Below are 72,089 nucleotides of genomic sequence, written 5' to 3'. Positions count from 1 at the left end.
CACAGCGGGTCTGTTTGATAATAGTCTCCACTCTATCATGCGGAAAGGAGGATTAAAGGTTAACTTCCACATTAGGAGGGATTTTGATAGAGGAAATGAGACAAAAATATTTCTGCTGGCAGGAAGGTCACTACAGGGGTTCAAGAAGGCAGCTCACCACCACCTTCTCATGGGCAATTAGGGACGGGCAATAAATGCAGCACACCCACATCCAATGAACTCACCTTTTTTTTTTAAAGTGACACTTCATCATTGCTGGGTCAAAAGCCTGAAACGTCTTTCTTCACTGCACTGTGGGCGTACCTCCACCACATGAGCTGCAACTGTTTAAGGAGGTGGCAGCTCACCACCACCTTCTCACGGGGCAATTAGTGATGGGCAATAAATACTGGCCTAGTCAGCGACGCCCACATCCTGTGAGTGGAAAACCAGAACAGGTTTAAGATGATTGGTAAAGGGATCAGAGGGAGATGAGGTGAACTATTGTTTTGTTCTGTGCAGCAAGCTGTAATGAGCCTGAGTGACAGAAAATTCAATCGGAATTTGCAACGGGAAATTGGACATATTTATACGTGAAAGGCAAAATGATTTCAGGGCTGCGGGGAAAGGGCATGGGGGAAGGGAATATTGGGTATGTCTTTCAAAGAGCCAGTGCACGTATGATGGGTTGAATGGACTCTTTCTATGATGTAGAATTCCACGATTCCCAGCGAAAATATTCACAAGTCCTGAGCAGGGTACCCTTGGAGTGGTCTCATTGAAAGCGATGGCGTCAAAACGCAGGTAAGCTCCGACTGCGCTGTAAGGTGTGACCCGGTTTAATTCATAGAGATCTCTGCTGGCTAGGTGAGCTGGCTGCTCTCACCCGAACACATTTTCAAAAGAGATGAAGATGTTTGAACAAAAGAGAGGAAGAGAGAGACACATTATTCAAACCAATTTGAAAAACAAATGAGCAGCACACAGGAAATGTTAAAGTAGATCATCTCATGAATGATCCATGACTGCAGACAACACTCCACTTGGTGTAATGCTGTTCTGCTCTGTCCCCATCCTGTATCAGGCGACAGCTGGATGCTTACCTCTTCAATAGAGTGTTATATATGTCTCCACCCTCCGACTGCCATAAATCACGTCACTGAATTCATACATTACTCTTGCAATTGAAGTGCAGATTACAAACACTTACAAACTATATCGCCGTGACAGTTCGACGTCATCCAATAAAATATCATAATGAAAGTAATTTGAGTCAATCTGAAGGGCTGTACTTTTACAGAATTATGAAAAGATGATACCTTCAAAGGATTTAGAATATTAACATATTATTTTTGTGCTGTTGAAGTATGAGAATTTAGGGCTGAATTTTCTCTCCTGGAGACAGAGTGAGGTGGTGGGTGATGTGTTAAGTAAGTTGGTTCAACGTTGACTGCAACTGGATGCAGTGAAACTAGAAACAGGCTTCTGACACAGGAGATGGTCCAATACTGTTTTATTGAACTTCCTGATTGCTGTACATAGTCTGCTGTGAGTTGACACTCTCCCGTATCTAACCGGATGGGCACGCAGCTAAACACACTCGCTATGGGACCCTGTTCCCATTTGGTTAGATCGGGCTCTATATCACTCACCCTGCCACACCTCCCCAAAACACATACAATTCAGTTAGAGAGAGTGGTGCACTTGTGCAAGATACAAAGCAAAGTAATAGTAGAAACAGAAGATGCTGGAAAAACTCAGCAAAATAATACTTTGTGTCCATGATTCATCTTGAAAGAAAGCATACACTGCAGGCTTGATGAAGAAGACCTGTTCACTCCTGAAGTGGATTCAATAGCCGTAGTTGTGTATCGGAATTGTTGCAAGATTCCACAAAGATGTGGATTTTCAGTAGGTCAGGAAAATGGTTACTCAGTCTCAAAACCAGGAGGTCGGTTTGCTGTATTAGTGGGCCAGAAAAGAATTGGGTTACAGGGATAGGGTGGAAGTGAGGGCTTAAGTGGGTTGGTGCAGACTCGATGGGCCGAATGGCCTCCTTCTGCACTGGATGTTCTATGTTCTAATCTAACTGATAACCTCCTACTGGCTTGACCAGACTAACTCTCTACCTCATGGTGATAGTGCTCACTGGCTTGTGCACTCTTACTGCCTCAGTAGCTGTGTCCTGTAGAGAGAGCAAGAGTCTTAATGCCCTGTGTGCTTTATAGTGGTGGTGTCCTGCCTGGTGATTGGTTGTTATGTGTCGTGTGTGTTCATTGGATATCCCGTGTGTCAATCACTGCCTGTCTGCATCTCATTATATACATGAGTGGATATTATGACATCTCCCCTTTTTGAAGTAAATTTTGGAACGTGGCGATATATATACATGCATGATTATATACAAGTGGTGAGTGAATGAACATATGTACATGGGAAGGTGTCTATCGTGCAGATACAGAGCAAATTGAACAAAATTTACAAGATTTAAGTTTATAGATTCAGTCTTTGTGGTGGGCGACAAATTCTTGTCGATCGCCTCAGAGGTGGGGGGGGGGGGGGGGGCGCCGGCACTTGGACAGGTGGGATCGCTGCCAAATCGGTGGCCTCGTGGTGCGAGATGTCCGGAGGAGGCATGATGACATGCGGAGAAGTGCAGCCAAGCGGTGGGCAGGGAACTTTTCGTAGCGCCCTCCTGTTGCGCCGTAGAATGGAGCAATCAGCCATTTGGACAACGAAGGACCCGAGGGCAGCCTGCCTGACGACAATAGCTGGGGCTGACCAACCTCCCTCAGGCAACTGGACGCGAACAACATCGTCTGGAGCCAGCGCAGGTAGATCCTTGGCATGAGCATCACGCGTGATCTTCTGCTGGTCCCTGGATCGCTGCACTTTCTGTAGCACCGTGAGGCGGTTATGGTCTGGAACATGGATGGCTGGAACAGTCGTCCTCAGGTTGCGGTTCATGAGCATCTGCGCCAGAGACAAACCAGTCGACAGAGGGGTTGCCCTGTATGCCAACAGCGCCAGGTTGAAGTCCGAGGCTGAGTCTGCAGCCTTGCACAGCAACCGCTTGACAATATGGATCCCTTTTTCGACCTTCCTGTTTGATTGTGGGTAATGGGGACTGGATGTGATGTGACTGAAGTGGTAGGATTGTGCAAAGTCGGACCACTCTTGGCTGTAGAAACATGGGCCGTTGTCACTCATTACGCTGAGTGGTATGCCGTGCCTGGCAAACGTCTCTTTGCAAGCTTTAATCATTGACTTGGACGTGAGGTCCAACTGTTTCACCACTTCCGGGTAGCTGGAGAAGTAGTCGACCAAGAGCACGTAAGCACGCCCATTTGAGTGAAAGAGGTCGATCCCCACCTTGGACCACGGAGAAGTCACAATCTCGTGCTGTTGCAGTGTTTCCTTGGGCTGAGCTGGTTGAAATCCTGGCATGTTGTGCAGTTGAGGACCGTGTTGGCAATGTCCTGGCTGATGCCAGGCCAGTAGACTGCCTGCCGAGCTGTGTTGACATTTTCCGACCCCAAGGTGACCCTCATGGATCTGTCTGAGCACCATGGCTTGCATGCTTTGGAGAATGATGATTCTATCTAGCTTAAGAAGGTCTCCTCGACAATCGTTAACTCGTCCTTAACGTTGAAGAACTGGGGGCACTGTCCCTTTTGCCAGCCATGGGCAAGGTGTTGCATCACGTGCTGCAGTAGAGGATCTTTGGCAGTTTCTTCACGTATCTGGACAACTCGTTCATCAGTGGCTGGGAGGTTGCTGGCACACAACTGCACCTGCGCCTCGATGTGGCGAATGAAGTCGCCCGGTTCACACGGCATGGTGATGGATCGGGATAGGGCATCTGCGATGATCAGCTCCTTGCCCGGTGTATAGACGAGTTCGAAGTCATATCGGCGGAGACGAAGAAGAATTCGCTGCAGCCGAGGTGTCATGTCATTTAAATCCTTCTGGATTATGTGGACTAAAAGCCTGTGGTCGGTTTCCACCGTGAACTTCGGCAGACCGTATACGTAGTCATGAAACTTGACTATTCCTGTCAGGAGATCCAGACACTCCTTTTCGATCTGGGCATACCGTTGTTCGGTCGGAGTCATGGCCCTGGAGGCATATGCCACTGGAGCCCAGGACGAGGAATCGTCTCGCTGGAGGAGCACTGCCCCAATGCCGTCCTGGCTTGCGTCTGTGGATATCTTGATATCCTTGGTTGGGTCAAAGAATGGCAGTACTGGGGCTGTGGTGAGTTTCGCCTTCAGCTCAAGCCACTCTGTTTGATGTGCAGGAAGCCAGTGGAACACTGTCGACTTTTTAACGAGATGCCGGAGGGCCGTGGTGTGGGATGCCATGTTGGGAATGAATTTCCGAGAAAATGTACCATCCCGAGGAAGCGGAGGACCGCCTTTATGTCCTCTGGTGTCTTCATGGCATTGATTGCCAGCACCTTGTCGGCGTCAGGTTGCACACCTTGCTGTGAAATGTGGTCACCTAAAAACCTGATAGCGAACCGCCCAAACGAGCATTTGGCCCTGTTGAGCTGGAGGACATTTTCATGAATCCTCTGGAAAACCTGTTTGAGGCGAGCAATGTGATCCTCGAGCGTCGTGGACCAGATGATCACGTCGTCCACATGGAGGACATCACTCCCTCGATGCCCTCCATCATTTGCTCCATTATGCGATGAAATACTTCGGAAGCTGATATGATACCAAAAGACATGCGGTTGTAGCAATACCTGCCGAACGGGGTGTTAAACGTGCACAGCTTCCGACTGGACTCGTCCAGCTGAATTTGCCAGAAGCCACGGGAGGCGTCCAGCTTGGTAAAGAATTTGGCGTGAGCCATCTCACAGGTCAATTCTTCACGCTTCGGGATCGGGTAATGCTCTCGCAATATGTTGCGATTCAGGTCTTTGGGATCAATGCAAATGCGGAGTTCGCCAGAGGGTTTCTTGACGTAGGCCATGGAGCTGACCAAGTCTGTGGGTTCCGTGACCTTTGAGATGATTCCCTAGTCTTGCAGCTCTCGCAGCTGCGTTTTCAGACGATCCTTGAGAGGAGCCGGCACCCGGCGTGTTGCATGGATGACTGGGGTGTCATTCGGCTTGAGCAATATCTTGTAGCGATACGGGAGTGTGCCCATCCCATCAAACACACTGTGGTATTGTGTGAGAATGTCGTCTATCTCAGCCTGGAGATTCGCATTGGGCGAGGCCATCGCCAGTGTCGAGGACATGGCATGGACTCGCTGTACCAGATTTAGGAGTTTGCATGCACGAGCACCGAGCAGGGATGCCTTGTCAAGCCGGACGATCTTGAATCTCAACGTCGCCTTGATTGCCTTGTGAGAGACACCTAGCTGACACGACGCACTGGCAGCTATGGCATTACCATTGTAGTGAAGGAGCTGGCAGACTGGTGGAAGAATGCGAGGTTGGTGTCGGATGCTGTCGAGGTCCGACTGTGATATATGAGGTTCGCAGACGCGCCAGTGCCAATTTAAATCAGATGCGAGACTGGTTGACCGTGATGACGGCACACCACTCGTTGTCAGGATCCACACTGAGGATCGAAAGGCGGTTGGCAGGCACGGTAGAGACCAACTCGCGTGTGGTGATGATGCCCACCGATATGGAGACTCGAGGCAGTCAGCATCGGGGTCCGTTGGGCTGTCTGGATCAGAATCCTGCATGCCCTGTCGTACGCAGCGGACACGTCTGCGCTGCAGCTGGGATCGCTGGCTGTTGTTCGGTGGAGCGGACCTGCAGAAGGCCGCATAGTGGCCAGGCTTTCCACACTGTAGACATCGCCTGCCTTTGGCTGGACATTGTCGCTTTAAATGGGCGGAGCCACAATTCGGACACGTCATGACGCTGACGTCAGCACATTCTGTGCACCATCGTGCATGCACAGTGCGGTCGGCCGACGTTTGCGCATGCGCCTCAGGGTCTTCAGCCTCATCGTCCACTCGGTCGTGGCGCGCATGCGTGGGGACCCGAGAAAAGCGCGCAAAGCGGCCACTCTCCTCGATGCTCAGGCCTTGCATTTTCACTATGGCCCGCACCCGTTCTGCCTCGTGGGAGGCCAGTTTTGCAGTTCCTGCCACCCTGATGCGGGAGTAGCGATTTCTGGCATGTTCATGGACAACGCACGTTTCGATGGCGACGGAGAGGGTCAACTGTTTGATTTTAAGGAGCTGCTCCCGCAGGGAGGTGGACTGGACCCCGAAAATGATCTGATCCCTGATCATGGAATCAGTCGTCGAGTCATAATTATATGACGGCGCTAGGATGCGGCGATCAGTCAAGAAGGACTGAAAAGGTTCATCCTTACCCTGAAGCCTCTGTTGGAAGATGTACTGCTCAAAGCTCTCATTCACCTCAATGTCGCAGTGGGTGTCGAATTTCAGCAGAGCTTTCTTGAACTTTGTCTTGTCTTCGTCATCGGCAAACGTAAGCGAGTTATAGATGTGGATGGCATGATCCCCGCAGTCGACAGGAACAGCGCGATCTTTCTGGCATCCGATGCTGCCTCGAGGTCGGAGGCCTCGGTGTACAGGAGGAACTTTTATTTGAAGACTTTCCAGTTGGCGCCGAGGTTGCCGGAGATCCGGAGTTGCGAAGGAGTCTGGATCCTTTCCATGCCGCTGGATGGCTGCCTGCTGGTTGTTGCAGATGCATTCGAGGTAGGTTCGTTAGGATTAATAGCTCCCTGGTACCATGATGTGTTAAGTAGATTGATTCAACGTTGACTGCAACTGGATGCAGTGAAACTAGAAACAGGCTTTTGACACAGGAGATGGTCCAACCCTGTTTTATTGAACTTCCTGATTGCTGTACATAGTCTGCTGTGAGTTGACACTCTATCTAACTGATAACCTCCTACTGGCTTGACCAGACTAACTCTCTACCTCATGGTGATAGTGCTCACTGGCTTGTGCACTCTTACTGCCTCAGTAGCTGTGTCCTGTAGAGAGAGCGAGAGTCTTAAATGCCCTGTGTGCTTTATAGTGGTGGTGTCCTGTCTGGTGATTGGTTGTTATGTGTTGTGTGTGTTCATTGGTTATCCTGTGTGTCAATCACTGCCTGTCTGCATCTCATTATATACGAGTAGATATTATGACAGTGGGCAGGGTGTTTGGGGGGGGGGGGGGGTGCAAATCGTACCTCATTACTTATGGATCAACGAGTAGCTCTCCAAGCCACATGGGAGGGCGGGCACTGAATCGTTCATCTTGTTCTTTCCTAATGGGACCGAAGGTCCAGGCTCCATATTTAAATGCCACCCGGACACGCACATTACTCTCAGTCAGTCAGGAAATGTCGTGGTATGGCAATGCCAAGGATAAAGGTTGCTCCAAGATTCAGCAATGACTCCCTTGAGGCCCTCCTCCATGACATCCACTAACACCGTGAATTCTCTACCCAAGGGATGGCTCCAGGAGGCTCAGCAGCTTCATCTTGGCAGACGTCCAGGAACTGACCCACTTTGAGGAGGATGCCGTTGAGATGGTGGCGAGGGCAGAGATCCCTCCTGTGGGGAGGCCAGATCGGCCTCTCCCAGCAAGCCAGTGTGGATGAGCCCTCCATGAATGATCACATTCTGACATTCACATTCTGACATTCACAGTGAGTGACATGTAATATTGTATTCTCTCTCTTAACAGGCATCAGCAGTCCCAGGCAGACCACCAGAGCCCAGTGTCCAGTCCCCCAGCCACCTCAGAGAAGGATACCGAGGATGTATTAGAGGAAGAACCATCACTACATTCACCTGAATCCTCCACCAGCACAGAGACACGCATCACGATGAATCTTAGATCTAGATTAGGGTTTTTCAAAATGCGGGTCGCTACTTGCGGGTGGGTCATGGGCTGGTGTTGGGAGAGTCACAAGCAATCGATTGCGGTGTTCCCATCGTGGCCCCAATCATGGGAGAAGAGCCCAATGGCTGCTATTGACATTTATTCATTTATTTTTATTGTAGATTTAGAGTACCCAATTATATATTTTTTCCCAATTAAGGGGCAATTTAACGAGGCCAATCCACCTAACCTGCACATCTTTGGGTTGTGGGGGTGAAATCCATGCAGACACATAGACAATGTTCAAACTCCCACACGGATAGTGACCAAGGGCCGGGATTCGAACCCAGGTCCTCAGCGCCGTAGTCCCAGTGCTGACCACGCACCATGTGCCGCCCCTCTATCAACATTCATACTGAGAATGGCAGCCACTGTCGCCTTTTAAATGAGAAGGAAATGAGGCTGTGTGCAGTTATCCGGCCAGAAGTGGCAGCACTGAGCAGATCACGTGCTCTTTATGAGCACGTGACATCAAGCACTCTCTATGCACGTGCTTTTGGTGCCAAATCAGGGAGGAGAGCTTCTTTCATTTTCTAGATGCTGGAAAGCAAGCCAGAGACACAAATATGCAGAGTACCTACTGGCCAGGATCTCACATTTGAATCTGCAGGAGAGAGCTGCTGAGGAGAGTCCAGGGCAGGACAAAGCAGTGCTAGTGTTAGCTCTGTACAGAGCTCCTGGATCTCTGGTGAACAGCCTACAAAGAAGAAACTTACTTGGGCACAAAGCATTATAAAGATGTTTTTTTGAGGTATAGTTTTGTCAATTATTCCAATGCAAATAAGGATACACAATGTGTGTTGTATGCAGGTAAGTATTCGCAAATGAGAGACATTTCAGATTTTGAAAGAGAAGTGGTGGGTGAAAGCTTCCTTTTGAGGTTGAGACCCAGGAGTCAGTTATTAACTTACAGCTGACTCCAAATAAAAAGACTAGGGGCGGGATTCTCCAAGCCTCCGTAGCGAAATCGGGATTGGCGCGGGGGCAGAGAATGGGCGCTAAACACAAAATCCGGTCCGACGCCGCTCCCGCGATTCTCCGGTCCCCGGAGAATCGGCGCGAATCGCGCGCGGTCTACGTGGCACGGGTCGGGGGCTATTGAGAGGCCCCCGTGGCGATTCTCCGATGTAAACTTGCCGAGTTCCCAATGCCATGGTTCGAACCACGTTTTGCCTGTCGGGAACGGGCAGTGGTGACTGCGGAGTCAGTCCGCGGCCACCCTGGTGGGAGGCGGGGCGATCTGTCATCGGGGGGGGGGCTCACACCAGTCCGCGTTCTGGGTCCGCCATGTTGCGCGGGGCAGCCGATGCAGGCCGCCGCCGTGCGCATGCGCTGACCCCCGACCGGAAGTGCAGGGCCCCGTATCGGCAGCCAGAGCTGCGAGGACTACTCCGGGGCCCTGTTAACCCCCGTCAGGTAGGAGAATCACTCTGGACTTTCTTCAGTAAAGTCCAGAGTGATTCGCCATGTCAGGAGCCATAGCCCCATAATTGGAGAATCCCGCCCTATATTGCTGCACCCGACCTGTGATCACACATTAAAATTACATCAAAAGTCCATGAGGCTGTCAGCATTCTGGAGTTGCATTTCCCAGGATTACCTAGTGCTGAGTAAAAAAGTATTTTATTGCTATTGCCCTTTACGATGTCCTACCTGTGCAAGGTTGGATTTTCCATTCTCACAAAGATGAAGATGCACAAAGCAACTGGCTGAACTCGGATTTGCGCATTGCACTCTCCTCCTGTGAACCAGATTCGAGTGAGATCGTGAGGACCAATCAGGCTCCCCTTTCGCATTAAAGGGAAGCAAACATAGTGTGGATTGCGAAGGTCGGCCAGCGTGGGTCCTGAAGGTCGGACAGTTGGCAAAAGTGGTCCTGGGGAAAAATGGTTGGAACACAGTGATCTTGATCAAGCTCACTGACACATCTACACAGTAGTTGGAGGCAGTCCAGGAGTCTGGCACTCGAAAGACTACTGGAGATTGGGCACCTGCTACGTCCAAGACAGATGAGCCTCTGGAAGCAGCCATGACTAACATGGTGGGAATGCAAGAACAGGTGGTGAAACATCAGGTAGAACTGTGAGAAGCAATCAACAGAGTAGAGTAAAAGACAGAGGAGTCTGTCCGCATAGTGTCTGGTGCCATGGCTCCGACGTGTGAGCACCTAAAGGTCTCCTTAAGAAGGATAGTGGCCATCTTTGAGATCTTAGTCCCGGAGATCCTGCCATATTTGCCCTCAAACCAGCCCTCCATCACTATAGACATTGGTGAGATCCATCAACAGCTAGGTGAGAGGGGGTGGGGCACCTTGGCCTCACTCAGTAGGCTCTTCTCCTCTGGTAGTCAGGCAAGGGCCCTTGGGCATCCACATGGAGAAGGACCAGCAGCTGGACATCCTGGCACCATCAACCCAGGGGACTCAGCCAGTTCCAATCCCTGCCTGTGACCCCCATCACCTCCAGCTGTACAGGCCGAGGAGAGTGCACCTGCCCCACAGCAGGACACCCAAAGCAGGTCTCAACCCTCTAGAGAATGGCCGCCAAAGTCATCGACGACAACAGTCAGCAGGTTGCTTCCTTCTCTGATGCGAATGTTGGGGGTGCACCAAGACGTGGTGCTAGGGTTAGAAAAATTAAGAAACCTTGACATCATTTCTGGATGACGGGTGTTCATTCACTGCATATACCATGCACCTTCGTAAATATATTTGTTCATGAAAATATCTTGTCATTTGAAAGCATCATGCATATGCCTCTTATTACAAGGATGAGCCATGCTCCCACTTAGTGTTTGTCTCCCTTTGTGAGCCTTACATTCATGTGAGCCTGAGTCATGATAGTTACTCAATCCTTGTATTATGTCAGGGAGTTGCATCAAACTCTTTGTTGAAAGTGAAGGTTTTAGTAACCTCTATTCCTGACATGTCGACATGGAGTTAGGAGTGCTCAATAGCCTTGGAGGGTTCACTGTGAATTGGTTCTCTGTTTTCACTGGTAGTGCCAAAGCACAAGACATGGGTCTGTACCTTTCGCCCGTCAGGCACACAAACCCAGCGGGTCCTGAAGTGGGCGGCAAAACATGTGTCCGGCCATGATCAGCCCTGGAACATGGTTTCATGCTGGCTGGCCAATTCCCAGGCAGCCAGGGTGAAATGCACACTGGGAAAGGCGGAGAGCAACTGGAGAGGGTGGGAAGAGGGCGAGTGCTGGGAAAAGGGAGGGTATGGGCTAACGCTTCTAATGTGTTCCCTCAGGGGAACAGCCGCTGCGTAGCTGTCTCAGGAAGCTCCAGACCTGTGAAAAATAAATAGCAATGGATAAACTATGCAAAGAGTATCTAGGCAACACATTCAATCACTAACAAGATAACGTGTTGAATTTTATTTTAGCCGGGACAGTTCATGCTGCTTTGGATCAAGTTTAAAGCTAAAATGTAAATCCATGTAAACAGACGGACCATGTTCAACTGACCCCTTAATGGGCTAAATGTCCCGCTTGATTGTTGGCAGGCACTCTTCCTATTCTTGGGTGTACCCACTGACCGGAATATTGCTCCAGTGCGCGATGATGTCTTGCACAATTTCAGGTGTTTCCAGGACAGACGCACGCACTAAGTGCCAGAAGGAATATGGCTGTGACCCATTTCCTACACCTTACTCCTCCTGGAATTGTGTGGCTCTCAATGTGGCAAATCATAGAATTTACAATGCAGAAGGGGGCCATTTGGCCCATAGAGTCTGCACCAGCCCTTGCAAAGGGTACATTTTCTACATTGTGCTTCTTCGAAGGAATCCTCGAAGGAATCCTCATGTGGAAGCCAACGCTCACCTCCTTCTTCAGGTTCCTTCCCTTTCTGCTTGTCATCATCTGAGTAGCTCTCAGCCTTCTCATGTCTCCCTCTGGGCAAGGCATTCCCCTCCTTTGAAGCACCAGGTTCTGAGGGACACACCCTCTGAGCAGAGCGACCCCCCCCCCCCCCCCATGAGCGGTCCTAGCATAGGAAGTGCCTCTTCAGGATGCTCAATGATTGATCATGTCGACCGATGCGCTGCATTGTACCTCAACGCACAGGTGTCATGAACCATCGTTTGAGTGTATACCCCTCATCCCCAAGCAGGCGGCCCTGTAAATCGCTGAGACCCTTTGAATATGTGAGGCACCTCAAAGTGATTCCCAGGGTACCTAGCACAAACATGCATGATGATTAGACCCTTACGAGACTCACAGGGCTGGTCAATTGATCTCCTCATGGGGCACATGGAATACAAGCTCCCATGCTAATGGACCTCAAAATTTGGCCTGGATTGGAACCAGCGTGATCAGTAGCCCAGTTGGGGTCTTTGTGCTGTATGCTATGTTGCAACTTTTTGTTTGGCTTAAAATAAATTGCTGTTTGAATTCACCTTCTCCAGCCTCCTGAGCTTTAATAGACCCGTTATATTGTGTTCTATGCCTGTTACTTATCTGCTTTTACCTTTCATCAATAAACCCCTTGTTAACTGCAAGATTCCAGTGTATGACCCGAGCAACCACAATATTCAGGGTGTGGAACCCTTTCCTGTTAATGATCATCAGACCCTGCTGCCATGGAGCTCTCAAAGCTACATCTGTGCAATCAATGGCACCCTGTACTCTAGGGAAGCCTAAGGTAGCTGCAAAACCCCAGGAATCTAGCAGCCTGGCTAACTTCATTTGAGTGTGAACTGCGCATAATGATAAGCTTTGTGGTCGAGGGTCACCTCCTTGTGTTGAGGACTGCGAGATGCCACATAGGCCCCCTGCAGACCGCTGGAAAGATCTGCAGGCAAAAGAAATTGAGCATGAGGGTCCTCCCAGTCCATGGGTTTTAGATCCTCCTGCAGAATGTGGCAGATATAACAAGCACAGATGTGTACGGCATTGTCTGTTGCTCATATTCAGATAGGAAAGTCTTCTTCAATAGACCCTTGATCGTGCAAGTCACCTCCGTGGGATGGGCCTGACCTACTCATTCTCTGGGTCTTGCTGGGACTCCCCTGGACCAAGTACCTCAGGCTGGGCCTCCTCTCAAAGCTGGCGGTGGCATCGGGCCCTTCCCCTCCCGTCCTCAATCGGATTGCTGGAATAAAGAAGGCAGCATAGAGCACAAGTTCCATTATTCAATCTGCCTTCTCCCGGTGGACTGCTTGATACAACAGATTAGTGAATACTAGGCAAATAGACCTCCCATTCACAAACAGAAAGCCACTGTCCCACTGTGGAACTGCGCTACTAGCTTTTCCCTGTTACAGTCTTGCAGCTGAGACATGCATTCATATCTAGGAGACCAAGGTGCACAGAGGTTGGAAGAGGTTTGGAAACATTCATGAAATTTGCCACCTTACAAGATGCACTCTGCAAATTCTGATCTGGTACGCTGGTCAAGCTCAAGTTGCACGTCAACGGTAACTTGATGCCCTTTGACCCGTTATCCATGTCAATTGGCGAAAACACATTAGAAGCGTCCACTGATGATCAGGCAGATATACAGCTGCTGTGCTTCCTTAATGGTTGCCTACATTTTCCATTCTCACATACCTCTTTGTTAATGCTCAAATGGAGCAACTGTATTGTGAAAGCCAATGACTCCTGCAGTCTCTTGTTAAAATGCACCAAAAGGCAATGGCTCCAATTGCACCTTCTCAAGGCAGTCTTCCTCTTTCTCTCAACTCTGACGCTACTTCACTGTTGTGACTCAGCAGTTTGAGGTTGCTGCCTGAAAGGGCCCATTAGTCCAGCCATGGGCTCCTCCCACGTTGCCTCAGACCCTTCCATGCAGATTCATTTCCAGTTTTGATATTAAACTGGGAAACAACTTCAGGTTTTCAAATGGTGGTGCTGTATTTTTATTTTGAGACCGGCTTCGACCCTTCCCCGGAGTGTGCCATGGAGCCTCACAATGTGCAGGGAGAACTCCCTCCAGTGATTCTGCAGCTTTCCCCAGTAACCCTGGATCCCATGGTCATTGAGAAAGACATTCCAGTTCTCCCCCTGAACCCATCACTGCTGATATCCCCAGGCCCCATGTGGACCTCACCCCTTCCCGTCTCGAAGCAGTGTGCACAAACCCCCTGTCCAACAAGGGAGCTTTGTATACCCCCCCCCCCCCCCCCCTTTATTACCTTTTCCCATTTAAAGGTTGCAAATGCCTCCCCTGACCATGACCGTTGAATCAGCAGCTCAGTACAGAGCCAGGCACCTCATCAACACCAGACCACAAGCACATCCTACACACCAAGCTGTGCCTGATCCCAATTGGCCACACAGGCCTTGGCCCTTCCTGGAGCAGGACTAGGATGTGCATGCCATGGCCCACAGAACTCTAGGACTGCCGTTAATCTCCACCCTGATCACTTGGCCCCAGACCAGAGACTGTGATTATGACTGTTTTACAATGAGCTCCCAAGTTCCAATTTTACTGATGACAACACGGTCACCCTCATTCTTCAATTGCCCCTCCCCTCCTCCATGAGTCTTTGTGCAACCCATCCCATCTATGTCACACTAAACCAACCCACTCGTATTCTGGAGTCAGCATGTATTCCCTTCATTCATATAGTTTGATTCCCATCCACCCCTTTCTGCACCTGTGTTCCAGTGTTCCAGGCTCCAGCTTCCCCACCCTCTGTCTCCCCTCTGCCTGATAGCATCCCCTCCTCCTCCAACCCCACCACAGCCCTGTATCCATCATGTCTTCATCTTCCAACCTCGCCCCCTCCTCCCCCCCCCCAGCCCTATATCCGTCATGCCTCAGTCTTCCAACACCCCCCCACCACCCCCCCCCCCCCCCCCAGCCCTATATCCGTCATGCCTCAGTCTTCCAACACCCCCCCACCACCCCACCCCCCCCCCCCCCCCGGTTAAGATCCTGGTCGCAATGCGGGTGTCTCTCTCAGAGTGCAGCACTGCCTGAGGCCCGTAGAACCCACTTTCCCAGAGTACGGATGAAATCAGTGAGCAGACCAGCCCTCCAACCCCACCAGTGCAGCATCTCACTGGCATGGCTGAGGAAGCAGAATAGCAATGGTGCAGGTGAGAAGCCAAGGGCAAAGGAATTTTCGTTCTTTTCACATACCCACAGGGAGTATTCCCCGATTGATTTTTTGTCCTGGACAAGGGAACTGCTGGATGGGGTGGTTGGGACCAAGTATTCAGCAATCATGGTGTCTGACGATACACCACACTGGGTGGATTTGCGTGGTAGAGGGGGGCGAGCTCCCCGAGACCACAGTGGAGGTTGGATGTGGGACGATTGGCCAATAAGGAGGTCTGTGAAAAGATGGGGGTGGCTAACCGGAACTATGTGGCGCATAAGAAGATGGGGGAGGCGTTGAAGGCAGTGGTTAGAGGGGAGTTTATTTTGATTAGGGCGCATAAGGTGAAGGCGGAATGGGCGAAGAGGATGCGCGGGTGAAGGCCATTCTGGCGGTGGACCAAAGGTACCCGGTGGTGCTGCTGAAGATGAGGCAGAAGCTCCAAATGGATTTTAAGCTATTGTCATCGGGGGAGGCGGTGTATCAGCTCCACAGGGCTAGACGGGCAGCGTACGAGTATGGGGAGAAGGCGAGCAGGATGCATGCGCATCAGTTGAGAAGGCTGGCAGCAACAAGGGAGATTTGGCAGACGAGGGATGGCGGGGGCAAGCTGGTAATGGTGCCGGAGGAGGTAAATGGGGCATTTGAGGTATTTTATCTGAAGTTGTACAATTCAGAGCCCCTCCCGGGGGATGAGGGCATGAGGTGGTTTTTGGATGGGCTGGAGTTCCCGAGGGGAGGTGGTTTTTGGATGGGCTGGGGCCCCCGATTGTTCTGGGAGAGGTGATGGAGTGTTGTAGGGGCGATGCAGTCGGGGAAGAACCCAGTCCCAGATAGGTCCCTGCAGAGTTTTAACAACAGTTTTGGGTCAGCGCTCGGGCCCCTGTTTCTGGAGATGTACAAGGAGGTGGTGGAAGGGGTTAGCTTCCAACCACGCTATGTCAGGCGTCCATTTCGCTCATTTTAAAGATCGATAAAGACCCAGAACAGTTTGGTCATGCCATCCGATATTGTTGTTAAATGTGAAAGCGAAGCTACTGGCAAAGGTGCTGGCGGTGCAGATAGAGAATTGTATGCCAGGGATGATGGGGGAGGGCCAGGCGGGGTTCGTGAAGGGGAGGCAGCTATCTGACAATGTTCGGAGGTTACTGGATGCGATAATGATGCCCTCAACGCACCGCGAGGTGGAGGAATGTGCGTCAATGGACGTGGAGAAGGGTTTGACCGTGTGGAGTGGCTGTACTTGTTCAAGGCACTGGAGCGGTTCAGGTTTGGATAGGGGTTTGTCGACTGGGCCAGATTGCTGTATAGGGCTCCAAAGGCGAGTGTGCGGACTAATCGTGTCAATTCGGAGTACTTGGTGTTGCATTGGGGGACGAGGCAGGGGTGTCCGCTTTCCCCTTTGCTCTTAGCCCTAGCGATTGAATCATTGGCAAAGGCATTTAGGGCTTCAAGGGGGTGACGGGATATTGAGAGGGGGGTGGTTGGAGCACAGAGTCTCTTTATACGCTGCTAACCTATTTTTATATGTGGTGAACCCGTTTGAAAGTTTTGACAGGATTATGGGGATCTTGGAGGAGTTGAGTCTTTTTTTGGGGTATAAGCTCAATATGGGGAAAAAGTTAGGTATTCTCAATCAACACCCAGGGACAGGAGGTTTAAGGATGTTGCCATTTTGGTTGATAGGGACAGGCCTTCTGTATCTGGGGATACATGTGACACAGAACTGGGCCCAGCTGCATAAGTCGAATTTGGCAAAACTGGTGGAGGGAATGAAGGAGGACTTTAGGAGGTGGGACGTGTTTGCTATTGGCTGGAAGGATGCAGATAATAAAGATGATGGTGCTCCCAATGTTTTTGTTCATGTTTCAGAATCCCGAATTTTGGTGCGGTGCCCAAGTTTTTTCTTTTAGGCGGGTGAATAAGATGATACTGGGGTTTGTGTGGGCGGGTAGGAAGGTGTTTCTGGAAAGCGATAAACGAGCTAGGGAGGGCTGGCGCTGCCAAATCTGCTGAATTATTATTGGGTAGCGAACATAGCTATAGTACGGAAGAGGGTGGTGGAGGAGTGGTCGGTGTGGGGATGGGTGGAGGAGGCTGTGTGTAAAGGGACCAGTCTGAGGGCACTGTTGTTGGCACCTCTTCCATTCTCGCCAGCCAGGTACTCCACGAGCCCGGTGGTGGTATCAGCATTGAGGGCGTGGAACCAATGTCGGCAGCTCTGTAGGATGGAAGGCATGTCCCTGTGGGCGGCGATTTGTGGTCACCACTGGTATGTTCCGGCGAAGCTGGAGGCAAGGTTTCAGGGGTGGGGGCGGTTGGGGACAGCATGTTTTCAGGACCTGTTTGTGGTGGGGTAGGTTTGCAGAATTGGAGGAGTTCGAGGGAATGTACTTGCTGCCGAAGGGGAATGGGTTCCGGTACCTTCAGGTGAGGAACTTTTTGCGGAAGGAGTTAGGCTTGTTCCCACGGCTGCCGTCTCCAGTGCTACAGGACAAGCTTCTGTCTGACTGAGGATGAGGTAGGTGAGAGCAAGGTGTCAGACATATATGGGGAGCTGATGGGGAGGGAGGGTGCCCCAGTGGAGGAGATCTGGCGCAAGTGAGAGGGGGAGTTGGGAGGGACGATGCAAGCCAGGATGTGGAGTGAGGCGCTGCGGAGGATAAACTCATCTTTGACATGTGCAAGACTGAGCCTCATACAGTTAAGGTGGTGCATCGGGCTCACATGACAGGGTCTAGGATGAGTCATTTGGTTTAGCACAGTGGCTAAATTGCTGGTTTGTAATGCAGAACAAGGCCAGCGGCGCAGGTTCAATTCCCGTACCGGCCTCCCCGATCAGGCGCCGGAATGTGGCGACTAGGTGCGTTTCACAGTAACTTCATTGAAGCCTACCGTGACAATTAGCGATTATTATTATTTTCCAGGGGTGGAAGATAGATGGGCTGTGTACAGGGAGTCTGGCAAACCATGCCCATATGTTCTGAGCATGTCTGAAGTTGGAGGGATTTCGACCGTAATGTCGAAGATCTTGGGAGTGGAGGTGGTGCTTGGCCCGTGGGTCGGAGTGTGTCAGAGGATCTGGGAGTGCAGGTGGGGATTGTTGCTAACTTTTGGTTGGCTCTTAAATGTTGCTAGTTGTGTCTTTACTTAATTTGCTCTGTTTCTATAACCTTTGCTCTAGAGTCGCCAGGTATCTTTATGATACCACCACGAGGTTCAAGTTCAAGTGCTGATCAATAACTCAATACACCAGTTAGCACATTTCAAATCAAAACACATTTATTATACACAGTCAATCACTACTCATGCATAAAACGCTACTTACTAGACTATCTCTAACACTAAGAGGCCTATACTTAGCTTTGGAACTGGCCCAACGGGTCAGGGGAACAAATGGCCTTTCGTTCGATTCTGAGTCTGCAGGATTCAAAGCTGGTATAGACTGGTAGCTAGGAGCGCCTATCTCGTAGCGTGCATTGACTGGAGACTTACTTGGTTGATGCAGCTACTAGGCAGGTCACTGTCAAGGGTTGTTTCGAGCTGCTGAGAGACGCTGCCAAGAAGGACAAATTGAACTTGGGGACTCTACTTTATAGTCCCCAGGGGCTTTGCGCCATTCGAGGCGGACCCCGTACCTGGTTCCAAGTGATTGGACTAAGTTCTGATCACTTGGATCGATTTCTCCAATACTGGAGCTGTTCCCTGATCACTGGACGGTTCCTAAGTGTCCGTTGGCCTTCCTTTGTCTTGGCTCCTGCTGGCGCCGAGGAGTCTGGCTTGGCCTTGTTTACCTTAACTGTTCCCAATTGTTCCCGGGGATCGCTCATTAATATGTAGATGGTTGTTAGTTTCAGTGCTGTCTGGGTTCCTGCAAGTTCTGATACACAGGAAACTTTGCACCTGCTGTTTTTCCAGCGTTTGACTGAATTTCTCTGCATTCTTCGCGGATCTCCATTTTAAAGTCGGGAAGTGGCCAACCCAGGTGGCTACAGGATAGAGGCTGATGTGATCGCCTTTGCCTCCCTGCTGGCCTGGAGGCCCATCTTGTTGTGCTGGAGAGATTCGGAGACACCGAAAGTTGAGCGACTGGGCAGAATTCCTCTACCTAGAAAAAAATCAAGTTCGCCATTGGAGTGGAGGAGGGGGGGTTCTCCACAAGGTGGAGGCTGTTCATTGACTTCTTTAAGGGACATTAACAAGTCAGTGGGGGAGGGGATGTTCTTTGTGTTGTTTGGGTTTGGGGGTGGACTGGGTGCGAAAGGAGGGGTTGGAGGGGGTGGTAAGGGGGAAAAGTGGCAATTGTACATGGTCAACTGTTGCTGTTATTGTTTGCTCGTTTCTGGTCTGTAAATCTTTGAAAATACCTTCAATAATTTTTAAAGTGTGTTGTGAGAATTATAGATGAATCCAAGGGTTAACTGTACCTTTAATAGCCCCCACAGCGGTGGATGGTTCAGTGACACGGATCTGAATCAGACACTTGGTTTTCTTCAGTGTGACATTGTCAGCGATGCCATTTTTCAGATCAGACGCTAAATCAAGTCACTGTCTGTCCTCTCAAGTGGGCATAAAAGATCTCATGGCCTTATTACAAAATACAGCAGGGGAGTTACCCTTGCGCCCTGGTCAATACTTGGCTATAAACATTTTGGGATGTGTGGTAGTCACCACTAGCTGTATTATATGTTAGACTAGAGATACATGGGTAAATCCCTGCCTGCTGGCTCCGCCCAGTATGCGGAGTATAAATGTGTGCGCTCGCCGGTGCTGCAGCCATTCTGGTTCCAGCTACAGGAGGCACAACATCTTTGCTCAATGAAGCCTCGATTATTCCATTACTCTCGTCTTTGTGGTAACTGATAGTGCATTAGGATGTGAAAGGCACAATATAAATGGAATGTTTTCTTTCTTCAGGGCTTTGTACATCTTCTTCATACATCAAGAGTGACCACACAGGTAATGTCATTACAAGTATTTTCCAGTGGAAAGTTTGGTGTATTATTGGTCATTTCCAAACCTTTGAAATAGAAGAGATCTGCATTTATATTGCATCTTCCACAACCTATGCACCCTGCAACCAAATAATGGCCATGTCGTCTTTTAAAATTTTTCCTACTTCAAGACTGTGAAGAAAACGACTTTACAACTCTGTTTCGAAATAAATAACTTTGTCTTTATTGACCAAAGTCTGCATGCAGATGGCTACAGGTTAGAGAGAGAGAGAGAGCTGTTAAGGTAAACCTGCTCATTCTTTCTCAAGCTCGCAAAGACATGGAGAAAACGCTCAATATTTATACAAAAGCTGTATCATTTTACAAAAACAGACCTTGTTCAAAAATGTCAATACAGTCATAACTTCTGATCAAACATGTTGTTATGGAAAGACCCTGACTCGGCTTATTTGCAGTATTTTGTCTTTAGAGGATTTAAGACGTGGTCCTATTTTGTTTTTCACCTCTGCCCTCATGATGCCTTGACGCAGATGGACCTAGGTCATGAGGAGGTTGTGTTACTAGGACATTCCTAGATCGTGGCTTTGTTATCAGGTTTTACTAAGGTCAGGCACTATTTTCCCTCATCTGGCCTTGTATGATACGATTATGTGGATTCTTAGCTTTGTCTAGTTTGTCAGGGTCTGATCTTGGCACTTAGCTGACACAGCTTTCTTACACTTGGTTACATAAGTTGACTATTTTTCCCATCATGCTATTGCTGAGTTTGTACACTTTCACAGCCAGTTATTCTGTTTCAATGTTGATTGAGGAATAAATGCTGATCGAGAAACTGTGAGAACATCCTAACCAGGTTCAAATAGAGCAACGTGAATTATTTCATGTCCGCTTAAACAAGCAAATGAGGCCTTGGTTTAATATTTCATTCAAAGGACAACACCACCAACAAAGTAGCACTCGCTCGGCACTGCACTGAGGTGTCAGCCTATCCAACAGGCTCAAGTATTGGACATCGCAATGCTTTGACTCAGGTGAAACTGACCCATGTTGTCAGTTATGCTTTATATCCATAACATTCATAAATATTTCATATACAGTCAGCACATATCTGGAATAAAAATAATTTGTCATTCACTTCCTGACTAAGTAACTGTACCACCATCTCTTAACTGTTTGCCTCCAAATATGGTCAATATACTTGATTCAATTTAAAAACTCACTGTCAAAATCCAGCACGATCTCAGTGACATTGTGCTCCACCGGGTATTGTAAAGTCAAATGTCGAACTTTCCTGAAAGCTTTTTCCGACAACAATGCTATTGGTGATTCCAATTACATCTAATGCGAGTTGCTGTTGATTGACAACAAAAGTTCCTTTTTACCGTGCAACCCAGTGCTATAAATGTACTTCCCAAATGAAATGACCCTGAAACAAATAATTTGTCAGGTCTTTTTTATTGTCCATCTTAAGAATGGTCAGGAACATAGGAATATACAGTTCGCCTTTGGTACCTAGTGAATGCGACGCAATGCAGACCGGCGGGAGTTATACTGCAGGCTCCACAGTGCTCTCTGGCCCTGAAAGATAACTCGATGCACATGCATTCCACTATCAGCATTCACATTGGCCAGCATCAAAAGGATCCTGAGTGAGGTCTACAAAGATTTAAGGAGGTCCAGTGGAAACCAAAGTCATTGTCAGTATGATGAGCAAGTGGTGCTAACTATATTAAAGACTCTTGTGTCACCTGCATTCAGTTTGGGTGACTTTCAGGCAGAGTGTGCAAGTTGCAACCAGACCTTTCTGGAGCACATCTTCAAAGGGTGGAAGAAATTTATAACTCTCTTCTGCAAACAGCTACTGACGATAAATCAATAGTTACTTTCAGAATTGAGATGGATTTCTGTTAACCAAAGATGATAAGAATTATGGAGTTAGATCACAAATCCCATTGAATGGTGGAACACGCTCAAAAGGCTAAAAGTACAACTCCTGTTCCTACAAATTCCCTGCCTAGTTTGAGTTGGCACAAAGCCAAAATACACATTTTCTCCCCATAAGCCGTGGTGCTCGATTGCCTACATAATACTTGATCCAAAATATTTTAAAGTTTCAATAAAATTCTTTTAAAAGTATCAGTGAGAACCATGGAGTAAGAATGATATGCACTGACACGCAGCATATAGGTTGCCAGGCAACTGCAAATACTCAATCTAGTGCAGTCAATATATAAGCTTAGTCTTCATAAAACCTTGTATGAGGAGGCCACACAGCTGCAAGGTGATCACCACACACCAGTGATTAGGCAGCTACAATGTTATATCATCACTATTGCTGATGTACTCTGGCCGTAAAAGATTTATTGCAGCTAACGTGCCTTTTATAGTAAAACTTTTATGATTAAATCCTGCGCATAGTCACAGACAAGTCTTAATTAGAATTTTTATTAGTTTGGCCTTCTTCTGTGATTGCCACTCTTCTCCTTATTGGATTATATAACCCCTTGATACATGATAAGTCTTACGTGTTGCCGTTTCCACTTTGGCTAGATTTTTCCTTACTTTCATACAATCCCCACAGTGCAGAAGGAGGACATTTCAGCCCATCGAGTCAGTACCGCCCCTCTGAAAGAACATCCTATTAGGCCCACTCCCCCACCCAATCTCCATAACCCCGTAACCGCACCCAATTGGCACATCTTTGGACACTAAGGGACAATTTTCGCATGGTCAATCCACCTAACCTGCACATCTTTGGACTGTGGGAGGAAACCGGAGCACCCGGAGGAAATCCATGCAGACACGAGGAGAAAGTGCAAACTTCGCACAGTCACCCGAGGCGGGAATTGAACCTGGGACGCTGGTGCTGTGAGACAGCAGTGCTAACCACTGTGCCATTATGCCATGCTTTCAGTTTTATTTCTACAGTTGGCTTTCACATGCAAGTTTGGTATATCAAAATACTTACCTGAATGCCCTACATTCTCTCATATAAGGCATTGAAAACATTAGGCAGGATTTTCCACCCTCTCCCCTGTCGTTTGTTTTACGACGACTGAGGCAGCCCGCAATTGGCCGGCGGGTTTTCTCATTGTCCATACTTCTGCTACTGGGGAACGCAGGGCTGGGGGTGGGGGAGAGGTTTGGCCGACATCACCAAGACCAGAAGATCCCACCAATGGGGACGGCCGGAAAATTTCAGCCTCTCTCTACAAGGAGCGGACGGCTTCATTTCAAATCTATCCGCAGTGCTTACACAGGCCAATTTTTGAACCAGTTTAATACAGGGTTTTTCAAAGTGCGTGTCGTGACCTGCAGGTGGGTTGCAGGCAGGTGTTGGGAGGGTCCAGAGCAATCAGTCGCGCCATTCCCACAGTGGTCTTGATTGTGGGAGAAGCACCCAACAGCAGCTACCAGCTTTCAAGTTGAGAATGGCAGCCTCTGCCACCTTTTAAATGAAAAGAAATGAGGCTGTGTGCAGTCTTCTGACCAGAAGCGGCAGCAGTAAGCAGGTCACGTACACTTGATGTCAAGCACCCTCTTATGTACTTTTGCACCAAATAACGGAGGAGAGCTGCTTCCATTGCCGAGCTGCTAGCAAGCAAAGCAAGTGGACTGTGAAGATGAATTACTGTTTTACAAATAAGAGACAGCCAGAGACACAAATAGGCAGTATACCTACTGGACAGGATCTCATAACAGAATCCGCTGTAGAGAGCTGCTGAGGAGAATCCAGGGTAGGACAGAGCAGTGCTAATGTCAACTCTGTACAGAGCTCCAGAGCCTCTGATAAACAGCTTACAAAGAAAAAACTTAACTTGGGAACAAAGGAGTATAAAGATGATTTCTTGAGGAATCGTGTTGTCAATTGTGCCAATGTAAATAAGGATGCAAAACCCATGAGTGTTGTATGCAGGGAAGTACTGGCAAATGAGAGAAGTTTCAGATTTTGAAAAATAAGTGGTGGGTGAAAGATTCCTTTTGAGGTTGAGACCCCAGAGTCAGTTATTACCTTAAAGCTGACCCCAAATTAAAAGACTATGCTGCTGCACCTGAACTGTGATACCACATTGAAAACACGGCCAAAGCCCATGAGGCTGTCTGCATTCTGGAATAGTATGTCCAAGGGAGTAGCCAGTGCTGAATAAACAAGCATTTTGTTGCTATTGCCCTTCACGACGACCTACATGTGCGGGGTTGGCTTTTCTATTCTCACAAAATCAAAGACGACACAAAGAAAATGGCTAAAGTCTGCACCTGATGTTCATTGCCCTCTGCTCCTTTGGACCTGATTCAAGTGAGATCATGAGGACCAAGCAGGTTCCCCTTTCGCATTAAAGGTAAGCAAATGTGGCGTGGGTTGTGAAGGTCGGCTGGTGTGGCTCACGAAGGTCAGCTGGCATGGGTACCGAAGGTTGGCAGGCATGGATCCAGAAGGATGGCTGGTTGGCAAAAAGTGATTCCTTCGAAAAAAAGTTTGAAAAGCATTGATTTAATAGAATAAAACTTTTGAGAATGCCATGTCTTTTTCTGCAAGTGGGTTCAATATTGATTTTTGACATCATTTAAAATAAATAACCTCGTCTTTAAATAAAACCTTTCACAAGAAAGCTATCAAAAAAACTTTGACACCAAGTCATCAAAAGCTTGGTCAAAGGGGACGGTTTTAAGGTGTGTCCAAAAGACGGAAAGCGAGATAGAGAGGCAAAAAGGTTTGGGGAAGCAATTCTTGACCTTAGATTCTTAGTAACTGAGGGCAGAGGTGCTGATACAGATACAAAGTGAATTCAGATAATTTGCTGGGACCCCTATCTTTAGAAGTGCATGCAATACAATAACATGACATTCAGCCTCTTCTGCGTTTTGGGAACTGGTTGTGTTGAGTTTTTCCACCTCTATGTAGCTAAATCATGGGCTGGATTCTTCGTAGCCCGAAGCCGAAATCTCGATTGGCGTTCGGGCGGAGAATGGATTCCGACACCGCAATCGGGGCAAGGCACAGGTTTTACACCGGTCCGCTATGCTCCAAACTGGTGTCATCAGGACGCCAAGATGGGCGGAGTTCCCAACGGCGCGGCCACATGTGGTCCCAGCAATCGCTAACCCGGCGTGCCGGCTGCGGGCACTGTCCAGCTACGCCACACCCGTCCAGAATCAGTGCCGTTGGCCGGGGAGGCTTCAGCTAGGGCTGGGGGGTGTTCAGGAGGTGGGCTGTGGGGTCGCGGTTGGCGGGTTAGGGTTCGAGCGCGGCCGGTGCAGGTAGTCAGTCCTGCGCATGCGCAGCCCTGAACCCAGCCATTCTCCGGCTGTTTCTGGTGTGATCCGCGGGAGTTTCACGCGGGGCCGGTACTAGCCCCTTACCGGTACCGGAATCGGTGAGGGGTTCGCGCCAATTTTCCTGTCGTGCACCTCCAGCAGATTCTCCATTTGCGCTGGTACTTAGCCGCTGAAACGGAGAATCCAGCCCCTTGTGTCTTTAGCAAGTGAACAAATGTGACAGACAAATAATCAGCTCTTTTATTTTGTAATATAAATGTTGTAATATTGTAGACAGGGGTTGCAGTCCTGACCCTGTGTGCTACAGATGAATTCAACATGGGTCAAACTCCTGAAAATTCATTAAATGAACCTGAACATAATTGCGGTCAACGTCGAGGTCACAGGACTTGTACACCTTAAATCCTCCTGATGCATCCCATCAGCATTCCCAACCTATGGCTATTACTTTACTGGTCTTTAACTGATCCGGTTTCTAGAGGTATTACTCCATAGGCGTTTGCAATTTTATAAAGTATTATCCACTTTCAGTACCAGTCCCTATTAAGGTGCTGCCAGGCCTACTAAATATTTGGCACTAAAGTTGCATGCTTGGGTTAGCAAGGCTTAAAAAAAAGAACTGAGTCCAGTTGGAGTAATAATAATAATTATCTGTATTGTCACAAGTAGGCTTACATTGACACTGTAATGAAGTTACTGTGAAAAGCCCCTCGTCACATTCCGGCACCTGTTTGGGTACATGGAGGGAGTTTTCAGAATGTCCAAGTCACCTAACAGCACGTCTTTCAGGACTTGTGGGAGGAAACTGAAGCACCCGGAACAAACCAACGCAGACACGGGGAAAACATTCAGACTCCGCACAGACAGTGACCCAAGCCAAGAATGGAACCTGGGACCCTGGTGCTGTGAAGCCACAGTGCTTACTACTGTGCTACCGTGCTGCCTGCAAATTTAGATATAAATAATATGTGATTGACTCCAGAACCTGACTCCACACAATCTCTGCACAGACACATTTCAACCTCAGTCTTCCAATTTCAAAGTTTTTTTTCACAGAACTGCAGAAATACTCCAAAATTGAATATGGTAGAGAAGATAAGTAATTTTCTTTAATGCAAGTTGGACATCTTAATTATTTCTCAAAATGAATCCCTAATAAGTCCAAATCTTCTATCCAAAGTATCCAATTTCTCTGGATAATAGTCTCAAACATTGATACCTCCCTGCTGGAAATTTTTCTGTATCTACCCACCTGGTCAATGAGAACTTATCCAGCCAAACCTGAACAGCTTCACTGCTTCATCATGCTCGAGTCATCCAGCATCTCCCGTGTTTTGAACTGAAAGTTCAAATTAATCTGAATGCTCATTTCCACTGTGAAATTGCATACTGCAGTTAGAATTAGACACTACTTGGCAACATGCAAAGATTACCTTACTATTTAAAATGATATCAGGTGAAGAGTTGCTAATGGATTTTGGGCAGCAAGACTTCGGCTGATAAATCTTACAGAATGTCACATGGTAATTTTCTGACTTCCCTGACCTATGTATAAAGACATTAAAGTGTGGTAATACTTCCCTGCAAAGTAGTTTTCACTTCTCAGCTATGCAACGTAGAAAAGAGAGAGTTCTGCATTTTTCTAGCATCTTTCACCAGCTCAGGACATCCCAAAGCACTTTACAGCCAATGAGTTATAGTCACTAATGTAGTATAGGGATAGGACAGGCAATTTATCCCAAAAACAAAATGATGATAATAACCACAAACTCCCTCTTTGTAGGGCTGTTGGTTGAGGGATAAATATTGGCTGGAAGAGCTCCCCTGCAATTCTTCAAAAATAGTGACATGGGGTCTGCTATATCCATCCAAGATGACCAGTGGGGCTTTGGTTTAATATTGCGACCGTGGGGTGGGGGGAATTTCCAGCTGTTCTCGCCATGGGATCTGCTAGTCCTGCCGAAGCGGTTTCCCGGTAGTGGGCAGGTGGATTAAATACAAAATCCAATTGATACCACCTCCTGCAGCTGAGTAACACACCACAGGGGGTGTGGAAACAGCACCCCCCACCTCCCTCCCCCCCCCCCCCCCCCCCCCCCCCCCCCCAACCACCACCACCTTCAACAACAGTGTTTAGAATCCTCCACCTTCATGACCAGAGACAAAAGTCCTAACATTGGGCCACAACTGATCTGACGGGCAGAGAGGCTTTGCAAATGTTGGCACTCTCACATATCCTCTTAAACCATTATAATTTCTGCCAGGGATTGGATTCCATGACTGGACGCTGGCACAGAACTCCATCCTGGTCCAAAGAGTTTGAGTAATGCCTCAGAACATAAATCAGATAACGCGAGGTACTTATTCTGTAGTTACCATTCTGAGAATGTCTCAAACCGGTAACTCATCATTAATATATGAGTCACAACAAGGGAATTCTGATTTTTAAAATAATATTATTGGTAGATCATAAAAGTAATTCATTTCTCTCTTTTAAGATTAAAGAAATATTGTTCAATCATGAAAAACACATTTTCGTACACCCACTCAACAATACAGACACAGATAAGAAACAGCTGACTGTGCCAATAAAGCATATCCCTCGATGATGCGAACTCTCTCAGCTTCGCATCCATTTGTACTTTGTTTGGCCCCAATTCATAGAATCTACAGCACAGAGACAAGCCCTTCAGCCCAAATTTGTCCATGCCAACCGAAAAGCCCATCTGAGCTAACCCCTGCATTTGGCCCATATTCCTCTAAATCTTTCCGATCCATGTATCTGTCCAAATGCCTTTTAAATGTTGTCAATGTCCCTCAACCACTTCCTCCGGCAGCTCAATCCACATACGTACCACTCTCTCGTGTAAAAAAAGTTGCTCCTTAGGTTCCCATTAATTCTTTCCCCTCTTAACTTAAACCTATGCCCTCTAGTTCTCGATTCCCCAACCCTGGGAAAAAGACACCTCAGTCTCCTACACTCCAAAGAAAAAGTCCTAGCCTGTCCAGTCTCTCCCTATAACTCAATCCCTTGAGTCCTGGCAACATCCTTGTAAATCTCTTCTGCGCTCTCTCCAGTTTAGTAACATTTTTCCTGTAGCACCCTCTTACTCCAGTGGGTAGATTGCATCCAACATTTTTCATCCTTTTAATGAAGAAGTTCTTCATATATATTTTAAATTAGCTTAACACCTGTACAAATGAATGCCCTCTGCACATAGTAGCCTGACTTAGCTTGAAGTAATATTTTGAAGCGACAACTTATCCATGTAGTCTAATAATTCATATGGCTTAGTGAGGTCCCATAGGAACTTTCTCACATTAGAAACAACAACATTGGCATTCCAACTTGCACTGGATATGTTAATCAAACCTCTGCCAATGGTTTTACTCCACAAATTGTTTGTAATTTCATTCATCCTCATGCTTGTGTTCCAAACCCTTAAACATTTCATGTTTCCCAGGAACTATCCAATTCCCTTTTGAAACTATTCTGCTTCAACTACAGTTTGTGGCACAATGCCATATTATTATTGATGTCTGTGTAAAAGATATTTAGTTCTAACCTATATACTGATCTTTATATAATCTTTAACCCTTATGGAACTAAGCAGCAGGGTAGTGATGTTTTGACAAGGCCTAAAAACAGAGGGTAGGTGGGATAATGATGTGGTCGTGAGACAGGATCATGATTTGAGTTATGACACTTTTGTCAGTCGGAATATTCATTAAAAATCTTATAAAGAGAGAAAACCGCTTTTCATAGCCACCGGAAATTTCAACAGGAACGGTGCAGCCTGCCCTCGTCAGATTGGGAAGTTGTAGTTTGGCGTCAGCTGAGATTCAGTTGGTAGACCTCTTGTCTCTGAATTGCCAGGTTCTGGGTTCATTCCAGTACATGAGCACCAAAATCAAGGCTGGCTCTCCAGTGCAGTACTGACGGAGTGCTGCATTGTCAGGAGGTGCCCTGTCTTTCCAATGAGACATTAAACTGAGGTTCCATTGGCCGCTCTGGTGGATATGAAAGATCCCATGGTACTACACAGAGGAAGAGCAAGGGAGTTATCCCCAGTGTCCTGGCCAATACTTATCCTTCAATCAACATCACAAGAATAGCGTGTGCGAGCTTGCTGTGCTCAAATTGGCCGCTGTCTTTCCTACACTACAGGGGTGACTACACTTCAAAAAATACTTCATTGGCTGTAAAGCAAATAACTCTTCCAGCCACATCTTCTTGTTCCAAAAAACAATTAACATTTGGTCCTCAGATATTAAATAAACTTATGAGAACAGATATTATACTTGATCTTAGTCAAAGGGCCAAGATAGTAATTGGCTATCTCCTGTTTTGAGGCGCATCATCTGTGCACATGCATGATCTGAGGCCCAAAGTTGAGCTTGGAATCTCAGGTCCATCATTCATGTCTGTGAAGGCCTGTTTGGGGTGCTAGTGGTTTGAAAGGTGGCACAACCCATTAATGCATTGGACATCTTTCAGGCGTTCTAGAGGCGCAGGAGGTTGGATCCCAGAATTTTAAAACAGGGGTAACAATGTTCACTTCCTATCCCGATGGCTCTACACTAGAAGAGAAGCTGATTTACATCAGAAGAAAAAGACTTTTGATTTCCATCTTACATTTCAGAAATTTCTGGACTGCCAGGAACCCTGTTAAAGAGATGTTACATCCATAATTTGGAGGTTAAGGAAGTAAAAAGCATAGAGAGCTCTTAATACTTGTATATGAGACAGCTCAGAGACTTTACAGCGGATGTGCTTGCCACTGGTATCAGCTTCGATTTTACTGCAGCAGGGCATCTAACAGCATCTGCCTTTGGTCAGACACATCCTCACCAACGAAGGTTTGAAAATGTTTCACATCACAAGTTGATAAACTGGGCATCTGGGACCTGAGTAAACAAGGCAAACAACAGTATATCTCCTGAACCAAACAGATTGAAGGATTGCGAAATTGACAGCGCAAGGACAGAGAAGATACCACAGTGTATGTTAGAGCAGGTGAACTTAATGTCAAATCAGATGCAGAAAGAGAAATAAAAAGATGAAAATGAAGATTGGATGTGCAAAAGTTTGTATTTAAAATTTTAACATTTTAAAAATCGCTTGGAGCCATTGAAACCTGGAGGAACAGGTCTTCACATGTTTAAGAATTTTCTGTAGCTAAAAGGGTGCTGAAACTGGAAAGGACGAGAATTTGCTTTCTGTGGGGGAGGGGGGGGGTGTTTATAATTGTATTTACTTTACAAATACACCAACTTCACATTATTTAAATGTATGTCAATAATGAGGCAGGCAGAGAGATGCTGTTTTTGTGAAGCTAACAGTGTAACTGCTCGACTTGGACAGTATCGTTTGGATTTTTGCATTTAACTCTGCATCTGTCCCTTGTCTGGTGTTGCTGTTCCACTTGCATATCAATAACTCTGAATACCATTGGCCTCCCCATTATTTTGGCATGAATATCTGGGCCATTCAGTTTCATGCTTCAACGTAAAGGGACTCAGGGCAATAGAATCGTGCAAAAGCAGCAACGCATCATAAAGGGGAATGTCATTCGAAAAAAAATAACCCCAAGATATTAAACAAGCAGAAATTAAATATTGTTCAATGACCTTTACAAAGTAATTTACTTAGCTCAGCATTTACCAATTACTGTATGAGTTTCATGCTGTTTAATTTAATCTTATCTCTGCTTATGGTATTACACAAGCAATATTTAAATACCAATAAACTTCATTTCTGCTAAAATTGTCTCCTCATCATTGAAAATACTTTACTGTTCCCAAGCAATCCATTTGCATGTCCCGCTACCTATCAGTATACTAAAAATAAGCCTGGTGGGTGGTATAATCTCTAAAATTCTAGCTTGCTGTACTCGCACTTAAGAGACAGGAGCTCGAATTTGAGTTTTGATTGACATTTGCACCCACTCTTCTTCCACGGGGGACAACTTCCCAGTTTCAAGGTTCATGATCTGGAGACAGGCAGAGTGGATGCTGGTAAAGGAGTGACCTCGTCTTCTCTTTGTCCTAGAATGACAGCAAGGAGCCTCACATTTGGCTGATTGGGAAGCAGGCACCATCCTTATCAAACACGAGGAACATGGGGAGTCAAAATCTGGGTTAATGACCATTAAATGATCGGACCAATTCATTTTTTTTTTTTTTTTTTTTAAACAGCTTACCAAGTCTTTCTCCATATTTGTCAATATTTATTCATTAAATATTCATCAATATTTATTCCTCAACCAACACGAGCAAATGCTGTCTGCTCCTCGTCACATCATTGTTTGTGAGAATTTGTGTGTAAATTGGCAGCCACATTTCCAACCTTAGAACAGTAAATAGAGTGGACTTGAGTTAAAGTCCGTTAAATAGCATATTTAGTGGAGTGTTTCTCGGTGCTAAAGACCCCGATATTCAACGACACTTTGCTTTATTTGGCCATGGTGAGGAACTCCCCGTCGAGGCCACTCTTCAAGTCATTTATGGATTAGGGCGTCATTTCTAAAGGCAGCGACAATCATTCAACCCCCTTCATCATGACCTCAGTTCGCCCCCGCCCCCACACCACTCACTTCACCCAAAGCATCTCTTCCAGGGTCCTCGAGCCCCCCCCCTCAATCCACTCCTTCTGGGAAAGGACCCTGGACCCGACCCCTGGCACAGGCAACCTGGCACCTGAGCACCCTGGCACTCTGGCAGTGCCACTTGGGCATCCTGGCACTGCCAGGTTGGCACCACTGGGGTGCCAAGGTGGCAGGCTGGTAGTGCCAAGATGCCCAAGTGTCAGGGGAGTTCCTAGGGTACTATCCTGCCCAGTGCCCCTCCAGCTGGGGGCCTCAACTCCCCAGCAAAATCTCCCCCCCCCAAAAGGTGCCATCATGACTGGTTCACAACTTTGTGAACCAATAACAGGCAGTGCCCAGTTCAGGCCTCATTGAGGAGGCTGGTGAATCCCATGCCACGTGTGAATTGGGCGAGCACATATTTAAATGAGCCTGATGGGATTCCCAGCAGAAGCCTCTCAAGATTAAACCGCCTCATCCCAACACCAAGACAGGTGCAATGAGGCTGCTGAATCGCGTCCAACATTTCAAAAGGCACTCCCAGGCTGTAAATTACACTGGGTCATCCTGAGATCATGAAAGGCAGGACGGAAATGTGACATTTTTCCTTTCATATTTGGCAATGAATGCTTTAAAAAAATTGATATACGTTCCCTGCAGCCAAGCAAAGATAAGCATCGACTTGCATCTTTATGTAACCTTAAAGCACTTCTCGAAACAATCCCAAAGTGCTCCATGTAAATTGGGCTATTTTGAAGTGTAGTCCTATGGCTGTGGAGACGGGTGTGACTGCAAAGCAAAGTCCCAACAGTAGAAATGAGGGATACATGAAGTTGTTTTTCAATAGTTTTGGTTCAGTGACACTGAAGAGAAAGATTCTGCTGTAAGAGTAACTCAATGATGAGGGAAATGTCAGCAAGGAAATAAAATACTTTTAAAATAATGGAAAGAACTGATCATGTGAAAACAAAAGTGAATTGCAATTTGAGATACGTAAAGAAATACATGCATTTTGTAGCGCCTTTCACAACCACATCAGAACCCAAACAAGAACAGAGAGTGTTGGAAAAACGTAGCAGGGCTCACAGCATCAGTGGAGAAGGAAACGGAGCAAACTCAAAAGGGCAGACCTTTCCATGTGACCCGCCATGAAAATGGTGGCCCACCATTGGCCGGCGATGGATCTTCCGGTCCCGCCATTGTCAACAGGCTTTTCCGATGAATGCACCCCTCACCACCGGGAAACCCATGGCAGCGGTGCACTATTGGCGGGACCGTAAGATCCCGCCGGTGTGAATGGCCCTGAAATTCTGGCCTTAGTTCCGTTGAAGAGTCATACGGACTCAAAATGTGAACTATTTTTCTCTCCACAGATGCTGCCAGAGCTGCTGAGTTTATCCAGCATTTTGTTAGATTTCCAGTGCCTGCAATATTTTGTTTTTTTCTGATCAGAACTCAAAACACTTGCCTTATCACCAATGAAGAATGTTTGAAGTAAAGTCACTGTTGTAATGTGGGAAACATGGTATAGTGAAGTTTCCTTCTGTAGCTAGTAAGACCACAAGATGTAGGAGCAGAAGTAGAACACTCGGCCCATTGAGTCGGCTTCACCATTCAACAAAATTATGACAGATCAGATGTGATCATCCCCAACTCAATCGCCATAACCCACAATGATTCCCTTACTGATTAAAAATCTGTCTATCTCAGCCTTGAATGTACTTCATGACCAAGCTTCTACAGCCTTCTGCAGTAAGGAATTCCACAGATTCATTACCCCCCGAGAGCAAAATCCTCCCCATCTCCGTCTCTGCGTATTGTATTTGTGATATTGTAGCATGAATTGAGGGGCGAAAAAAATCACAAGCAACTTCTCCCAACAAAATTACACGCAATATGACAAACACCATGTCACTTGGAGGCCATTACAGAGGATGCATCAGATGAGGACAAAGAAGTGGTGATCCACTGAAAAGTGTTACATTATGTGTGAGACATGGGCAACACACATGAGGCACCTTAAATCCCTGGAGAAATATTGCCAGTGATGCCTCTGCGAAACTTGCAAATTTAATGGCAGGACCGGCTCTGCAGTATCAATGTCTTCTCTCAGGCCAACATCCCCAGCATCGAGGCGCTGGTTATGGTTAATCAATTACACTGGGTGGGCCACATCATCTGCATGCCTGACAAAAAGAACTCCTGAAACATGCTCTGTACTCCAAGCTGCGTCAAGCGGTAACCACGAGGGCAGGGGAAATGTTTCAGGGATATCCTCAAAGGCTCGGTGTAAAAATGTAACATCCCCACCGATCTGTGAGAATCTCTTGCTCGAGACGACCCAAATTGGAGAAAAGGCATTTGCAAAGATGCCAAACATTTTGAGCGTCTTCGGGAGACCCAGGTGGAGGCCAAGCACAAACAGCAGAAGAAGCATAGCAAAATCCGAGCACCCCACCTACCTTCCTCGACTAACACTACCTGCCCCAGCATTGAGGATCCAGCATGGGACTTTAGTCATCTCAGGACCTACAACCTCGTGTTTGGAAAAAAGGTATCCTCGGTCCCAAGGGACTGTCTCGGAAGAAGAGACATTTCAATACAACATGACAATGTTTTATTCTGAACACTTGTTAATGGATCAATAAGAAAATAAATTAACAATTACTGCTCTGCAATTTGCTTTTCATTAAGAGAAGAATTGATGATTAGAAATAAAGAACTAGCATTTAAATAGTGTCTTTCATGCCCTTGGTGAGGTGGTGGCAGAGTGGTATTGTCACTGGACTAGTAAACCAGAGACCCAGAGTAATGGTCTAGGGATCCAGGTTCAAATCCCGCAGATGGTGAAATTTGAATTAATTTTTTTATAAATCTGGATATTTAAAAAAGGCTAGTGGTGACCATGAAACCATTGTCGCTTGTCGTCAACACCCAACTGGTTCACTAATGATCTTTAGGGAAGGAAATCTACCATCTTACCTGGTCTGGCCTATGTGACTCCAGACCCACAGCAATAAACTGCCCCCTCAAGGGCAATTAGGGATGGGCAATAAATGCTGGCACAGCCTGCAAAGCTCACGTCCCATGAATAAATTTTAAAAAAAGATCCCAATGCTTCACAGTCGGTGGAGTACTTTTGCACTGTTGTGATGTCAGAAAGGTGGCAGAAAGATCCCACAAGCTCCAATACCCTCATGGACAGATTATTGGATTTATCTTATATTGGAATAAATGTCATAAATCAATCTTTGCAATTCCCTCAATAAGGTAGCCAAAAGGATCTGGACATCTTCACAGAATCACAAGAGGCGGCCATTTGGAGGAAGAGACCATAAAAGCATCCTACCGGGCTGCATCACAGCCTGGTATGGCAACTACTCAGCCCAAGACCGCAAGAAACTTCAGAGAGTCGTGAACACCGCCCAGTCCATCACACAAACCTGCCTCCCATCCATTGACTCTGTCTACACCACCCACTGTCTTGGGAAAGCAGGCAGCATAATCAAAGACCCCTCCCACCCAGTTACTCTCTCTTCCAACCTCTTCCATCGGGCAGGAGATACAAAAGTTTGAGAATGCACACCAACAGATTCAAAAACAGCTTCCTCCCCGCTGTTACCAGACTCCTGAATGACCCTCTTATGGACTGAACTGATCTTATAGACTGAACTTATCTTTCTATGCATCTTCTCTACAGTTGTAGCACTATATACCAGATACTTTAATAATTTTTATTGTCACAAGTAGGCTTACATTAACACTGCAATGAAGTTACTGTGAAAAGCCCCTAGTCGCCACATTCCTGCGCCTGTTCGGGTACACGGAGGGAGAATTCAGAATGTCCAAATTACCTAACAGCACGTCTTTTGGGATTTGTGGAGGAAACTGGAGCATCCAGAGGAAATCCACGTAGGCGAGGGGAGAATGTGCAGACTCCACACAGTGACGCAAGCGGGAATCGAACTTGGGACACTGGCGTTGTGAAGCAACAGTGCTAACCACTGTGCTACCTTGCCACCCATACTTCATCTGCTCTCTATATTTATGAATTTTCATTATGTATCCTCATGTATTTATCTTGTATGCTATGTTTTTGTGTATGGAGCGATCTGTCTGGACTGTACGCAGAATAATATTTTTCACTGTACCTTGGTATATGTGACAATAATTCTAAATCTACATCTTTGGCCCATTGTTTCTGCATCGGCTCTCTGAATGAGCATTTCACTTAGTGCCATCCCCCAGTTTCTGCATCGGCTCGCTGAATGAGCATTTCACTTAGTGCCATCCCCCCCCCCCTTCTCCCTGTAACCCTGCATATTCTTCTTTTTCAGATAACAGTCCCTTTATGAATTCTTCGGCTGATCCAGCCATAGTTAAATTCATCATGCATTTTGGGTTATTTAATTCATGGTTGGCTCAGGGAGGTTGTGTGGAAGCTCAGCTCTCTCGTCTTCCTGGGCGACCTTTGCTTTATAGCATGGGATCACAGAGCGTCTCAACGACACTCTGATTCTGACAATCACTCCTGCAAGCTAACCAGGGTCTGCATCGAATCCCCAGGCACCCCATGTTCAACGTGAAGCCCATTCTGGTTCCTGGCGTTTGGCTGCAGATCATGTTGCTCAAAGCTATCTGTTACGTGTCCCATGCTCTGCAAATCGCCCACTTTGTGCTGTTCAACGCTGGGACCAAATTATAATGTACATACACATAACTGCGCCGCTCCAATAGGACTGCATTTGGTTGGCAATGCTGCTACTCCGAGCTGCTGAATGGGGACAAGGGGTTGAAGTACCTGCCTGCTGATAGTCCCACGTAGCCTGCTGGATGCTACTCCTCTTCTAATGACTTTATTTTGCATTTGGCTTCTCTGTATAATGTTTCAGTCAAAACTGAGAGAATAGCTAATCCTGGCATGTTTTTTTTTTGCCGAGCAAAGTTAAACCACTGAGGAGGGAGGCCTCTTGCCCCTTAATTTTGATTTCGACATGCTATTTAATTTTGCAAAGACGGGTTCACTGGATCAGTGAGGAGTGTGGAGAATGTTAATAGCAAAACGCTCTGTTAACCAACAGCAGCAGCCCAGCCTCCACTCCCTGGTTAGGGAGATGCGAGAGGTTTACACTGTGCATTAGACAAGAAGCGACGCTGGAGGAGCAACGTTTTTTTTCAGGAGGAAAATACACCTTTTACCTGACAGCTAGCAACACGGTAAGCCTTCACATTTAAGAAACCAAACTTCCGTGCTGGAGAAACCCGAGACAAGGTTAAAACAGAAATAGAAGAGGCATGGAAAAGAAAATCAGACTGGCAAGTATATCTTCCACTAGCATCGAGCAATCCTTTCGATATATATTACATATCACTTGCATCCTTTTATTCGCAATATTCATTAACTGTTCCTTTAACGGGTTCGTCTTTAAATATTTACTTGCTGGCTAATAATGAATTGTTTTCATGTTTAATTCCGTTGCCCCCCCCCCCCCCCCAGGTTGTAACTTTAATTCCATGCTGCACCTTGTGGCGCCCCCGTGCATGTTGCGATTTACAGTCTGTCCACTACTTGTTAGTATCAGTTTCTGCCCATTTGAAACAGTTTCAATTTGTGAAGAATGTTTCTTGTTTAAACACCGTTCCGCTGTGTTCCATTCAGAGACTTCCTTTTCTTTTAACTTCGCGCCTGTCAAAAGTCCCCTTTTGGTCGAAACTAGTTCTTTCGTTATTTACAGAGATGGGTACCCTTATTTTCCACGAACTGAGTTTAAAGTTACTGTTGAATGGAATCTGTTAAAAATTGTCCAAAACCGTCACTGCCTTAAAGCCCACATCAGGATATAAGGAAAATCCCAAGAGTTCAATCGTTTTTTCTAATTTCTTTACCAGTTGGGTGTTTCTCCAGCAGTAGGTCCTGTTGTTAGTCCGCCACCTCTCGATCACTTGGCGATTTCCCCCCCTTCCCCCCCCCTCCCCCCCCCTTCCCCCCCCCTCCCCCCCCCCTTCCCCCCCCCTCCCCCCCCCTTCCCCCCCCTCCCCCCCCCTTCCCCCCCCCTCCCCCCCCCTTCCCCCCCCCTCCCCCCCCCCTTCCCCCCCCTCCCCCCCCCCTCCCTTCCCCCCCCCCCCTTCCCCCCCCCTCCCCCTCCCCTCCCCCTCCCCTCCCCCCCCCCCTTTCCCCCCCCTTCCCCCCCCCCTTCTCTCTCCACACCGCCCAGAGGACCCGCGTGATGTGGTCCCCTTGAGATAGTCTCGCCATGAGAATAGTTAATTATTCTAAATTACCTTCTCCCGTTTTTACTGTTACCCCACTTGCTTCACCCCTGCCAGGCGAACAGACTTGATAACTCAGAATTTCAGCTGTAGCGACCCCAGAATTTGTTCCTAATCACTTTGAAACAAGTTTTTTTTTAAACAAAAGAAAGGTATGCTTTTTTAATCAATTCTTGGGGTGTTGAAATCACCCTCAAGAGCAAACATCTACTGGCCACTCCTGGTTTCTCCCGGTCCACAATTTAATGCAACTGATTGGCTTGTTAAGCTGCTTCAGAAGGCAGCTAAGAATTGGATTGAACAGGAGTCGGCCGGAGATAAACCTGACAGGTTATGGCTGGCAGATTTCCTTCCCCAAAGGATATTAGTGAATCACTTGATTTTTATATTAGTTTCCTGGTCACTTTTCCAGAAGCCCTTTATTTCATTTCCAGAGTTTCTTTTCCTCCCAGCCTTATTCAACATTTCAAACTGCCCTGGTGTGATGTTACTGACCTTTTCTGGAGATGCTAACACCAGGGCCTTGGATTTAATTATCCTGTATTGTGGACCTTTTATAGTCTCTGATCCTTGGGTGGCACGGTTGCACAGTGGTTAGCACTGCTGCTTCACAATGTTAGGGACCAGGGTTCAATTACGGCCTTGGGCGACTATCCGTGTGGAGTTTGTACATTCCCCCTGTGCCTGCGTGGGTTTCTTCCGGGTACTCTTGTTTCCTACAGTCCAAAAATGTGCAGGTTAGGGAGCGGTGGGGGGGATGGGTGGAGAACTGGGCCAGTGTGAGGTACTTTTCCGGAGGGTTGGTGCAGACGTGATGGGCTGAATGGCCTCCTGCACTGTACAGATTCTATGATTCTTTAGATGGGTGACCAGGACATTTCTGCTATTGTGTGTTAGTTGTTTCAGTACTTTTCACTGGAGATGCACATACACTATTGGAATGTAAACGATGTCAGTAATAACCGTTATACCAAATCCCCTCCTAATTCCTGATATTTCCATGCTTACATTAACCCATAGAGGGCTATAGTGGGTAATCTGGTTTTACACTTCAGAAGTAATGCAGGATTGGGGATGATTCTTTATTTAAGACAAACGGGCATTATTTTCCACTTCTACTTCCTCGTGTTCTTTGGTATCGTGCATTTTGCTTTTCCTGTGGTAAGGTGCCGTTAAGTGAACACAATTAGATCATTACCATGTTTCCCTTTTTAAAAAAAATACAACCCTGCAATGCTGCTCTGCAGTAAGAAACGCCATGCAATGCTATTTACTTCCAGATGTGCCTTGCCTACTTGGGGGGCGGGGGGGGGGGTATAAGTTGCAGAGCTGGAGGGAAATTAAGCTCTTTCAAATGGGCAGTACAGGCAGCATAGGGCTGAATGGCCTCCACCTGTGCCTTGCGATTCTGCGACACCAATGAGTCGCTGGTGTTTAGAAACAGCTGCCCCTTGTCTCGCATTCCTCATTTTGTGCTTGTTTAAAACAAAAACAAAAAAATCTGCGATCTTGGTGCCAAGAGAGAATACAAATGAACAGCAGAATGCCTACAAAGGGTGAAAAGGAAAATGCAACATGAGAGAGATAACAGGGCACACAGTCAGGAAAATTATACCTCACAGTGAAATTGCAGTACTTTTCCTGCCAGTCATGGCTCAGTTGGTCACACTCTCACCTCTTGGTTATGGATTCAAGTCCGTCTCCAGAGAATTGAGTACAGAATCCAGGATGAACCTTCGGTGCAGGAGTGAGGGACTGTGAGCACTCCTTCAGATTAGGCATTAACTGAGGTCCCAATCCTTTCTGGTATCTCCGGCCAATATTAATCCCTCAAACAACATCACTTAAACAATTTATTTGGTCATTATCTCATTGTTCTTTATGAGAGCTTTCAATGCACAAGTTATCACCGTGTTTCCAAAATTATACCAGTGACTATGCTTTGGGGAAGAAGAGGCTGTAAAGCACTTTGTGACATGCTCCATTTGTGAGAGGCTGCAAATAAATGTAGGTTCCTTCTTTTTGATCAATAGTAATTCTGATGCAATTTCTCTTTGTCAAACATTGTAAATATCCCCAAATCTTTTTGCAACACAGGCCACCCCTTATTATATTTGGTACATTTCAGCCATTCAAACTTTGTTTGACTTCATTACAGATTTTTTAATAATACACTTTGCTAAATTGAATTGTATAACATCCTAAAATACTACTTCTTAGCTCTATCAGGCTTATAATATTATACATTGGATTTCTTCTTTTTATGCTTATAGGTATGAATGTGAAGATGGATCAACAATGGGTCTAAGTAGGAGTAACAACAGTCGTTCTTTAGTTTGACGTCAGAGTGCTGCAGGGATACTGGGCTGGAAACAAACAATGCTCCTCACTTGGATCTGCACAGTAGATCTCATTGACGATGGACCACAATAACTCTTCCACTCTTGTTTCTCTTCAAGGTATGATAACTAACTCCTCTGAAAATTCCACTGCGATGCTCATCACCTGGGATGAAAACAGTCAGTTAGGGCTGAGGATTTCACTGTCTGTTGTTCTGGGCATTATCACCTTGGCGACCATCCTTTCCAATTCATTTGTGTTTGTCACCATTTGCCTCACTAGGAAGCTCCACACACCCGCCAACTATCTCATTGGGTCTCTGGCCGTCACAGACCTCCTAGTAGCTATTCTGGTGATGCCCATCAGCATTGTCTATACTGTCATCAAGACCTGGACTTTGGGGCAGATCATGTGTGACATCTGGTTGTCGTCTGACATTGCATTTTGTACTGCATCCATATTGCACTTGTGCGTAATTGCTCTGGACAGATACTGGGCCATCACAGACGCCTTGGAGTACACTAAACGTCGCACACCTGGTAGAGCAGGCCTGATGATAGCTGTGGTATGGGTCATCTCAATTTGCATCTCTATACCCCCACTATTCTGGAGGCAATCAAAAGCTCTTGATGAACTCCAGGAGTGCGTAGTCAACACTGACCAGATATTCTACACTATCTACTCCACGTTTGGAGCCTTTTACATTCCCAGTGTGCTGCTCATTATACTCTACGGCAGAATTTATGTAGCAGCTAGATCGAGGATACAGAAACCACCTTCAGCTTTTGGCAAGCGCTTTACTACTGTGCAACTAATTAGCGGGTCCACTGGGTCATCTCTGTGTTCTGTCGGCTTTAACAGCCAAGAGACCCTCCCTCATTCTGGTGAATCCCCGGTCTACCTGAACCATATCAAAGTCAAAGTTTCAGACAGCATCCTGGAGAGAAAAAGGATCTGCGCAGCCAGGGAGCGGAAGGCCACCAAAACCTTAGGGATCATCCTTGGTGCTTTCATTTTCTGCTGGCTCCCTTTCTTTGTAGTGGCCTTGGTAATGGGTATCTGCAAAGAGGCTTGTTGGTTTCATCCTGTCCTCTCTGACCTCTTCACATGGCTTGGTTATTTAAATTCACTCATCAATCCTGTTATATATACGGCTTTTAATGAGGACTTCAAACAGGCCTTCCAGAAACTCATGCGTTTCAAACGATGTTGACTGTAAGCCAATTCTATGGTAACTGTGCATTTTTCCTGTAATTATCACATAGGTGTGAGAGAGAGAGGAGAGAGAGAGACCAATCTACTGAATGTTGTTTTTAGGGGCATTACTTTGTGTCTGCATTTATCTTGTACATTGTACGTTTTAGTACTTTGATTTTATTTTTCACACAGTTCTGTATGAGGGGATATTCCACTCAGAAATACTTGATGCATCTGTCAGTTAAACCGAAGGGGCAAGGTTAAGTTAAGCATTTTTGCATAAGTGTGAATAAGGCAACAAGCTAATTAAGAATTGCGAATAAATGCTGACATTCAAAAATTGCACTACAGGAACCTTTAGAATTTTATTATATTTAAATACAAATTTTCATTTTATCACTTGTCACTCAATTCAGATATTAAATTTGCTGTCTGTGGAACAGTGCTTTGCAACTTATTCGGAGTAAAATATCTTCACCAAGCTAAGTTATATAACAACATACCGGCATGTATACTTGCATTGAAAATGTGGAAGTATATGATACTGAAAGATAGAACACAGAACACACTACAAACATATCACCTCCAAAGTTACGACAGGTATAAAATTATTCCGACCTTCACATTGTCTCATGTCCTTGCGATGTTGGATATATTTCTGTAATCATGGATGGCTGGGCAGTTTTCTGATGAGACGGTTAAGCTATGTCTTTTCAGCTTGTAATAAGATATTTTCAGAAACAGAAATTTACTCAATAGGTGGCAGAGATCACCTTCATTATTAATCCCTTGTCTGCTTTCAGGAGTGGTTGTTTATTTATGTTAAATATAATCCACAACTGCGCCAATATCATGAGCTTAATAATAGATTTTTTAAAATAAAGTCTTCTGCAGTTATGTGAAACTGCAGAACTGATGCAGGTCACGATGAAGAGCGAGGTGCAGCCAGCATGACTGTCGTTATACTTTGGGCTACCCTTCATTGCACGTTGTAGTCTAGGAGAAAGCTCAACATACGTGGGAGAGATTTTAACCCAATCCATTCAGGAGAAACTGGAAGGGCTGTTAAAACTGGCTGGGTGACTTGCATACTATGAGAAATGTTAAGGTGTTAAGGGCGTTTCTCTTAACTATGTAGACTGATGACCGATGACACATTTGTAACTGGAGGCCTGAGCAGGGAAGTTGTTTAGGGTTAGCTGAAAGCACTGTGAAGTGGAACTGGAATAGATGAGACCAGGAGCAGCAGGGAAGTTCCTCTTGGCTACAACAGGGAAACTTCAACCTCCCCTTCCAGGGGTTTCCCCTTCCCTCAGGAAGACTCCTGAAAACTGTCCATTACTTAGCTTGTCACCAACTTTTTCTCTTTAGCATCAACGGTGCTGATTGGTGACACCTCCCCTTTGCCTTCCAAAGTTTCACCCCTGTCCATTTACCAGCGGCATGTAGGTGCTGGTCGGGAGCTGAAAATTGCCCAGACCATATTATGTCAAGGTCAGAGGAATCTAGTCCTCACCTCCAATCCTTCCTTGTCTGTCCCATTAACGCTCCTGAAATCAAAGCTTACATGGAAGTTGGCCTGCAGGGATGAGTGAAAGTACTGTAAACCATCAAGAGATTTGGCGACATCTGTGGAGGCAGAAACAAAGTGAATGTTTCTGATTGGCGGCCTTTTTGTTTAACATCAGCAGAGAGTAGCCAAGAGTGTGCACTCTCGATTGACATTAAAAATCCTGAGGGCCACATTTATCAAGCGCCCTGGAGATTCAGCAAACTGCCCGCTCACTGCCCGCTCACTTTCCATAACCAGCTTCACATCAGACTAGAATGGTACTCCATCAAGCAGCAGAGGACCGGGAGCAAGGAAGGTCCCGCATCTCCTGTCTTTAGGTAAGACCTGACTCCAGAATTTAGTTTTTTCAAAAATTAATTGAATAGATGAGATGTATTTACGGGGATAAAAGAGTCTGCGAATGGGATTAGAAGTGGTAGAGTGGAGGAGGTTTTTTGTGGAGCATAAGGAGCCGCATGGAGCAGGAGGGCCAAATGGCCTATCTCCTACTGTAAATTCTATGTATTTATGAGTCCACTTTAATACCGGTTGCACACCTGAAATTGCTTCACATTATCCGGACACAGACAGGAGCACTGAAGCTTTAGGTATGCAAAGAATGTCACGGTTTAATTTGAATCAGTATTTCTGAGAAAGGTTATTGCAAATTATCTGGCATATCATTCCGAATGACATACTCAGTAATTCTAACATTGCTGCCCTGTTTACAAACTCCCCTTCCTATTTTGAGATTAGCATTCCATACCAATTGAGCAGAAGATCCGATAAGTAAAAGGACAGTTCATCGGGTCATAGGGCGGCACGGTGGCACAGTGGTTAGCACTTCTGCCTCACAGCACCAGGGACCTGGGTTCATTTCCAGCCTTGGGTGACTGTCTGTGTGGAGTTTGCATGTTCTCCCCGTGTCTGCATGTGTTTCCTACGGGTGCTCCGGTTCCCTCCAATAGTCCAAAGATGTGCAGGTTAGATGGATTGGCCATGCTAAATTACCCCTTAGTGTCCAAAGATCTGCAGGTTAAATGGGGTTACAGGGCTACAGGGGTACGGCGGGGGGAGTGGGCCTAGGTCAGGTGCTCTCTCAGAGGGTCGATGCAGACTTGATGGGCCGAATGGCCTCCTTCTGCACTGTAGGAATTCCTATCATTCCGCATGCAACTCTTTGAGCATTCGTTTTGCAAAATGCATGCTACATTTTTTCTTATTGTGATCGCCAAAAATGCTGAATTGATTGAGTGCCTGCAGGTGAGGAGTACCAAACAGAACAGAACTGAGAGAGGCAATTTGTAGTTGCATTTAGAATGCGTTACATGTCACAAATCCACTGTAACTAACATGTTTCATGGAAGGAATTACCATCTTATAAAACTGTAGCAATATTCACCTCAGAAAAATATAAAAGCCTATTCGCTTGATAGCCTGTACTGCTTAATCCACAAAATTGGTTGCAGTACGCACACATCTTGCTCAACCAAGTATTTCTTTAACAATTATATATAATAGTTGCATTTTGCCTTGAAGACTATCTTGTAAATAATAATGTCATGGTTATCAAAGATATTTCCTTATATCGCAGAACTGATTTGCCAAAAATCAAAGTTTTATCTATTCAAATTGTGAAGTCAGTGAGTGCCCTTTATGACTTTGGCAACTTTCAAATAGACAGCAACAGTGAATCTTTACAGGATCAGGAAAAGTATACTAATTACACTGGAACTGGACTGTTCTTCAGGAAGCTACTGCTCAAAGAATTTATATTGATCAAAGCCAGGTTAACATCAAAATTCAGAAATGTACATCAAAATGTATTGGCAGAGTTTAGTCAATGATTGCACTCCAAAGGAAGTGGTTTAATTGACACACTTAATTGGACGTTGACCAGGCAGGTTAGGAGTGCGTGGGTACAAATCACTGAATGGCCTTACTTTTGCAGAAATCAGTAGGCATAAGGGAAATTAGCCAGGTTTGCCACTCCAGAAGGTTAACCTGAAACGATGCCTGTGCTGTATGCAGAGTAGCAACCGGATTGGGCTGGCATTTAATTCCTCCCGAACTGCCAGTGACCTTCCTATTCTCAGCTGAGTGACACCTTGGACAAGGCATCAGAGGGTGAATATATCAAGTTGCACAGGGCAGTAGGAGAGAAAAGGTTGACAAAAGTTGCCAAAACAAAGCCTTTTTTCGTTTTTGCTTTTTCCTTTTTATCCTCTTACTATCCTGAAGACTTCGGCTTTAGCTATAGAACAGTGACAGGACCCAGAGAATCGTGGATGCCAATGGATAACAGAATACAAGATCATTTGTACTCGGCAGTCAGACATTTGAGAGTTTGTGTTTATTGTTGAGAAAGGTAATACCTAGAGTTTGTAAAAGCAAAGATTGTAATCCCCATTTTCAAATGATGTGCTATAAAATATGTATCCCGAAGCAGGACAGAACAAATGAAACGACTGTATAAAACATATTGAGTAAGCCTCGATTCTTGTAGTATATTAATTCACTCGCTCATATCCCAGTCTGTATGGAGTTATCTGATCTCGCCAGGGGCAGCGGTTGGGGTTCTACAATTGGCCTCAGTACCCCTGTGCTGTGAGGTGGGAAAATATGAGCTCCTGATCACTACCTGCCAATGCCTTGCTGGAAGCTGCACAAGGCCACTGATGTTCAGGGAGGACAGTATCGGCTTTGACTGAGATTCCCCTCTGCGGTGAAATGATCTGCCCACCCTGTGAGGACTGGGTGGGCATCTACTGCTCCCCATGGAACTGTGTCCCAGAAAGATCCGGGCTTTCAGAAGAGGAAGGCAGCAAATTGAAGAATTAGTCTAAGTTTGCAAGGTATTTCAATCTGACAGCAAGAATGTAATTAAAGTTCACAGAAAGGAAACAGAAGACCCAAAGAAATCAGACTACGAATTGAATCTGCACAGCAGCCAGTATTAGCAACTGCTTGTTTAACAAGTCTGATATAATTCTGTATAGAATATTTTCTCTGTTAATGAAACAAGCATTGACTAAATACAATCATGGCTTTGGACTTAACAGTGTTGTACTCAGAAAGTTTTGCTGCAATGTTAAAGTTGTTCACTTTGGAACTTTCCTCTGTGTGTATGAGTGACAGTCACTGATAAACTGCAGGGAATAAAAACCTGATCATATGAAAATGTCTCTTAATCAATGCCGCCATCTCTTCAGTTAGTAAAGTCCTTCACCTTGCAGACATGCTCAGTGCACTCACTGACTTGGATTTCACCAATCTTCCTGAGGCAGGTTGGGAGTTGCCAGTATAATGATGAGCGAAGGCAGAGGATGAAATTTCTGTCACTTTCTCACCGCTATGTCATGCTCAGAGCAGCGGGCAAGATGAAATAAGGCCCTCCTGCCCAGAGACCAATTGTGCTGCTGATATAGCATGCCAGAGCCTATTCCTTTCGCCACTGGCATTTTACAGGTAACGGGTACTGTGTGGGGGAGGCAGCGTGGTGAAGGCTAGCAACCACCCTGTGGGCTCAGAGACCGATATCACCCATCCTAAATGGGTTGGCAATGGCTGCTTTCAATAACGTCCCCCCCACCCCCACCCTCAGCAACCATCAACCTCCCAACCCCACCCCACACACCCTGCTCACCAAGATGTGCATGACTTGCTCTCATGTATACCAACCCCACTTGGTGTGAGGGCAATGTCCATCGCTGCAATTCACAGCTGGGTGTAATCCCACCCCCACCCCCCTCAGATTGGCTGGCAACTCCTGAAGATGCCTTTCATCCTTTAAAGGGACAGGATCCCAGCTTGTGGTTAATTAGTTGCATGATGAACCTTAAAGACAGATTGCGTGCCCGGACAGCTGAGGCAGAATTGGCCCCAGCGTTCCAGGCCGTCGTCAGGGCCACTACCACTGCTGCAGCTCAGTGTCTAATGGTAAAATAAATCATTTTTTAAATTAAAAAGTGTCAGTATGTACATATATATATATTATAAAATAACTAATCAGAGAAAGATTTTGAAAGCAACAATCTAATTTCAGGGCCAAGTGCAGGAATGTCATTAGAAAAAGCTGTAATGCTCCTAGTAATCTGACAAACACTCTGGGTGGAATCTTACCAAGAAATGGCCAAATGTCAGTCCTGGAGGGCAGCAGGGTGGCGCAGTGGTTAGCACTGCTGCCTAATGGTGCCGAGGTCCCAGGTTCCATCCCGGCTCTGGGTCACTGTCCGTGTGGAGTTTGCACATTCTCCCCGTGTTTGCGTGGGTTTCGCCCCCACAACCCAAAGATGTGCAGGGTAGGTGGATTGGCCACGCTAAATTGCCCCTTGATTGGAAAAAATGAATTGGGTACTCTAAATTTATTTTTTTTAAGTGTTAGTCCTGGCATCAACAGGATTTCTCATGGAATCCTGAGCCTCTTAGAATCCATTCTCGCCAGAGTGACTGTGCTACTCCCAGTCACTTTTTTTCTAAGAGCCGGGAGCTAATTTCAAATAGATCGGGGCATCACCTTTAAAGGGTGCTCTGACCAGCACTGCAGCTTCACGGCACCTCGGTCACATCTCGTAGGTCTAGAGGGTCTCCTCCTAGCAGCCATTGCTGGCAGATTCTCCCCCCCTCCCCTCAATTGCCGTTCTCCACTCCCCCACCACACATATATGCACTGCTCCCCTTTCATGGGGCTCCCACTAGGGTCCTGCCAACCTGGCAGTGCCAGCCTGTGGCAGGGGCATTGCCCAGGCATGTCCTTCTAAACCCCTGGAACGATACGTAACTTTGTGCCCCAGGAGGGATCCTCTCCACTGCCTCAAGCCTGAGTAAATTTGGTGTAAATGATGCCGGTGAGATGTCGCATCAGCATCGGGTCAAGATTCCATTAGGGGTGGGTGAAGCTTAGAGTGAGTGCTCACTAATGACATGGTAACGTATTAAAATGAGATTCCTGGCTCGCGCTGCGTGATTCGCACTACTCCACTTTTCAACACCCAACCACGACTGAGAGAATCATGTTTTCCGCTTCTCTCCGGATTTTGAGCCAACGCCAATTTTCTCACGGACGGAGAGAGAGGGCTCGAAATCGACCTCCCAGACTCTTAAAGAAGTCCATTCAGTCTCCAACGTAAGACTGCTTGTGGCCTGCTGGAACAGGTTAAAGAATCTATGACATGTCATTGATGACAAAGTAGTAACTGCTATTCAGAACTCATTAACTACTGTCTCTTAACCACTTTTAGTTCAAACGAGTTGCTTTTCGAGTGGGCTGCCCGGAAATTGAATTTTATTTCCATTTACTTTAGTGTTTCATCATTGAAATTTGGAAATAAATTTCACAGCAAAGCAAGAACACCTCAGACTCAGAGCCAAGACCCAGTTCATGCTTCTGCTACTTCCTAGTTTTGATATTATCAAAAGGTAGCAACACATGAACGGTGCCCAGTCTGTTAATAATGAATAACACATGGAATGTACAGCAATGGAACGGACCATTGTCAAACCAGTGTTCATGCTCCACATACAAGACCATAAGAATGTACAAATTAAGAGCAGGAGTAAGCCACTTGCCCCTTCGAACCTGCTGCATCGTGCAATCAGGTCATGGCCGGTCTTCTACCTGAAATTCATCTTCCTGAATTATCCTCATATCCCTTGACTCCCTTAGAGATGGATAGATTTTTCGACACTTCCTTGAACATACAGTTCTCAATGACTGGGCATCACAAACCAGCTACCTCCCACTTGACTTCATCCAGGCCTATCAGCATGGCCTTCCAAAGTGAAGTTGAAGCGAGTTTTCACCATTCTCGAAACTCACCTCACTCTCTAGCGAGTGATTTATAATTTATACAAGAATTCCAAAAACTAGACAGCTGACTGCCAATTTCAAGCACCAACCAAATAACCAACAGCGATAGAAAAATCTGGTGCGGCATGGTAGCACTGTTGCTTCACACCGCCAGGGTCCCAGGTTCGATTCCCAGCTTGGGTCACTGTCTGTGCGTTCTCCCCATGTCTGCATGGGTTTCCTCCGGGTGCTCCGGTTTTCTCCCACAAGCCCAGAAAAACGTGCTTGTTAGGTGAATTGGGCATTCTGAATTCTCCCTCCGTGTACCCGAACAGGCGCCGGAGTGTGGCGACTGGGGCCTTTTCACAGTGACTTCATTGCAATGTTAACGTAAGCCTACTTGTGACAATAATAAAGATTATTATTATAGATTATATCCTTATTATCCTAGAAATAACCAACTCGATTGTTATTGTTTTAGTGTGAGACATTATGAAGAAAATCATGCTGAGTTCCAAGATAAACCAAGATAAATTTGACCCTTACTGGAAATCTTAGTAATTTAAATGGACTTGTTCTCGAAAGTGGGCTTGGCTGAAAGGAAAATCTATCATGTTGTATGGAGTAAGTAACATTCTCTTCTGACTTCGCAAACTCAAACACAGGAAATTACTCAGACAAACCATTAATTTTGTATGAATTGATGTCCAGATACTCTGTACAGGCACAGTGAATTATAAGTGAAAATAGCTGATCATAGAATAATACAACACATCAAGCTCCTGACAACTGATTCTTTAGTTGAAAAGATCTCTTACGAGAGTGGAGCACGAGGCTGGGTGTGGAGCAGTTAGGTGGAGAACTGAAGGAAGAGATTGAGAAAGTGTTAAAATTAAAAGCCTATTGGATTTTGTTCAGTGTTAAAGGAACAGATGCCAGGTGGAAGGAAAAGTAATTGGGAAATAATAAATAAAAATCGGATTAAAAACAAAGCTAAGATTCAAAGTATAAAATGAAAGGTTGCTTTAAGAGTTCTTGGGGGTTCTGGTTGTTCCATGGCTAGCATAGACCAGATGATATCCAATTATCCAATTAACCTGGGTTCTAATGAATCCAGTTAAAATGGGATGAGTCTTAAAGACAACGTCATGTGGTAGAGAACCTTTCTCAAGGAGAGTAGTTTCACTGGCAGCTCTAACTCACCCAAGATCTCACTGGCAGCTTGCTTCAGTAAACATTTGAAATCTAGTGAGAGCGGTAAAAGTATAATGGTTAAATGGGAAGGACAGTTCCCCCCAGATCACACGATGACCAGGTAAACAAGGGATGTGCTCAAAATCCAGGGATCAAGCCAGGAGCAAAATGTTTTTAAAATCAGTAGGAGATGCGCAGTATCTATAGGAACATTGAATGTTCAAACTCTCCATCAAACTGGAGCCCTGGTTAATCATGAAATAAAGGGATACCACTGGGTAATAGTAGATTTACATGAGAAAAGCTGAATTGCAAATGGTGTGGCCGGTTTTACGGCTGCGTTGCTCCCGGCAGAAATCCCGCTATGTTTGCAACGTTCCTGGGCCCTCTGTGAATAGCATATTCAAATCTTCACTTAAATATTCAGGGTGCAATCTTCCAGCCTCGTTATGCTCATGCTGAAGCGGAACGAGGCCGGTGAATAGCAGGAGAGGCCAAAAACAAGATCCGCTCCAGGCGCCAAACAGTTTGTGATGTAACCAGTCCACTCCCATAGGCGAAATCAGGATCTCGCCATAGCGTGGTGAGAAACCAATTATCACTTAAGCCCCATTTCTATACAATTAACGAGAGCCACCTGTTATCCAATGGTCTCTCGTCATTCAGCGGCCTCTCCAGCAAGTTCTCACGCTGGCACCGATTAGTACTCCTTTTTAAAACGTGAATGTGGTGGAAGGGATGTGGAGCCGAGGAGGTGAGTAGTCATCCTTGCTCGCAGGCAAAGAGCCCGGAGGCGCTGGGCTTCCTGCCCCTTTGCTCTACAGGGGATGGGGGACCCTCGGCTGGGGGTGGGGGCACCCTCCATAGGACCACCATGGGAGGGTGGGGGGGCACTGGGGGGAAAACGGGGGGGGGGGGGGGCAATCTGTCGCTGCACCGCCATGCCAATCCCTGGATCGTGTGTACCTGTTCTTGGGCAACCATCGTTCCTGCCCATCTGCCCCACCGACCACTCAAAACCTCCACCAACTACCGAGGTCTCCGACTATGCGGCTGAAGGCTATTGCTAATAGGAAATTGGCAATCGTAGTTAAGTGAGCACGTCATACAAACCAGTGAATTCATGTGTGTGAGCGGACAATATAGCATGTGGGAGTCATTGCCTAGCATCCCAATCACCTTGATGCCTAGATAGTGCGCCAGAACACTGCGGGAGGCAACACCACAGACGCAGCAGCCAACATCCAAACACCCAGGGGATGGGACACAGCTCAGGGGACATGTCCACAGCCAGAGGGTGAATGAGTGCCACGGGTAGGGGACCAGCACCTGGTCCAGTTGATGCTGGGAGTGGGTGTCTGGGGTACAGGGTCTGGGGCCTGGTGAGAGTGGCCTGCTGCAGCCTGGTGTGCGTGGGCAGATCATTTCGGTAGGGGCAAGGGGATCAGTGGGGGATTGGAGGATCCCGAGATGGGTGCCACTGCTGTTTGTCAGTCTAACACCCTCTCCAACTTCTTTACAGATATTGAACGCTATGGCAGGCTGTTGGACACAGAGGATGCCCTAGTGGTGCTGGTGCTATGCGATGCGACCAGACGCCGAAGAACATGGGATCAGCAGCATCTGCACATGCTTGAGGCAGCGGACCCTGTGCCGTACCTCGCCTCACACCCTGAGGACCAGGCCGCCATCAGAGGGGGAGTCCCGTGATGGCCCAGGGTGTACAGGTGCCGCTGGACCTTTGAATCAATGACAGACAGCGCGTACCGCAGGAGGCTCCGCCTCAACAAGGAGACCATGCGGGCCCTGTGCCTATCCTCACAGACTTGGCACCACGTGGAGGAGGAGGACACCTCCTGATGGCCATGAAGGTCACTGCAGCACTGACCATTTGCACCTCGGGATTATTCCAGGGCTCGAGCGGGGACCTGAGTGTTATCTTGTAGGCCACAGCCCACAGGTTCATTCAGCAGGTCACGAATGCTCTGTATGCCCGGGTGGAAAACTACATCACGTTTGGCATGGACCAAGCCCAGCAAGAGGCCTGGGTAGTAGGCTTCTCTGCCATCGGCAGGATGCCCCAGGTCCAAGGAGTCATAGATGCCACGCATGTTACCCTGCGCTCACCGGACCATCTGGGGGTGCCCTATATCAGACAAAAGGTGTTCCACTCCCTCAACATTCAACTCGTCTGCGACCACTAGAGGAAGATAATGCTCGTTTGTGCCCGCTTCCCGGGGAGTGTGCACGACAGCTAAATCCTGGGGCAGTCGGTCATCTCTGCCCTCTTCGAGGAGCACCCCAGGATGGGTGGCAGGCTTTTGGGGGAATAAGGAGCATCTGCTGAGGCCCTGGCTAATGATGCCAGTCCAGAGGCCGGAGACCGAAACGGAGACCGGTACAACGAGGGCCATGTGGCCACCCGGGCTGTGATTGAGCGGTGCATCAGACTCCTCAAGGTGCGGTTCCAATGCCTTGATCACTCTGGAGGTGCCCTCCAGTACACTGCCCGGAGGATCGCCCGCTTTATCGTGGTCTGCTGTGCCCTCCAAACCTCGCACAACAGTGGGGCGAGGAGCTGGAGGTTGGTGACTTGGAACATGTAATAATAATCTTTATTGTCACTAGTAGGTTTACATTAACACTGCAATGAAGTTACTGTGAAAAGCCCCTAGTCGCCACATTCCTGCGCCTGTTCGGGTACACAGAGGGAGAATTTAGAATGTCCAATCCACCTAACAGCACATCTTTAGGGACTGGTGGGAGGAAAACGGAGCACCCGGAGGAAACCCACGCAGGCACAGGGCGAACGTGCAGACTCCGCACAGACAGTGACCCAAGCCGAAAATCGAACCTGGGACCCTGGCGCTGTGAAGGAACAGTGCTAACCACTGTGCTACCGTGCCGCCCCAATGTGTCCCCCTCTGAGGAGTTGGATGAGAAAGAGGGTGAGGACGAGGAAAAGGGGGATGGGGAACGAGAATTATGAGGAGGCGCCCGACTAGCAAGGGCTGGAGGATGAGACTGGGGAGGAACATAAGGCCCAGCCAGAGGCTGCAGGACATGCAGCAGAGATGAGGGTCCAGCAAGCCCGAAGGGCCAGGGAGGCCTTCATAATGGCCTGATACCCCCAGGACGTGGCCTGGTCCATCGTCGAATTCTTACCCACCCGCCACCCCCATTTCCCACCCTCCCAGGGTATGTGTCACATACTCCAGGGTGCAGGGACTGTGTCGGCACTTCAGCGGGTCACTGTCGAGGGCAGGGGGGTGATGATAACCCGCAGAGAGCTGGGTGCTGGTGCTCCTCAATCTATATCATAGTCTGACCCCTGCCTTTCTGCTGAGTGCTCGTTCACGCCCATCAGCTGCACGAGGTGATGCATTGCGGAAGAAAGTGACAGAGGCTTCCTGTTGGTTGTGCACATGGATGTCTATTGTTCAATACAGGTCCCTGCTCTCCCGATGGTGCAGTCCACTCCAATCCCCCATACCCGCGCCCACCTCCCCCAACCCCCCTCCCCCCCTCCACATCTATCCTGTCACCTTTTCCCCGGTGCCCTCAGTGATCCTCGATGTGCTTGGCCCTTCTAGCTCTACTGCTACGTCTAGGCGTGTCCCCAGGATGCACATCTGAGGTGGAGGCAGCCAGCTGCTTACCTCTCCCCGTAGCCTTCAATGCCCCCGGCGGCTGTCCTGTGGGGCCGGAGGGCCGTGACGCACTTGTCGACAGCACATGCAAAGCCATGCCGCCCTGTCACATGTGCTGACCCCGAGATGCGGCCATATCAGAGGGATGGAACACGGGAGACCTGGTGACCACCGTCGCCGCCCCATGGGATGGGTCTGGTCCCTCCTCCCGGTCGGTGCCAATAGGGTTCTGGGGGGGTTGCTGGGCGGGGGGGGGGGGGCAGCTGGTTCGAGCCCTGGCTGCCCCTCCATCATGTGGCGGTTCCCAGATGCTTGCACCAGCGTGTCGACACCCTCGGCAACGCTCCTCAGTGACTGGGAGACATGCCCGCCTGCGACTGAGAAACGCTCCGTAGCACATTGGCCATTCCCATCTGAGAGTGGAACATGTCCTGCAGAACCTCATCAAGGTCGGTCTGGTACCCGGTGACATCCCCCAGTGAGGCAGCCACTACTGAGACCCTCGGCCATGACCGTCACCAACTGCGCAACGCCTTAGACACCTTCACTCTTGGTGCCTACGTCATGCACCTGACTCTTCACTGAGGTCGGCACTCATTGCCAGCGCCATCTCCTGCGCCTGTAGCCTCTTTTGGCTGTGGATCTGCTGGTGTGACGCAGACATCTCCGTTTGAACATCCCGGCCGCTCACTATCGTCTCCATCAGTTTCGGGTACCACTTTACCACAGGCTCAGCATCAGGCTGGGACCCAGCTTGGTCCAGGGATCCAGCAGCCCTCCGAATGCTGTCTCGCCTGGGGGTTCCTGCCCCCACCTGATGTGCATCGGCAGTAGTGTGGTGCTCACCAGATTGTGATCTGAAGCCTGTCTACCAACATTTCCCACCGAGGTGTGTGCGCTGGTTGGAGGGTGGGGATGACAGCTGTGCCGTGACTATAATAGTTACATCCTCAGAGCTCTCTCCGAGGTGTTCTCCTCGGAGTCCGGAGGGGGGAATGCCCAGGATGGTCCGGCGCCGTCGGCCACGGGACCTGCGGGAGAATGGACATGTGGTCAGTGAGAGGGATGGGTCGGTCAGTAAGGCAATCACTACTCATGTTTGACAGGTCCTCTGGACACCACTCTGGAACAATTTCTAAGTGTGTTAGTGAGCGGGGAATTGCCGCGTGCTTCCCGGCGCTCGGCCCAGTGAGGCCGGCAATGCTATTGAACGTTAATTGGTCCACGTAACAAGGCCTCACAGGCTTCTCGCCTCAAATAACGGCTCACCAGCTGATTCGCTGGGACCGTGCTCACCAGCCCCCCTGGTAACAATGTCGAGCAGCACTTAAGCTGCACATACTCGACTTCCATTTGCGGCCATGCCTGAATAGGTCGCACGTTCGGCAGCTCCTGCCGGTAACAGACTTTAGGGCCCTCTAGAGGGGCCCCAACGGCACTTGTTCGACGACTTCCAGTGTGGGAAGGTGACAGCTGGATGCGAATAACAGAGGGGTTGCAATATTGTTGGGGAAGCGGGTGTCGTGTGAGGCCAAGAATATTGTAATGGATAATGGAGGTCGATACGTGATGGTGAGCGGTAGGTTGCAGGGGGTGTGGGTGGTACTGGTAAACGTATACGCCCCGAATTGGTATGATGCCGGATTTATGAAGCGCATGCTGGGTCGGATTCCGGACCTGGAGGGGATGGTGGAGGTCATGCTGATCCTAAGGGAATTTGGGGACTTCTCGGGCTATAAACTCAACGTAGGGAAAAGTGAGCTCTTTGTGGTGCATCCAGGGGACCAGGGAAGGGGATAGACGACCTACCATTGAAGAGGGCGGAAAGGAGCTTTTGGTACTTGGGGATCCAGGTGGATGGGAGCTGGGGGGCCCTGCACAAGCTCAATTTTACGCGGTTGGTGGAGCAGATGGAGGAGGATTTCAAAAGATGGGATGTGCTGCCACTCTCGCTAGCGGGCAGGGTACAGTCCGTTAAAATGATGGTCCTCCCGAGGTTTCTCTTTGTGTTCCAGTGCCTTCCCATTATGATTCCCAAGGCCTTTTTCAAACGGGTAGGTAGGAGTATCATGGGTTTCGTGTGGGCAAATAAGACCCCGAGGGTAAAGAGGGTGTTTCTGGAGCGTAGCAGGGACAGGGAGGGCTGGCGCTGCCGAATCTGTGCGGCTACTATTGGGCAGCCAACGTGGCGATGATCCGTAAGTGGGTAATAGAGGGAGAGGGGGTGGCATGGAAGAGGTTGGAGATGGCGTCCTGCAGGGGCACGAGCCTGAGGGCGCTGGTGACGGCACCGCTGCCGCTCTCGCCGACAAGGTACACCACAGGTCCGGTGGTGGCGGCAAAGTTGAAGATCTGGGGGCAGTGGAGACGGCATAGAGGCGAGATGGGATCCTTGGTTTGGTCCCCGATTCGGGAGAACTATCGGTTCGTCCCGGGAGGGATGGATGGGGGGTTTCGGAGCTGGCATCGGGCAGGGATAAGAAGAATGGGGGACCTGTTTGTAGATGGGACGTTTGCGAGCCTAGGGGCGCTGGAGGAGAAGTTTGGGTTACCTCCGGGAAATGCTTTCAGGTATATGCAAGTGAGGGCGTTTGTGAGGCGGCAGGTGAGGGAATTCCCGCTGCTCCCGGCACAGAGGATTCAGGACAGGGTGATTTTGGGTGTATGGGTCGGAGAAGGCAAGGTTTCGGCGATCTATCAAGAGATGAAAGAAGAGGAGGAGGTTTCGGTAGAGGAGCTAAAGGACAAGTGGGAGGAGGAGCTTGGAGAGGAGATTGATGAGGGTCTGTGGGCTGATGCCCTGAGTAGGGTTAACTCCTCTTCCTCTTGCGCCAGGCTCAGCTTAATACAATTTAAGGTTATTCGCAGAGCGCATATGACAGGGGCGAGGTTGAGTAGGTTCTTTGGGATGGAGGACAGGTGTGGGAGGTGCTCGGGAAGCCCGGCGAATCACGTCCACATGTTCTGGTCGTGCCCGGCACTGGATGGGCTCTGGAGGGGTTTCACGAGGACTATGTCCAAGGTGGTGAAAGTCCAGGTCAAGCCGAGTTGGGGGTTGGCACTATTTGGGGTAACGGACGAGCCGGGAGTGCAGGAGGTGAAAGAGGCCGGTATCCTGGCCTTTGCGTCCCTGGTAGCCCGGCGGAGGATCTTGCTATTATGGAAAGACGCAAAGCCCCCCAGTGTGGGAGCCTGGATAAATGTCATGGCAGGGTTCATTAAGCTGCAGAGGATAAAGTTTGCCTTGAGAGGGTCTGTGCAGGGGTTCTTCAGGCGGTGGCAACCGTTCCTAGACTATCTCGCGGAGCGTTAGGAGGAGGTCAGCAGCAGCAGCAACCCGGGGATGGGGGGTTGGGGGGGGGGGGGGGGGGGGGGAGGGTGTCTCTGTCAGGGAGGTATTTGGGCGGGTGGGGCGGGGGTTTCCCCAAAGGTACTTTTGAATGTCATATGGGGGGGTTAATATATGCGGGAGAAACCCAATGTATAATAAGTTTATTATTTTTGATTGTGGTGTTTGTGTTCTTTCTTCTTTTTGTTATGGGGGGGGGGTTTGTTTGTTAAAAATATTTTGTTGGAAAAATTTGAATAAACATATTTTAAAAAGAAAAAAAAAAAGCTGCACTTACTCAGCCAACCCCAGCCAGCTCGCAACAATGGTGCTGAGGAGACCGGCCCCAAGATTCGGGGACGCTGACTTACGGAGGCTCTTGGACGCAGTGGAGGCCAGGAGGGATGTCCTGTTCCCTCGGGGGGTCTAGGAGGGTTAGGAACAAGGCAGGCAGTGCTGCCTGGGACGAGGTGGCTGCAGCTGTCAGCTCGGGCAGGAGGACTGGCCTCTAGTGCCGAAAGAAGGTCAATGACCTACACCGGGCAGCACGAGTGAGTGGACATCAATGTCCCCCCCCCCAGCCCCCAAGGGAGCATCGGGGCGGGGGGTGGAGGCGCCTTCCCTCCACCCCTGCCCCTTTTCAACCCTCCTCCCACTCACCGCTTCAACCCTCCCTCCACCCCAACCCTCCCTTCACAGCGCCCCCCCCCCCCCCCCCCCCCCCCCCCAACTGTGAGCCACGCGTGTGGCTAACGATACCATCTGTGTCTCTCCAGGAAACGCTCTCCCATAATCGTCAGGAGAGGGCCCAAGTTGGCGGTGGGGTGCCGGATTTGAGAATCCTCACCTTCTTCGAGGAACGGGCCCTGAAAGTGACCGGGGTGGCCAAGGACAGGGCGGTCACCATCGCGGAAGCTGGCAGAAGGCGCAGAGGTGAGAGACCAAACCCCACTCGCTACAGCACTTGAAAATGTTTCCGGTGAATCGCGCCCTCAGGATTTGTTTCAAGCTGGTTTCTCCCGGCTCCTGCAATTTGCCCACATACCGGCGCAGCATGAAGCCAAAGCGAATCATTGCTGGTCTCCACAAATGGAGATCAGACGTGATGACCATGCCGGGGTCTCAGAGGCCATTGTAGCCCCTGGGTGGTCGGAGACACGGCATACCAGATTGGCACTGCCAGGCTGGCACTGCCAGGATGCCAGGGGGCAATGTCAAGGGGTGGGGCATGATGGGGGTGGGACCTGATGTGGGCAAAAGCCGGAGGGCTGGAGCTGAGGGGGCGGGACATGGATGGGGATGAGGGCGGAACATGAGGGCAGGGCATATGGCGCGTCCATAGTGGTGTGTCATTCACCTGGTGGGTGGGGGGCTGCTGGTACTGCTGATTGGGAGTTCCTGGTGCCGGCGATTGGAGGGTGGTCTAATTCCGGTAAGAACATGGGGGGCTTGATGCCGGCAAGAAGGGAGGGCCAGATGCTGGCAATGAGGGGGGGCCTATTGCCAACGATCAGGTGGGGGCCTGATGCCGGCAATTGGGAAGGCCTGATGCAAGTGAGATGTAGGGCGGGGGGGGTGGCTTCTGCAGCATTATTCTGTGATCAGGGCGTCCTTTAAAAATGGCACTCCGATCTCTGAGGAATCAGACCTGCCTGCGTGTTTAGGTCCCACCCCCGCTCAATGTTGGTGCAAATTTTGCTGCCCTCTGAAAAAATGACTAAGTGCAGGAAGATCGCAATGGGAATTGCACCAGGCCAGCTGTCGTGATTCGCACTGATCTTTGTGTCTGAAATGACAGTCATTTTTAGGGAAAATTCCACCCGGTGAGTTTCATTATGCATAAGTATTGACAGCAGCTACAAGTCTCGCATTGGTCTCTCAACCCCATATCCATGTGTTTGCTTACTGATAGATTCAGGGCAAAGGTTGTATCAAATACAGTTGTGCATGTACATGTACAGAAAACAGCCCCATCTGATGAAGAGTTAGATAACTTCTATAAAAACCTCCAAACATGAAAGCGCACAGCTCCAAGGCAACAGATGCTCCTGGTAATGGGAAACTGCAATGTGTAAGTGGGAGAAATATACAAACTGTTGTAGGGAGCTGTAGAATAGTGCTCTTCACCAGCTGTGCAGCACTTTAGGACATCTTAAGGGCATGGAAGGCACCAAATAAATACAAGTCTTTCTTCAGTCCCTTTGATATGTGTGCGCTTTTCTGACAAGCATCTCAAAATGAATGGTCAGCTACCTATTGTCAAGCAGCTTGCATTTCAATTACAGTAGAATTCAATAAAATTTGACAGATGGTACAATAAAAACAAAGTGCTTCAACTGTGTTCAGTTATTACTAGAATTTTCCACACACTAGCAGATGTCTACATGTAGTTTTTAAGTCTGTAAAATCTAAATATTTTTCAACTAAGTTAGTGAGGGTTTAGCTTTTAACTATATATGAACCACTAAATCAGTTTTCGTCAATGCATATTTGATTATCTATCACTTTTATTCGTTCATGGGACGTGGGAGTCACAGGCTGTGCCAGTATTTATTGCCCATCCCTAATTGTCCTTGAGGGAACAGTTAAGAGTGTACCACATTGCTCAGGGTCTGAAGTCACATGTAGACCAGACCAGGGCAGGATGACAGATTTCCTTCCTTAAAGGACATTAGTGAACCAGATGGGTTTTTACGATAATGGACAATGGTTTCATGGCCATCATTAGACTTTTAATTCCAGACTTCTATTGAATTCATATTTCACCATCTGCAGTGGCGGGATTTGTACCTGTGTCCCCAGAGCATTACTCTCGGGCTCTGGTTTACTAGTCCAGTGACAATACCATTAGCTCACCACCTCCCTGCTTGCACACCTTAGTGTAAAAGTCATATACATTTGCTGTATAAGATGTATTGAAAAGAGGAATGACACTGAATTACACAGCCCTACAGCACTTCCTGTCCAAACTGATCGCTGACGGCTGTTGCAAAAACAAACACAGTGTAAATACTCGGAATCGGAAACAGAACCTGAAAATACTGGAAAACCTCCTGCAAGTCAAGGGACATCAGGCACCACGCAGGCACCGGACGGATCGCAAGTCAACTGATTCGCTCCATCCGGCGCGATGTGGTTCTTGCCCTCACCAGGCGAGATCCAGATCTGCATATTTAAATGAGCCTTATGGTTTCACCTGGTGCCCAGGACTCAACGGCCATGCTTGCGAGAACTTGCCAGGGCGCCATTTAGTACTGGTCCAAACAAACGTGGACCAGGCATAACGGCACCTCGGAGAGTCTCGCAGGCCATTAGAGACCCCCAGGTGATCGGGGACAGAGCTGTGTGGGACCATGACACACCCCTGGCACGTGGACACTATGGCACCTCCAGCGTGAACCCTGCCAGGTTGTCTGGGAGGCAGCGCCAGGATGCCATAACATTGCCATGGCATCAGGCTGGCAGTGTCAGTGTGCGCAACTGCCTGGTTGGCACTGTTAGGGGCTGGGCCCCAGGGGGCCTTGCCACTTGATGGGAGGGTGAGGGGGGGGGGGTCCTGGAGCCTTGACAAGGTTGGGGCTGGTGGGGGGGGGGGGGGGGGGGGCGATAAAGCGGGGGATGAAGGGTGGGGGTGGGGGGGGGGGGGGAGAGTGAGCCTGCCATTCAAAATGGCACCCTGATCTGCGAACAGCCATTCAACCAAATTGTGGCATCGGCAGAGAGAAACTCCCCGAGGCCAAAGCAAATGGCAAAGTGCCGTTGAATACCGGGGTGTTACTCGGCGTTGCAACCCGCTGAAAGCACCCAAAAGCGGACTTTAACATTTGTCCTCAACATCTCTGGAAAGAAAAGGCACGACAAAGTCAGCAATGGTTTTGATAGTGTCAATAAGCAAAAATTGAGGGACGTCACGGCGGCGCAGTGGTTAGCACTGCTGCCTCATGGCGGCGAGGTCCCTGGTTCGATCCCGGCTCTGGGTCACTGTCCGTGTGGAGTTTACACATTTTCCCTGTGTTTGCGTGGGCTTCGCCCCCACAACCCAAAGATGTGCAGGGTAGGTGGATTGGCCACACTAAATTGCCCCTTAATTGGAAAAAAAAAAATTTTAAATAAGGAAAAATTGTATCCACCACCAGAAGGATCAGTAACCAGAGGACAGAAATTTAAGGTAATTGGCAAAAGAACCAGAGACAAGATTTTTTAAATATAAACAAAGTGAGTTGTCATGATTGGGAAAGGAAATTTGGTGGAAGCAGAGTCAGTAGTAACTTTAAAAAAGGAATTGGATGAATACTTGAAGAAGAGTAGTACAGAGGCCTATGGGTGTTTGATGCCATTCGGTAGAATCATAGACTTTACAGCGCAGAAGGAGGCTATTTTGTCATGTGAGAGTACCTTTAAGAAATGGGGGTTTATAAAATAGCTGTAGTGGATGAACCTTTAAGAAATGGGTGTTTATCAGTGATAACAGAGTGTGGGTGGAGCTGGGCTCTCTGTCTGCTTTTACTTTCACTTTGGGCTGTCTGCTACAGGGTGTGTTTAGTTTCATTTTAGATTTGGAGAAGCTGCATCTTGCATCAAGATGTGTATGAATCTCTGCAAGCTTCTGAATGTCCATTTGGTGATTTCAAAATGGACTCTGTTCTCAGTAGTGAAGTTAAACCTTAAAATTCATAAATAAAGAGTGTTTTAATTTGAAAGCCCTGTAGATTTCTGTGGCATCACACTTGCAGAGTAGGGCCATGTGCTCCCCATAACCACAACCTGTGGGTCAGGTGAACTCCATGCTATACTTTGAGGATCTCTGAACCCTGGGCCATAACAATTCGGCCCATCGGGTCTACATCGGCCCCTGAAAGAGCACCCTACCTATACCCAAGCCCACACTTCCACCCTATCCCCGTAACCCAGCAACCGGCCTAACGTTTGGACATTATGGGATAGTTTAACGTGACCAATCCACCTAGCCTGTTGTGCAGACTATGCACAGACAGTGACCCAAGCCGGGAATCGAACTGGGTCCCTGCCACTGTGAAGCAACATTGCTAACCACTGTGCTACTGGTCTGAATGAAGTTTTTGGGGTCTTAAGTAGGTTAACTGTATGTGTTTATTAACTACAGGAACTTTGTACATATATACAATAAAAGGTTCGACTTAGAAACTATCTCTATGCTTGCTTGTGCACAGGTCTCTGTCCAACACTGGGCTGATCCTGAAGTGCAGGTCATGCATGTTTTGCATCACCATGTGGGTGGTAATATAATCAGTCCCACAAGAACCCACATATTACAATGAAACACATCTTCCCCTCACACCCCCCGTCAGCATTCCACGGGGACCAGTCCCTCTGTGACATCCTGGTCCACTCATCCAGCACTCCCAACTTCACATCTCCTTCCCTCAGCACCTGCTCATGTATCTCCTCCCTCCTCACCGTTCAAGGCCCCGAATATTCCTTTCAGGTTAAGCAGCATTTCATTTGTACTTCCTTCAATTAGTTTTTTGTATTTACTGCTCCCAATGGGATCTCCTATAAGAACATAAGAACATAAGAACTAGGAGCAGGAGTAGGCCATCTGGTCCCTCGAGCCTGCTCCACCATTCAATTAGATCATGGTTGATCTTTTGTGGACTCAGCTCCACTTTCCGGCCCGAACACCATAACCCTTAATCCCTTTATTCTTCAAAAAACGATCTATCTTTATCTTAAAAACATTTAATGAAGGAGCCTCTACTGCTTCACTGGGCAAGGAATTCCATAGATTCACAACCCTTTGGGTGAAGAAGTTCCTCCTAAACTCAGTCCTAAATCTACTTCCCCTTATTTTGAGGCTATGCCCCCTAGTTCTGCTTTCACCCACCAGTGGAAACAACCAGCCCGCATCTATCCATCTATCTATTCCCTTCATAATTTTATATGTCTCTATAAGATTCCCCCCTCATCCTTCTAAATTCCAACGAGTACAGTCCCAGTCTACTCAACCTCTCCTCGTAATCCAACCCCTTCAGCTCTGGGATTAACCTAGTGAATCTCCTCTGCACACCCTCCAGTGCCAGTACATCCTTTCTCAAGTAAGGAGACCAAAACTGAACACAATACTCCAGGTGTCGCCTCACTAACACCTTATACAATTGCAGCATAACCTCCCTAGTCTTAAACTCCATCCCTCTAGCAATGAAGGACAACATTCCATTTGCCTTCTTAATCACCTGTTGCACCTGTAAACCAACTTTTTGCGACTCATGCACTAGCACACCCAGGTCTCTCTGCACAGCAGCATGTTTTAATATTTTATCATTTAAATAATAATCCCTTTTGCTGTTATTCCTACCAAAATGGATAACCTCACATTTGTCAACATTGCATTCCATCTGCCAGACCCTAGCCCATTCACTTAGCCTATCCAAATCCCTCTGCAGACTTCCAGTATCCTCTGCACTTTTTGCTTTACCACTCTTCACAGTGTCGTCTGCAAACTTGGACACATCGCCCTTGGTCCCCAAATCCAAATCATCTATGTAAATAGTGAACAATTGTGGGCCCAACACTGATCCCTGAGGGACACCACTAGCTACTGATTGCCAGCCAGAGAAACACCCATTAATCCCCACTCTTTGCTTTCTATTAATTAACCAATCCTCTATCCATGCCAGTACTTTCCTCTTAATGCCATGCATCTTTATCTCATGCAGCAACCTTTTGTGTGGCACCTTGTCAAAGGCTTTCTGGAAATCCAGATATACCACATCCATTGGCTCCCCGTTATCTACCGCACTGTTAATGTCCTCAAAAAATTCCACTAAGTTAGTTAGGCACGACCTGCCCTTTATGAACCACTGCTGCGTCTGCCCAATGGGACAATTTCTATCCAGATGCCTTGCTATTTCTTCCTTGATGATAGATTCCAGCATCTTCCCTACTACCAAAGTTAAGCTCACTGGCCTATAATTACCCGCTTTCTGCCTACCTCCTTTTTTAAACAGTGGTGTCATGTTTGCTAATTTCCAATCTGCCGGGAACACCCCAGAGTCTAGTGAATTTTGGTAAATTATCACTAGTGCATTTGCAATTTCCCTAGCCATCTCTTTTAGCACTCTGTGATGCATTCCATCAGGGCCAGGAGACTTGTCTACTTTTAGCCCCATTAGCTTGCCCATCACTACCTCCTTGGTGATAACAATCCTCTCAAGGTCCTCACCTGTCATAGCCTCATTTCCATCAGTCACTGGCATGTTATTTGTGTCTTCCACTGTGAAGACCGACCCAAAAAAACTGTTCAGTTCCTCAGCCATTTCCTCATCTCCCATTATTAAATCTCCCTTCTCATCCTCTAAAGGACCAATATTCACCTTAGCCACTCTTTTTTGTTTGATATATTTGTAGAAACTTTTACTATCTGTTTTTATATTCAGAGCAAGTTTACTCTCATAATCTATCTTACTCTTCTTTATAGCTTTTTTAGTAGTTTTCTGTTGCCCCATATAGATTTCCCAGTCCTCCAGTCTCCCACTACTTTGTATGCTTTCTCCTTCAATTTGATACTCTCCCTTATTTCCTTAGATATCCACGGTCGATTTTCCCTCTTTCTACCGTCCTTCCTTTTTGTTGGTATAAACCTTTGCTGTGAAAAATCGCTTGGAAGGTTTTCCACTGTTCCTCAACTGTTTCACCATAAAGTCTTTGCTCCCAGTCTGCCTTAGCTAGTTCTTCTCTCATCCCATTGTAATCTCCTTTGTTTAAGCACAAAACACTCGTGCTTGATTTTACCTTCTCACCCTCCTTTGTATTTTAAATTCCACCATATTGTGATCGCTCCTTCCGAGAGGATCCCTAACTATGAGATCCTGAATCAATCCTGTCTCATTACACAGGACCAGATCTAGGACCGCTTGTTCCCTCGTAGGTTCCATTACATACTGTTCTAGGAAACTATCGTGGATACATTCTATAAACTCCTCCTCAAGGCTGCCTTGACCGACCTGGTTCAACCAATCGACATGTAGATTAAAATCCCCCATGATAACTGCTGTACCATTTCTACATGCATCAGTTATTTTTTTGTTTATTGCCTGCATTGGAGAGACTAAATGAAGACCGGATGACTACTCTGTGGAATACCTTCGCTCAGTCGGCAAGCATAACCCTGGCCCTCTTGTTGTGTGCCAATTTAACTCAGCACTTTGCCCTCATGCCCATATGCTTGTCCTTGACCTGCTGCAAAGCTCCAGTGAAGCCTGGCGCAAGCTGGAGGAACAGAACCTCAGCTTCCGATTGGGCACGTTGCAGCCCTCGGGACTCAACATTGAGTTCATCAACTTCAGACTGTAACCTTTCTCCTCCATGTTAAGCTGCACCTCCCCCCCCCCCACCCCGCCCCCCGTTTGTCTTGTATTAAAATATTGCATACATGTTTTGCCTCACTGCAAAGCACACCCTCCCCATCACCTCACAGCAGGCTATCTGACATTTGTTCTTAAAGTTGTTACTTTTCGTTGCAGTTATTTTCGTTCTAACAGTTTTCCTCCGTTCGTTTCCGACGAAGAGTCTATGGACTCGAAACATTAATAATATTATAATAACCTTTATTGTCACAAGTAGGCTTACATTGCAATGAAGTAACTCTCTCTCCTGACAGATGCTCTCAGACCTGCTGAGTTTTTCCAGTTTCCTCTGTTCTTGTTTCAGATTCCAGCATCCGCACTATTTTGTTTATTCCCACATTAACCCTTAGCCAGACCCTTATCCTAGAATGGGGAAAAGGCAATGGGAGAGGGCCAAATAGGAGAGCTCTTTCAGAGAGCTGATCGAGGCAGAATGGGCCAAAGGGCCTCTTTCTCTGCTGTGTTACTTTCTGGGTCCATGATGTCAATATTTCAAACACGGCCCTTTATCAGAACCAGGAAATGCTACAGCTGATTTGTCAAAACTTTCTGATTCTGATGAAGGGCAATGTCTCTAACATTGACTTGTTTCGTCTCTCCACGGTTGTTGAGCCTGAAGTGCAGATTTCTCTCACTGACTGATGTCGCTTTGTTGATCTAAATAACACAGCTATAAATCTTAACACTGCTCTTATCGATGAATTGCACTGAGTCTATTGACAAGGAATTATAAAGGATTCGCTCAAAAGTCCTGGGTAAAAGTGACTTTAACTAAAAACGTATCTGAATTTAACGTGAAGCAATAGCTCCACAAGAAGGCTGAAAAGTCAGTACAAACCCGCCTCTGCTGGCCTTGGAAGCCACAACGCTACTTTGCATTTTCCTGGCAATTAATTTTCTGAAGTTATAGCTACTGCCCCAACCCTTACCTCCGAGACAGGTTGTCCCACCTCCAAAAGCTGCCGTCGAGCCTGATCCGCCATTTCAGTAAGATCACAGCTGATCTGATCTTGGCCTTAACTCCACTTTCCTTCATGTTTCCCATAACCATTGACTCCCATGTAGTTCAAATATCTGTCCCTCCCTACAAAATATGCAATGACCCAGCCTCCAGTGCTCACTGTAGAAGAGAATTCTAAAGATTCACAATCCTCTGAGAGAAGAATTTCCTACTCATCTCTGTCCTTAAATGAGGACCTCCTTAATTTAAAACTGTGCTTCCTAGTTTAGACTCCCCCACAAAGGGGAACATCCTCGAAGCATCTCTCCTGTCAAGTCACCTCAGGATTTTGCATGTTTCAATGAGATTACTTACAGGGTGGCATGATGGCACAGTGGTTAGCACTGCTGCCTCACAGAGCCAGAGGCTTGGATTCGATTCCGGTGTTTGCACGTTCTCCCCGCGTCTGCTTGGGTTTCCTCCAAGTGCTCCGGTTTCCTCCTACAATCCAAAGATGTGAAGCTTAGATAGATTGGCCATGCTAAATTGCCCCTTTGTGTCCAAAGGTGTGCAGGTTAGGTGGAGCTATGGGTTTACAGTTTCTCACTCTGCTAAACTCCAATGAGTACAGGCCCAAACTGCCTCATAAGAGAATCCCTTCATCCCAGGAATTAACCTAGTGAGCCTTCTCTGAACTGCCTCCAATGCAAGCAACTCCCTCCTTAAATAAGGAAACCAAAACTGTACTCAGTGCTCGAGGTATGTGAAATGATATGTATATTGACTGGGTTGTAAAGAGTTAACAAGTTAATGATGATGCTTCTTATCACTAGAGGGAACCACAGAACAGTCATATATATATCATCTGACTAGGGAATTCTCAGATTGCATTAGAAGATGATTAGGAGTTAATAGTTAGGAGAGAGTTGGAAGAGTGTCTGGCCTAGAGACCACTTGTATACTTGAGAGTTCTGTAAGTTAAAGATAGCATAGTTTTATGCAATAACCTTCTACTTTAGGAATGTGAATGAATCTTAGTTCGTAGTAGAATAAATTTATAGTTTTGTTTGTTAGCAAAGCTTTGTGTTCTTTATTCAACACGACGCATCTAAGCCATCCAGGTAAAGCAGAATAGAGAATACAACATGGTACAAGGAGAGGACAGTTTAAAATTTTAATGTATCACGTTACAACATGGTGCCTGGACTGATCTCAGAGTAAATTAGTAATGTTTAGAGAGAAAGAAAGAATCTCAGCTCTAAGAAAGAAAAAAACCTGCAAAGAGAAATCTCAACCAGACTCCAATAACAACAATAAAACTCCAGCACCAACCAGAAACATCACAAAGAGAAATACTCAACCGAAGAGTCATGGAAGGTCTACAGTTTCCAAAGGCATTCAGCATTTCAGGTAATGTAGATGTAAACTAGAAAATATTCAAACAAGAGTTTGAACTGTATCTCTCATCCTCCAACCTAGAAACTGCCAGTGATAAACGTAAAACTGCTTTATTGACACTAATGGCTGAACAACAGGCTATAGAGGTGTATGACTCAGTCCACTTTGAGAATGAAGTTGACAAAAATAACTTTGAAGTGGTCGTTAAAAAATTTGATCATTATTTTGAGCTTAAAAGAAATAAAAAACGAAGTAATCAACTGCAAAAGCAACAAAAAATAAGGCTGGAAGATTCAATTAAAATATCTTGTGTGACTAAAGAATCTAAAAATAGAAGTGCCGAAACGTTGAATAAAAGTGAAAAGATTTTTGCCTCCATAAAAGCTATGGCGCAGTTAAAAATTCCTCGTGTTGAAAAATACCAATCTGTACAAGGGTACATGAAGAAAATGCATGCTTTGGAAGTTGGACATTTCAGATATGCGCAGTTAAAGGAACAAGCAAGATTCGGGATTTTGAATGTTCTGCGCATGCGCGGGTCCAGTTTGCACATGCGCGCATTGAAAAACAATGCGATCCAGAATAATACCATTCTGCGCAGGCGCAGAAGATTGCACATGCGCACCTGAAAAAAGAGCGCAACCCGGACGAGGATAAACCAGTCGAACACCTGATCGATTTGGAGTGATGACGTGTTGGTACTTCAATACACGATCCTAGTGAAGACTGAGTACAGATTCAATTTGTGGGCAGTAAAAAGTTTTCTTTTAAGTGTTAACTACTGCACAATTTCAGTACTCAGTAATTTGTAATGAACAGACAATGATGTTGACATATGTTTGCACAAACCTCCAAACATCTTTGAAAAAAAGGGGGGATGTAATAATATGCATATGTACTGGGAAGTAAAGAGTGAATGTGAATGAATCTTAGTAGTGTAATAAATTTATAGTTTTGTTCGTTAATAGAGCTTTGTGTTCTTTATTCAACACTATGCATGCGAGCCATCCAGATAAAGCAGAATAGAGAATACAACAGTATGATCTAACCAATGTCCTGCATGTTGTACCTCAGTCCTTACTTTTATGCTCCATCTCCTCAAAATAAAGACCAACATTCCATTTGCTTTCCCAAATACCTGCTGCACCCTGCATGCTCACCTTTTGCAACTCATGTGCAATGACATCCAGAATCCTCTTTGCCCCTTAATTTGAAACACTGTCCCCGAGTTCTTGAGTTCCCCCTCCCCCCGTGAGGGGAAACATCCTCTCTGCAACTGATGGATCAACAAGACTTTTCCTGTCAGTAGCTGAGCCATGCAAACCTGAATGGTTCCAGATTCAGCACCCGTCCTACGACCGATTAGCTGATCACATCTATTGTGAGATTTTGAGTGATGTAAATAACCTCAGTGCCCCTGGGCAAAGCGGGGTGCCTGATGCTGATAAGCACATATAGACGTCAGTCGAAGCATGGTGCTCTGCTGTGTCCCCCATTCAACCCCCCCACCCACCCCTCTCACCCCAAACCACCCACCATGGTCGGATAGAATGCTGACACTTAATATCAAGGGTACTGGGACATAGCCTGCATCAAGGAGTCAATGTATCAAGGATAAGAATTGGAAAGAACAATAAATAAAAAGGAAAAAGACCAAGAATTCCTGTAAATTTGAAAATCAAAGAGGAAAGATGTGGTGAATGTATTCACCTAAATATGAACTGTCTGTATAGTGCTGTGACCTATGACCTGGAAATGATAATACGGTCTAATTCCAGGTACTGTTATGGAATCCCGGTGGGCTCCGCCTTCTCCGGGGGATATATAGACCGGCCACCGGTGGGTGGCACTCATTTGTACAACAGATACTGGTAGGCGGGTTCCTGGATAATAACGCCTAGTACTAGTACTACGCCTAGTATAGTTACGCGACCCCCGAGCGTGGAGCTGAGTCCACAAAAGATCAGCCATGATCTCATTGAATGGCGGAGCAGGCTCGAGGGGCCAGATGGCCTACTCCTGCTCCTAGTTCTTATGTTCTTATGTTCTTATTCACTCGTTCTCACGGTCTCACAGTGAATTGACGGTATAACAAAAGACTTACAATTGTATAACACTTTATATAACCACCGGGTATTTCAAAGCACTTTCCTGTCAATGAATGACTTCGAAAGTGTTGTCACTGTTATAATGTCGGAAGCACAGCAGCCATTTAATGCTCAGTAAACTCCAATGAACAGCAATATGATAACGATTGGATAATCTGTTTGATGTTAATTGAGGGATAAATATTGTCCAGGGCACCAGGGATAACTCTACTGCTCTTCCACAAGATAGTGCCACGAAATCTTTTACATTGACTTTAGCAGGGCCTTGATTTAGTGTCTCATCAGGAATACAGCATTTCCCATAATGCATCACTCCTTCACAGGAGTGGCCAACCTTGATTTTTATCATTGAAAATCCTTCAAACAACCACACCTTGCCTTTATAAAAAGCTTTTCTCGATGCTTCACGGGAACATTATCACATGCAGTTGGACACTGACCACATTAGAAGCCATTCAGATGGATGGCCAAATGCTTTTCCAATGAGGTGGGCCAGGAAGAGAGAGGCTGAGAGGTGGAGAGGTTTACAGAGGGAATTCCAGAGATTGGGAAGCTTTTTATTTAATCTACTGAGGTACATAAAAAATATAAACCAAGTGGTCTCAGGTGACAGGAAGTCTAACTGTTTTCAAATGTGATTAGTAATTCCCAGGTGCGCAGCGCTATTATAGCTTTTCTCGTGTACAGTCCAGAAGAATTGATATGACAATATTTAATCTTCTTTGGTTATGAATAAAGAGATTGTGAGGATCATTCACAGCACTAACTGAATCACAGACCAACACTATTTTTATTGAATGTGTGAATGATGGATTGGTACATTTTGTTCGATTATGTTTGGGGGATCGGGACTTCTCAAGAGGTTGGCTGAATGGGGCTTTTCTCAGTGGCAATGAAAGGAATCGACAACGGGTTGTAGAGAAAAACAAACTTATTTTAATTAACACATTAACTGTACACACAGCTCCAGTAATTCCCAACTGGGTCCACTCGACTTGGTGCCTGACTGACCGACTCTATTTATACAAAGGCACATTGGCCTAGTTAAGGGTCCCCCATTCTGCGCTTCCATGGGAGAGCGCAATCTGGACAGCCTGGTGCAAAGTTAGGGAATGTGTGGCCAACAGCTTCTTCTATAAAGCCGGATTGTTTATTCCATAAACAAAGCGGTTATGTAGCATTTTCAGATAAGGAAACGCCATATGCACAGAACTCAGCAATTTTTCAAAACCTTGATAAAAACTCGATGATGGACTCACCCGGGGTTCTTTCAGCGGTATTAAACCGGTACCGCTGTATTATTACCAATCGGGTCGGATTAAAATGTTGCCCCACTAACTCCACAAGCTCATCAAAAGTGTTAGTGTCCGGTGCCACTGGGTAGGTATGGCTCCGTATCACTCTGAACGTATGTGCGCAACAAGCAGTTTTCATAATGAATACCTGGTGGTCATTCTCTGCGATTGACTCCAATATTCCAGTCCGGCATCGAACACATCCAAACGTCCGAAAAGAGGCATGATGAAGAAAAAGAATTTCCAACCTGTATGCAAAAGATATCAGGAGGTGACTCAGCAGTATCGAAAGTGAACCAGTCTTTGTCCTTGTCGCCAATTTTGTAAGCAGCAATGAAAGGAATCCACAACGAGTCGTAGAGAAATACAAACTTATTTTTATTTAGAATCATAGAAGTTTACAGCATGGAAACAGGCCCTTCGGCCCAACCAGTCCATGCCGCCCAGTTTTTACCATTAAGCTAGTCCCAGTTGCCCGCACTTGGCCCATAACCCTCTATACCCATCTTACCCATGTAACCATCTAAATGCTTTTTGAAAGACACAATTGTACCCGCCTCTACTACTACCTCTGGCAGCCCATTCCAGACACTCACTACCCTCTGAGTGAAGAAATTGCCCCTCTGGGCCCTTCTGAATCTCTCCCCTCTCACCTTAAACCTATGCCCTCTAGTTTTAGACTCCCCTACCTTTGGGAAAAGATGTTGACTATCTACCTTATCTATGCCCCTCATTATTTTATAGACCTCTATAAGATCACCCCTAAGCCTCCTACGCTCCAGGGAAAAAAGTCCCAGTCTATCCAGCCTCTCCTTATAACTCAAACCATCAAGTCCCGGCAACATCCTAGTAAATCTTTTCTGCACTCTTTCTAGTTTAATAATATCCTTTCTATAATAGGGTGACCAGAACTGC

At 47.2% G+C, this 72,089-nt stretch overlaps 1 protein-coding gene and 1 pseudogene across 2 annotated transcripts; one reads left to right on the top strand and one right to left on the bottom strand.

The window, feature by feature from the left end:
* Positions 1-29,309: 29,309 nt before the first annotated feature.
* LOC140430239 (U2 spliceosomal RNA) lies at positions 29,310-29,476 on the bottom strand (annotated as a pseudogene).
* Positions 29,477-36,212: 6,736 nt separating this feature from the next.
* htr1d (5-hydroxytryptamine (serotonin) receptor 1D, G protein-coupled) lies at positions 36,213-46,270 on the top strand. 2 transcript variants are annotated; one of them, XM_072500912.1, is made up of 2 exons: positions 36,213-36,947; positions 40,274-46,270. In XM_072500912.1, the coding sequence occupies exon 2, from the start codon at positions 40,420-40,422 to the stop codon at positions 41,551-41,553; it is 1,134 nt and encodes a 377-aa protein (XP_072357013.1). In that variant the 5' UTR covers positions 36,213-36,947; positions 40,274-40,419; the 3' UTR covers positions 41,554-46,270. The 2 variants fall into 2 exon arrangements, with proteins under 2 accessions (XP_072357013.1, XP_072357012.1); XM_072500911.1 differs by having other exon boundaries at positions 36,213-37,046.
* Positions 46,271-72,089: the final 25,819 nt, after the last annotated feature.

This window comes from Scyliorhinus torazame, chromosome 1 (genome assembly GCF_047496885.1).
Source record: "Scyliorhinus torazame isolate Kashiwa2021f chromosome 1, sScyTor2.1, whole genome shotgun sequence".
Taxonomy (NCBI): domain Eukaryota; kingdom Metazoa; phylum Chordata; class Chondrichthyes; order Carcharhiniformes; family Scyliorhinidae; genus Scyliorhinus; species Scyliorhinus torazame.
This window is presented reverse-complemented; position numbering and strand designations above follow the sequence as displayed.

Bases quoted from the DNA above. Each gene is read 5' to 3' on its own strand.
- htr1d (XM_072500912.1), top strand. From the start codon at position 40,420: ATGGACCACAATAACTCTTCCACTCTTGTTTCTCTTCAAGGTATGATA.